Source organism: Cyanistes caeruleus, chromosome 4, assembly GCF_971803275.1.
Source record: "Cyanistes caeruleus chromosome 4, bCyaCae1.hap1.1, whole genome shotgun sequence".
Lineage (NCBI taxonomy): Eukaryota > Metazoa > Chordata > Aves > Passeriformes > Paridae > Cyanistes > Cyanistes caeruleus.
Window position 1 is genome coordinate 74611066 of NC_141704.1, and position 72089 is coordinate 74683154.

The window sequence follows — 72089 nt, forward strand, 5'->3', positions numbered from 1 at the left end:
AGATACATGATTTTTATCTGGTTTTGAAATGGCAGTTCCTCCAGTGGCAAAGCAATATCCTTTCTGGGCACATGGGTTTGTAGAAACTGGTGTTGGAGCTAAAAATGGGTTGTGATGGAAGTTTGCATGGATCTTGTGAGGATATCTGTGGGTTTGAGAAGACCTTTAAAAGGCAAATTTGCAGGTGATGAAATAGGAGATCCATTTGAGAACCAGTTCTCAAGGGTCTTTTCTGCTGCTATAAACTGGTTGTTGTATCTCAGGGCTTGATACCAAATATTAGTGGAGGGCAAAGTTATTTCCTTTGAAGATTGCAAGTTTCAGCCATTCACATCCCGTAACCAGGTCCTCACAAATACGATTCTGCGTGCACCCATGCAGCCTGACCCCCAGCCTGCGTCCCAGCTCTGCATCCAGGTGGGATGCTCTGGATTTCTTGCCATTGTGTGGAGGGCCATGTAATGCTCCACTGAGTCTTCATGCTGGGATCTCCTCAGGATCTCAGGTGCCACCAAACATTTTTTGCCTTTGGGATCTGACAGTGACGAGGATCTTTTATTTCCTCTGTGCTCTGCCACCTCTGGGAATGATTAGGATTTCTTTCCTACACTCTGTCTTCTTACCAGAGTGTCTTAAGTCTCCAGCCCTGTTCTGTATTGTCCTACCATCACCTTGTAGTGGTCTTTTTCAGCTCCTGACTGAATCTACTTCTTTGTGTTCCTGAATTGAGTATTTTCAAAAGCTGTTCATAATTGTGCTGTGATGTTCATGGTCTAGCACCTACCACCTTCACAGGGCTTTTTGTGCTGGTGCTCCTTTTCTAACACTTTCACACACAGACCTTCCCATTCATTCTCCATTCTAGCCAGTCTAAGCATTTCGATTATGAATCTCTGTAATTACTGGTAGCATGATTTAAACCACACAGAAAAATAATAAAAAAAAAAATTGTAGGATTTCAGTCTCCCCTTGCAATTCCCCAGAGAGCAATACTGTACTCTCTCTTCCCTACACTAGAGCTTGGTCTCTCTGCCTGGCCATGGGCAGTGCATTTGGCAACTCTGAAGGTCCCAGGAATAAAGACTGGCCTGGAAAATGTTCAAATTGCTCTGCTACTCCAGTTGGAGAGAGGACCCTAGAATCTGAATACTGACAAATTTAAATAAAAAATAAGGCATTTTTTAACAGTATATAAAGGTCTTTCTATCAAGGCCAGATGCCTTTTTGGAAAGTTACTTTAGTTCTACACAATGTTTTTGGCTCAGGGCAAGGGCAGCTGTGTGAAATGCAATCCCCTTCACTGTTGAGCAGGTCACATTTATGATATAATGGTCCTGTTTGCCTTCAGATGCTGTAGGTGCCTTGCATTGCCAGGTATCTGGTGAATGAGGAACTAATGCCTACATGGATTGCTCAGGTGCTCAGGAGTGGGGAAGCAGGAAGATGGGGAGATGAGAATGCTTTGGAAAACAGCCTCTGCTCAGGGCACAGTGACGTAGCAGTTTATCCCAAGCCTGCAGACTTGCAACATCCCTTCTTGCTTATCACCACTAAGGGATAAACATATTGTCATTACCCTTCTTTTTTTATTCTGCTGACTCATTCTATAAATAAAATACTACTTCATTTGTGACTGCTAATTTCCTTGAAATCCCCATGACACCTCCATGATTTAGACAGGTTTTACACTTATTTTATAGACATATAAACTAGAGCACAGCCACGTCAAATGAATTGAACAAGATCACATGGAAACACAGAGGCCAGTTGAATCAACCAGTTCAAGAACCCAGGAGTTGTATTCCCGTAGCCTTTGCTACAACTACTAAATCACAAGAATGAAGGAAAGATCCTGCCAAAAGCTACTATTTTTTGTTTTTTGAAACCACAACAAGCATTTTGCGTTATTCCAAAGATATTATTCTGCAGATTGGCGCAGATTAATTAATTACATATTTTTAAAAAGAAATATGAAGCTTTGGGCAGCCCAAAAGCCATTGAAGTTTTAACTCTCAGAACTATTTCCTTACTAGACTGTTATCCAATTCCTATTCAGGCAAGATAAGAATTAAGATTATGATGCCAAACAAACTTGTTATTTCAGAGAATCAGACTTTGCCAGGCATTATATTCTCATGACAGAAAATCACTGAGGCATAAATACAGTGCTCAGTCATTGGTGTATATTAACAACACCACATAGTTCCCATAAATGCTGAACACAGTGAAGAGGAAAATGAAGTCCTAAAGTTCAATCATTTTGCTTGTGGCATTTTTTTTAAAGTGAGCAAACCAGAACCTATGGAATAATGCTGTCCCATTCTTGTGCTGCACAGATGTGAAGGCTATTTAGATTCCAGAAAGACATCTATGGGAAGTTGTTTGGACTTGGTGATGGCTGTCTCTGCAGTGTCTTTTACCAGCTAGATAGTCTGTGGGTATTTTTTAAAAGATGAATTGATGAAGACTAATTTTTAAGGAGAGAGAAGTTAAAAAAAATAAAGTACTTAGCTGCTAGGATCAGTGAATGCTGTAATATGTGGGATAAAAACGTGTCATTATCTGCCAGCATCTGTTGACATCCCAAGAAGGGATATGTGGCTTGAGGGTAAGCAAATGAGAACTGGCATGGAGACAGGAGTGTTTCACCTATCCTGGCACCAGCAGTAGTGATGGTCAGCACTAACACAGGAAGTTATTGTGCCAATTTCTAGAAGCTGTTTGCTCAGGAAAAAAAAAAAAAAAGAAAATCTTTCTGTGTTTGCATTTCCACACTGAAAAGACATCCCTATGACATCATCTTGTTTGTTCTGATGTTGCAGAAAGAATGGAAGAAATAAAATGGCAGAAAAGAGACCAGGGAATTTTATTTTGCTGCCAACAAAAAATAGAGGAAAATGTTAACTATAAATATCCAAAGGCTACTTTAGTTCTCAGAGACAGTTCACCAGATGAGTTGTTGTTCAAGGGCAGTTGAGCATCCAGACACAAGAGCATTCTGTAGTAAGCTTAATTGCTCATTTTAATTATGAATTTAACTAGCAGGGGACTAACACAGTTCTTTTCTCACACTTTCTCAATAAACCCACTCTGTAAAATTACAGAACAAACTTGTAACTGAGAACTTCAGCTGTCTGCAGTTGAGAAAAACAACTCCAAGTTCAGGGGCTTTTCTTCTTCAAGAAATCACATTCAGTGAGCAGCTTACATTCACCTCTGAGCATTTTCAGGAGCTTTTTACTTACTTTATTCAGTTCCTGGAGAACATTAAGAAATCACCCTGTTCTGCTGCTTCTCCCAGTGGTGTTTCCTTTGCCAATATATTGTCTAGCCTGTTGTTCCTTCTGTTGTCCTAGTTCTTCCTCTTCTGGCAGTTTGCCCTTAGAGCTGTTGTCCTGTCCCTGTTCTGTCCTCCCTGCCCCTAAATTCCCTCCTGTAGGAAATCTGCTTTCTTTCCCGTTCCCTTCAGGGAAGGTCAGCTTAAAGGGGCAGCTAGAAGTAGAGGCAGCTGTGTTGTGGAATGAATTCAGAGGCAGCAGTGTGTCTGGGATGAGGGGTGGTGGGTGAAGACAGAAAATGCCATATAATCTTCAGCAAAACAACCAGATCCCAGAAAGCTCCCCCTCACAAACTGTACTCTTTCACTTCTGTACTCTTTCCTACCTGAGACTGTACCTGCAGAGGAGGGATTTGTAGAGTCTGCAGCATTCCTTCACAAACTGAGACTGTCAGCAGGGCGTGGTGAAGCCAAATAGGCCTTCATGCTGCTCTGTTTTGAGAGGAGCCAATCCTAATTTATTTGTAGCTTTGAGCCAAACACGGGCTTGAAAAGGTTCTGGTAACGATATGGTTAGAATAGCGATGAGGTAGGTTTAAGGTGGAATGGTGATTAGGAATAAAGGGGAAAGTTTTGTCAATATTTTCAGATATGTTCCCTCAGGTTTCAGTGCAAATAGGATCTTATATAATTTCCATCGTGTAAATGGTGGAAATGCTCCATAAGTATCTGTTCTTTACAAGGCTTTGATGAAATATTACAAAACTGGAAATCTCTCGTGTTATTTCTCTGCTGCTCTTGGCTTGGGATGAACTTCGGAATCAGAATCATTGCCTGACAGTTCAGGTGTTTGCATGTCAGACTCAAGCTGCAACCTTCTCTACATTCTTGTGGTTTAAAAGGCTCAAGGCATTTTGACTGGCTTGGCTTTGCTGAAGGCAATAATATTTTCATTTACAGGGATGATGATTTTTTTTTTTTTAATTTGGATTTTTCAGCTTCCCTCAATTTTAAAACCACACTACATAAGCTCCTTTCCCTTGTGATGAGAACTGTGTCTCTCCACCACTTCTCTCCAGCAATAGAAGGTTCACATTGTGTGTGTGTGTGACTTGATACAGACCAACTGCTGCATCTGCTTGTGAGATGTTCTCTAATTCTATCTTCTTTCTGATTTCTCTGTTCCCACCCTTCTTGTCCCTTGCTTTCAGTGCAAATAAGATTTCCTTTAAATTTTACCAATAAAATATCAGCCCATTTGAGATAATTGCACATGGAAAAAATTAAAATTTTGGACTAGGAATCAATGTTCTTCCCAGAAACAGAGCTGGAAAGCAAATAATCCTAAGCAGATGTGATAGAAAAACAAAAAGGCAGAGTTCTCAAGTAACTCCTGTACATTTCAGTTGCCATCACTGATCTAGTACCTGTTTGTGCTGGCTTAGAAACTAATGCCCATTGGACAGCTCCAGACCAGATGATGCTGTATGTTACTCTGCACAGGACTTACCAACCACCCAGGGACCAGTATTAAAACAAAGTTAGTGTGATTCTGTATGTGTTTTCCTGCTAAGCAATCAAAATCTGACAAATGAATGAAGCTCAGCAGTAACCCAAGTACTGTGAGCATGTATCTTCAAACCAGTTTTGCAAACTGGGACATAGAGCTATAACTGATGGTCTTGGTATGGAAGACAGGTGTCTGGTAGGAAGGGAAGGAGCCTCCCTTGGAAGGAAAATGTAGACCCTCTCCCTCCAAATCACTATAATTTTGAAATCAAGGGGCTCTCAGGCAAAGATCTGGGGATAGGAATAACAGTTCTTTACTAGTGTGTATAACAAGGCACACAAACAACAATAACTACAGCGTTAACAACAAAACAGAACCAGGGACCCTGTGACAGCTTTCTCGGCTGAGACGGGAAGGGATGGAGGAGAGGCTTTGCTTCACAAACCCCTCGGGCAGCCAGTCCCGGTGCCCCAGCAGGGCTCTGAGGAACACTCAGCTGGAACAGCAGGGATGAGCTGAGATCCTGGGCCGGTAGCTGAGGTGGATCAGCAGCTCCACGGTGGTGGCTGGCACTGCCACACGTCCCGGCAGGACAGGGGGTGCGAGGCCACCAAGGAAGAGGGAAGAGGGAAGAAGGAGAAGAAGCAGCAGCTCCATCTGGGTGATGGTGAATTCCCTTCTCCAAGCTGCAACAGCTCCAAGAGTGTCTCGCTCTTCAGCCCAAGAAACCAGCCAGACCCCAGCTGACCCCATCATCCCTTCTCCCTGCTCCACTTCCCCCCTGGGCCCAGCCAAACTCCCTGTGTTTCTCTGTCGTTCCGATTGGGAACGGCTTTAAAGAACGACAATGGACTCTCAAGGGAGTCACAACAGGAGAATTCCCAGTTTATTGCTTCAGCCCTGTCTTATAGACAGATACGTGGAAAAGTACAGAAAGGAAACTCTTATTGGTTAACAAAGTACTACATTACCATCATTGGTCAGGGGCACTTTGCCCCCCCTGACTCTCTCCTGCAAGGAGAAACAACAGGCTGCAAAACAACACCTGCAAGGCTGTTTAGTATCTCTGAGAATTGTTTTAATTCTTTTTCATGAATTTCTCAGGCTAGCCTTCAGTCAGGCCTGAGAGCTATGTGGCCTGTAATAACTACAGGCACTCTGGTTCAGATTTAGCATCCATATTTCTCAAGTACCCAACAAGTACCAGGAATCAGGATTCCCCACAACTAATGGGCAAAAAATTCCATAAGTGAGACAGAATAAAAGGAAGGACAGCCAACCCACAACATTGACCTTGCTGAAGTGGCCCTTATTTTCCACAGCTCATGATTTTACACTGAATAACTCCTCTAATTCCTGACACCTGAATTAAAGTCGGGAAAACCCATCTGGAATGCATGTGCCACTATCTGCAGCTACCCTGCCGACCAGCCTTGGCAAAGTCCCTTCCCTGATCTCTGCACTAAAGTCAACTCTTATGATTAAAAAATGCTGCTGGACTGAAAATGCATCCCACTGATACCAAACTTGTTTGGAGGCTTGTTGGAGAAGGTGAAAGAGGGAAACCTTATGAATGTGATTGTTTGGCACTAGATTGTGAAAATATGAAGGCTAGAATCAAAGTAGAAATGAAAGCCTGCTTTGAGTTATAGGATACTGAGTACTGGTTAACCAAAGAACAATAGCCTAGCCAGCTAGAGGAGAATCCCTGTTGATAAAACAATGTCCTTCTGCTGATAAGAAGAGTCCAAAAGCAAAGAAGCAAGGAAAGAACTTGTAAAGCTCTGTAGAGTATAAAATGCAACACTGTATGTTAATATAGGGAAGCCCATAGGTTGTATGTAAATTATTTAGTGGGTGTGTCTCATGGTGATTGGTTTCTGGTAATTAGAATATTCACGATAGAAAAAGATATATTGGATTGTAACAAGAACTTCGCTCTCTTTACTCTTACCTCTTGCCTCTTTACTCTTCTCTCTTCCCTCCTCCCTTTACCCCTCTCCTAGCTCCCCTCTCCCTCCTCTTAACTCTCAGACCCCTCTCCCTGCTCCTACCCCTCTCGCCTTCCCTGCTCTTTCCCTCTGTTGCTCTCTTACTCCCTCCCTCCCCCTTCCAACCTCACCTCCCCTGCTCTACCTGTTCTGTCTCCCCTCCCCCGGACCACGTGGACGCCAAGGCTGGTGGCAGACACGGGTCTCCCCTCCTTGTACCCTTGTAATAAATTGCTTATACTTGAACAGCTTGACCCTGGAGAAGTCTCTCACCGCGAGCGAGTGTTTTTGCATCTCCAGTAGAGGCTTGACCTGTACCTCAGCATGGCCTGCAATAGTTGTCACTCTGTCTGGCCTTAGGGTCCATTTAGGTATCTTTTTTCACTTAAAACATTCCCTGACTGCTCCAAAGCACATTAGGCTTAGGAAGTTATCAGACTCCATATAGAAGAAGAAAAAGAGGACATCTGAACTGGTCAATACCAGCTTTTAACAAACAGAATGCTATATCAAAGAAAGATTATAAAAACATCCCTGTGAGATAGTTTTTACAGTTGCTTTGGATAACATCATCTCTGTTTTCTATTCTGGTTCAATTATTTACAACAAAAAAGAAAATGTTTGACTTCTTTGGCTTAAGCTACAGCCTTCCTGCAATTAAAAAAAATTAAAAAAAAAAATAAAAGAAAAAGTCTTAAATATACCCAAGTGTTTTAGCTGAAAGTGATGTCTTTCATTGCTGTCTGAGCCCTGAGCAGAGGAGCAAAACCAGTCTGCAGTAGCCCTTGGGCACACAGCTGTCTCACCAGGCTCTGCACCCACACAGGCACAGCCAGAACCTGCAGAGGGGAGGCTGAGCCGGCCAAGGGATGTCCCCTTCCCCAGCCCTTCCAGAGTAGCTGCCAAGTGATTCTGAGCATCCCACCAGGGTGGAGACTGTGAGAACATCCATGATCCAGGACCACCACCCTCTCCCTCCCTGCCCTACCACAGCAACAGCCCAGGAGCCAAATGAGGAGCGACTCATTGTAATTGTAAGGACAGTTTTGAGCCCTTTTAAAATTAAGCATCATGCTGAGAAATCCTTGAGCAGAGAGGTAAGGAACATGAGCTGCCTTGGGTCCTATTGAAGACACAGAGATTATGTCAGTACCATTTATGGATCCAAGGATATGTTATTTCAGTAGACATTTCATGGTATTCATTACAGTTATAGATGTTGCAAGATTCTATTATTAATTTACGTGCTCATAACTTTCCCAAAGCCAGATAACTTCTGTTCAAATGTCATCTTCTCCTTTACAAAGCATTTTAAGGAAGGGTCTTGACAAAACGTTATTTCCTGTTGTTTAGGTTAAAAGATGGAAAAGTATGGAATTACGTCAATAAAGCTCTAATTATATTATTTTATTTTATATATATTATATTATTTTGAGCATAACATACACACAAAGCAACCTACCCAATACAAACCACACACTCCACCTCAGTGTGGACTCCATCCTTATGATGAGCTTGGGTTTCTGGGTAAACTTTTTAAAATAATTAAATTTCTTCATGTGCTGGAAAGCATCTCCTCATGTATGTGTGAATGTGTGTGTATATGATGTGTGTGTCTGTGTGTGAGTGCATATGTGTATATGTATATGTGTGTCTGTACACGTGTCTGTGCATGTGTATGTCTGTGTGTGTGTATGGGTCTATGTGTATGTCAGTGTGTCTGTATGTGTGTGTGTGTGTACGTGTGTGTATGTGTGTGCACGTGTGTATGTGTCTGCATGTGTATCTATGTATGTGTGTATGTTTGTATGTGTGTATGTGTGCATATGTATGTGTGTGTGTCGGTGTGTGTGTATGGGTGTGTGTGAGTGCATGTCTCTGTGTGTGTGTCTGTGTATGTGTATGTGTGCTTATATATACGTACATGTGTGTCTATGTGTGTGTGTATGTATGCGCATATATGTATTTGTGTGTATTTCTATGAGTGTGTGTGTATGAGTATGTGTGTATAAGTGTGTATGTGTGTGTATATGTGTGTGTATGTTTATGGGTGTATATGTATGTATGTGTCTGTGTGTGTATGTGTGTATAGGTATGTGTGTTTGTGTATATATGTCTGTGTGTGTATGTGTGTGTCTGTGTGTCTGTGTATGTGTCTGTGTGTGTGTGTGTCCATGTATGTGTGTTTGTATGTATGAGTGCTTCTATGTCTGTATATGTGTGTCTGTGTATATGTGTCTATGTGAGTGTGTGTATATGTGTATGTGTGTGTAGGTGTGTGTGTGCAAATAGGTGTGTGTATGTGTGTGTCTGTCTGTGAATCTGTGTGTGTATTTATGTGTGTTTATTTGTGTGTGTGCATGTATGAGTGTATGCGTGTGTCTGTGTATATATGCGTGTGTATATATGTGTGTATGTGTGTGTGAGTGTTTCTGTATGTGTGTATGTGTGTTTATGTGTGTATATACGTGTGTGTTCATTTGTCTATGTGTGTATGTGTGCGTGCATTTATATGTGTGTGTATGTGTGTGTGGACATATGATTGTGTGTATATGTGTGTGTCTATATATATGTGTATGTGTGTAGGTATGTGTGTGTTTGTGTGTTTGTATGTGTGTGTGTATATGTCTGTATGTCTGTATGTGTGTATGTACGTGTGTGTATGTGTGTGTATGTGTATCTGCGTGTGTTTGTGTGTGTCTGTGTGTGTGTGTAAGGGTTTGCTGTGTGTGTGTGTCTGTGTGTTTGTAAATGTGTTTGTGTGTGTTTGCGTGTGTCTATGAGTGTGTGTATGTGAGTGTGTGTATATGTGTGTATATATGTGTGTATGTCTGTGTGTGTATGTGTGTGTGTTTATGTGTGTGTGTCTGTGTGTATGTGTACATGTATGTCTGTGTGTGTACTTTGTGTGTGTGTGTATGTGTGTCTGTATGTGTGTATCTGTGTGTGTATGTGTATGTTTGTGTATGTTTGTGTATGTGTGTGTGTGTGTGTGTGTGTGTGTGTGTGTGTGTGTGTGTGTGTGTGTGTGTGTGCGCGCGCGCGCCACTGCCATCTGGTGCGCAGAGGCAGGAGAGTTTGGCTGCTCTGCGGGACAGAGTTGTGGGAGCCCACTCACTTCTGTTCCTGCTTAGAGCAAGTGCTCAGGTGCTACTGTTTGGAACCAGGCTATGAAAGTTGTTGAATCCTCCCCCCACCGCGAGGGAGTGAGAGACTACAATCCCTGTGTAGATCTGCCCCTATCTGTATTGTTTCCATAGAAAATGCCACAGGGAAAGAGTGTGCAAATGTGGTGTCAGTCACACCCCCCCTCAGGCTGTTGTCTCATCAGCTGCTTATCCTGAAGTGTCCCAGAGATTGCTGCAAGTGGTGCTGTGCTCCTCCTGAGCACTACCTAAGCAGGGCCCAGAGCATCTCTGTCCATTTGTTCTCTCCTGGTGGATGTTTCTGGCACATGACAGACCAACACCTTCAAGGCCGAAAGAGTGTTGCCCAAATCCAGGGGTTTGGGAAAAAATGAAAAGTTTAGCATGGTAGATATATTGGGCTACATTCAGGGATAAATATTACCTGGTCAGTAGTAGCTGTAATTATCCATTATGGACATTAGTGGTCAGAAACTGATGAAAGTCAACTAAAATCTCAAAAAAATGTTTAGGATCACTGCCACAGTGCCCCAACCCCCTATCAGAAAGATAGCTCTGATTGCAGTACAGAGCAGGAGTTTTTTTCACCTGGAGCTGCTGTGCTCCCTGGGGATTTATTGGGACAATTAAGATGACTTATTCATATGTCTCAGTCTATGGATTTGCACCTTTTCATGCTATTTTTCCATCAAAGTCAGGTTTCATACATTTCTGAATCTCAGTTTAAAACTAGTGACCATCAAATGTGAGCAGTCACTTCTATTTCAGAATTTTCTCCCAGTGAGATTGGTGTGAGTTTTGCCAATTGGAACACAATGATATCAAGTGCTTTGGAATGATTGTTGGGTGGCCTTCTCAGCTATATTTCACAAATAAATGACTTTTCTCTGTAAGAATGAGGCTGTTTTAGCTATGCATCAAATTCCAAGAGTTCAGTCTCATGGTTTTGAAAACTTTAGCTTGGTAACACAATGGAAAAAGTTCTGTAGCCCTGATTTCTGCTGAAGGAGAGAAATTAGGACAAAATTACCACCTTGTTGTGGTTCCACCTCTGAATTCTTTAAACTTGTCTATTTAAGCCTGTTTAAACAGTGCCTGAACCATCTCATATGGATTAGTCTAATAAAAAAAACCCCTCAAGTATATATATGAAGTTTCACATCATTTATTCCTAGGGGATAATTTCAAGTTTTTATCTTAACTGCTACACAAGGGAGGTAGGCTAACACCTAAATCTTAAACTGTGATTCTTTTCCAGGTATTAAAAAAAAAAAATAATAATTGTAGGGGCTGACAAAGATTTCTCTATCAATTCTGTGCCATTTGCAAGCAGAATGTAATCTCTGTTCTAGTCAGCAGCCACAGGAGCTCAGCTGGGGCCCTGAATGTCAAGCCGAGAGTTTTTTTCTGCCATAATAAAGGTCCTGCAGGCTAAACTGCTGCTAGCTCATCAGTGACGCTTCTGAAATCTCCTTGATGGGTTTACACAAATGTAAAGATTCCTCCTCAGCGGTGCTGCTGATGGTGTACAACGAAGGTGTTCTTCAGTCACATTCGCCCTGCTGTCTCTCCTGTGTGTTTGCACTTATGAGTGTATTTATGAGGACATCTACACGGATATACACAGATAAATGAAATATAGGCATACAGGCAGGACAGATACCTATTTGTGCGTGTATTTGATATTCTGCTGGGACTTGAAGTGGAAAGAGCAAGAAAAAGCTACTGAAAATTTACTTTAAAAGCCTGTGGCTGTGGCATCTTCACCTGATCAGAAGCTCTCAGGCACAGGGTGGGATTATTGGGGTACAGGGCCAGGAATTGGATGCAAAGATCCCAATGGGTCCCTTCCAAATCAGCACATTCTATGATTCTTAGATAAGCACTATTTTCCCCAACAAATAATTATAAAAATGAATTAGTATGCTAATTCTTAAAACACAGTCCCTGCTTGTTTAGCCTTTATTTCATTCACTTTGAAATGATCCACTGTAGCCTTTCCCCTTTTTAAAGATTTGTCGCTAAACTATGGCACTCAAGTAGGTGGTTAAGCCAATACTTCCTTTTCCTCAGCCACACACAGTGGGAAGAGGCAGCATATCATGTTTTCAGGAGACTCTTGCCAGAATGTTTTCCTGGGATTATCATCACATCTCAAGGATTATGTCCATATAAAACATAGATTTCCCAACAATACAGGTTCCTTGGAAAGAAAATTTTGTTTTCTTTAATTAACTTATTTTGAATGAATAAAGGAGTCCACTGGGAAGGAGTCAGTTCTTAAAGAAAATACTCATTCTTGTAATTACCATGTTCCTGCTTCCTCTCTACCCTGCCAAAATTCATCATAAAGAAGAGGTGTGGTCATTAATTGCCTGCCAAGTGGCACAATTCATGTTCTGCAAATGCAGAATCTTCTAGGTGAAGTGATCCAGATGAGCTATAAAATATCCCTTTCTGTGTTTGAATACCAGTACAGAAACACACATGTGTGCTGAGATGACGTGTTGTGTTCATTTTTATTCACTTTTTTTTTAGAACACTTTGATTTTTCTTTCCTTCAAAGTACTTTTTAAAGGACTTAATTTCTGTGCAATAGAGCTCAAGGGCAAACACTCAGTAAATGCTAAATAAGGAATGCACTCATGGTTCTAAAAACATTTCACATTCTTCAAACTGATGTTAGTTGTATGCATTGACAGTAATCCTGTCTAATCCCTTCCACATGTATTATCTTTGTACACCTGCTTTCCTTGTCTCACTTATCAGTTTTGAATACTAAGAACCACAATTTGCAGGAAGGCAAAGCAGCAGAATAAAGCATCCATGCACTCACATCTTGCTATGCTGCAGTTTTGCATTGTAAAAATAAAACAGTTGTAGATTTTGGTCCTTGGAGTCAACATCTTCCATTAAGACATTTTTCCACCCTCCTGCCCCCCCAGCTGATGTCTGTCTGTGTTTGTGTTCCTTGGCAGACTGACTGAAGCACACAGAACAGCTGTGAAAGTCATCAGGAGAATGCAGTATTTTGTGGCCAGAACGAAATTTCAGGTAAGCAGCAGGATTAATTACAAGTGCATCTCGTGAGCTTGTGTGACATCAAAGGTGCTCTCAGAGTGGACTTGTGTTGGTGAGCATGGTTGTAATAAGTCAAAGGTATTCTTGAAGTTCTTGGGCTCACATCTTTCGTGGATTTTTTAATGGTGTAGGCAAAATTATCAGTGATGCGTGGATGTAGTATGCTACAAACCCCTGACTGTGGAGGCAGCATTGTTATTTTTTACTTCTCTTTTATTGCACTTGTTTTTGATGTTCTGTTTGTTTAACTATACTGACCAATACTTCTCCATCCACTGGCAGAAGTGAAGAAAACACTGGTGTTGGGGTGAATGAAACCTATGTCAGGTGTTTGCAAAAATACTGATCATAACAAGAATGTTATCAGTCATCTCATCAATTAGGAAATGTTCAGTCCTGTGCTGCATAAGGCTGACTGATCAATAGCTCTCACTGACCAGTACTGTGGGCGCAAAGTTGCTTTCACAGGTGTGACCCACATTTATAAATGACTTTCGTAGAAAGGGACCTCATAGGCCATATTTTATAAAATTGTGAAAATTTCAATTTTCACCTGAAAATTCTGGAAATTTGCTGTCTTTATGAAGCGTTCAGTTAATTTTCTCAATCAGGTTATAAAGTGCTCAAACTAAATGTGCGGCATTGAAAATACTGTTTCATTTTGCCTGCTTAGTGAGACTAATTATGATAACACTTGTTTGGAATGTGATCCTGATATCATCATTCTCATCATCCATGGTCTGGAAATGCCATGGAAATGAAAAAATAACTTCTGGACTAATTTTCAAAGCCCTCATTATTTTCATCTCAATGTTCATCCTTTTTTTGTCCAAGAGGCTCCACAGCAAGTTAATGGCCTTTCATAATCCTTCTGAAGAGGTTTTAAAAAAATAAATCAAAAAGCTTAATTTCAGGGAAGTTTAATTAGAGCTGAGCACTTAAGTGCAAGGGATAGAAGCTTGAGATGAGATTCCAGGACTCAGAAGACTCTAAATTAGGGCAGATAGAACATCTTATATATCTCCTAATCTCATGCAGATGTGTATCTTCAGATAACCCTACCACTTGAAAGAAGACTAGGAGAAGTCCATTTGTTAAACTCAGAAAAATGGGAGAACAGGATTATACTGTAAATATACCAGAGAGATAAACACTATGGGAAATTTCAGAAGAAAAAAAAAAAGAAAATAGAGATGCCAGTTCAGTAAAACAAAATCAGTTTATAAATGAGTTAGGTTAAATATTAGAATATTTCAAACCACCAGAGACCTAATGTTCTGGAGCTATCAGACAGTAGCAGTCATGCCAAACCTTAAAAACAGAATTTCATCAATCTATGGAGAGAATTCTGTGACTCAGTGACAAGGAAGAAGAAGAAAGAATAATTTTTTGTTTCTTCCTTTCTTGGGGCCATGAAATACAGTTTATAGGACTCTACATACTAATTAGATTTTGGAAGTTCAAAGCGGTGTAATATTATTTACTTTTGCATGTGAAATGTGGAATACAGAGCTCAAATGGCCAGGATTTGGGATTATGAACAGAAAGAAAGTCAAAGGAGTTGTTCAAGTGCTGCATTTAGCACACTTCTCTGGAAGCCCATTACCTCCTGACTTCAGTTGTATTGTTCTAGCATTTCCTAATAAAAACATGACAGGGGATTGTGCCAAAGTTTGGCAAGACATAAGATGACCAGATCCAAAGATTTATGGAGAAAGAGGAGGGGGAAATGGTGAAAGTTGGAGGGATACTTTTACTCAGTTTCAGAGAGGACTCAGGCAGATTGCAGCGTCCAGCACTTTGCAACTGTAGGATTCAGAACTGTTGATTTGGTAAAAGGGATAACAGACATTTTCCCTCTCTTTTGAGAGGGAAAAGAAATTTCACTGGGAGTGAGTAGAATTAATCATTCACATAGTAGCCCATGGGGGAGAGGGGAGGGGAAGACTCCCCGGCACATCTAAACTCTGTGACATGCATGGTGTTTACATAGAGAGTGTCCAAAAGAAAAGACACAAGATTTAGCCAAAATGCTGTCCAGGCACCCCCACTAGTCCATCTAAAGAGTGACACTGGCATTAGTTCTTGGGGTGAAAACAATAGGCTGCTTTTCTGGCCAGAAACAGTGATGTGTCAGCATCTGCAAAATGTGGAGCTGGAGAAGGGGGAGAAAAAACAAACAACCAAAAACCAAATGATAAGCTGAAAGCTGAAACCTCCCTCCCCACGAAGCCCCTGGTCCCAAATGCACTCAAATGTACACACACACACCTCCAAAGCCATAACTCTTCTGAAAGTGTTGGTGAAGGTAAGTGCTGAGTACAGGGAAGGCATTTTGTCACGAAGAGCTCTTGCTTCTTCATTCATCTCACAGGATTTGTTTCCATTCCAGTTCCAGGCTTTCATTTCAAATTTCTAGGATTGTGTGGCTGCCTTCCAAGCATGACTCCAGCACATACTGTAGGTGTTCAATGCATGTGTGCAGTGGTGCATGCTAATGGCTCTGGCTGAGCCACTCTGTGTCAGAGTGCAAACAGACAACAAGATGACTAATGAGCTGTTTTCAGTAATTTCCAATTACTAGATTTGAAGTTTACCTTTGCTTTTTTTCATCCCCTCCCTTCTTTTTTGAGTCAGAGCCAAATACAGAGACATCTTGTCCCACATTTCCCATAAGGGTTCTCAAAATGATGGTCTTTCAAAAAGACCATGATTTGTGTTTATACTTCCACACACACATTGATTTTACTTGCTAAAATTTCACTGTGCTGTACTTCTTATAACCGCATCACTTTATGCAAATTCTGTAGACTTGTTTCAAAATTTGGCCACAAGAGTTGCAACAAGAAACCAGAGTTTGGCATAAGCATCTGGATTTTCATTAGGATGGGAATATAGCTGGGTAGGTGGCAGTTTTCCAACTCTCCTGCATTTTTTTATCTGTCCTTTTTTAATTGAATTGCACCTTTTCTTCTGATCTTGAAGGTATCATGAAAGACAAAGGAGCACAAACAAAATCTATGTGCAGCAAACTCCTGACTTATGCAGAGTATCTGTCCTCCCTGTTCTTCAAGTAGCAATATTTCTGTCACCAGACATCATTGGTCTTCAGTGACATTTGATTCTGGGTCCAAGTGTTCTGAGTTGGGCCAGTCCCTAGGGTTCAGTCCCCTGACACTATGATTAACTCATAGCTTTGGAATGAGCCAGGAGATACTACACATGGGGGTCACAGATAGTTATCCATCTTGGGTTCATGCTTCCCAAATACACTGTGAAGGGCTAATATTTTGCTCAGTATGGAGCAACATGAAGACGTGACTCTAACTGACAGTAATGGGAATTATTTGGCTCCATCTCCACAAAAAATATTCACTCCCACAAAGGCTGCATATTTAGTTACTTTTTGCAACAACTGTTTCAAAATGGAAGGCAAATAGGCAGATAAAAAAATAGAATGAAGGCCTGTCTGAAATAGAAATCCCATTTGGCCAATACTCAGCTTTCAACGTGCTGCCTGCCTCCTTTCCCAGCAAGCTTGGAAGCCATACGAGGTCCGTGACGTGATTGAGCAGTACGCCCAAGGACACCTCAACACGATGGTTCGCATAAAAGAACTTCAAAGAAGGTGGGCCCTGTCTACCTCATGAAATACCTGATTTCTCTAGTGCCAGCTGGCTTTAGGAGAGAAGGATATTTAATGAACAGTAATTGTCCAAAATTGCAAGCACAACAGAGAGCACAATATCTGGAGGATTTAACTTGGAGCCATTTTTAACTCTTTTAATGACCAAGTTTACAGTTACCCTTTATTCTCCTCTCCTTTTCTTCCAAGTGGAATTAAAAGAAATGAAGGTGCATGCTGTGAAGTTTATGGTGCGATCCAAGCTTTTCTGTCCTCTTCTTAGGAAAGGAAAACTTTTCAAATAATGATTTACCGTTCTCTTTCCACTCTGTGGTTCTTCACAACTGAGAGAAATCTGTTTCACTTGTGCTTCACTATCTGGAACTTTTCCCTGCCCATATTCCTCCATGCACATGCTTTATCCAAGTTTGGGATTTGCAGCTGAAATATTTTGCCACAAAACTATTCTCTTCTGTTTCAGCACAAAGTGCTTTTTTTCTTTTAAAATTAATGCTGTGGACTGGGACATCAGAATGAACTCCCCTGGCCCTTAAATGAAAAAAAAAAAAAATCCTATTGAATGGAATCTACTGTGTCAATATATATAGATATTAAATCTGCCTGCATGAAGCTCTAGGAATAGTTGCAAATGTTATTAAGAAGTCTTTCTGTTTGTAGTCTTTGTTATTAGATGACATAGGTCATGGGAGAACTATGTTTTAGTTACAGCTTGAAAGTCTGAGAAATATTAGTACTCATGAAAATAACAATAATAAGGTTTGATTTTGGAGGAAAAACTTAAAGAACTAAACTGCTGACTGTGTGTGCAGAAAGTCATTCTAATCTCATGTTTTTGCTTGTTTTGGTTTGGGTTTAGAGCTACTGTAAATTCTCATGTAAATTATTCTCCCATGCTTAGCAACAGAGTTTAAGTTGCTTGGTAATTGCTCTGCCAGTAATTTTCTGTTTGCTTTTCAGGTTGGACCAATACTTGGGAAAGCCAGGTCTTTTCCTCCCAGGTATAGTGACTGCATTTTATGCAAAATTATTATCTTCATAACTTTGTGAAAATACCCTTGGCTACTGTAATGTGGATTTATAATCTAGCTAATTATACATTAATGTAATTCTGTTAATAAACCCTGGAATGCCCGTGTGAAGACAAATACATTTCATTCAGGTGGTAGTGGAGTAAATGGAAATTAAGAATAAATGATAAAATGTGTATTAGAACATGATGAGATGAAAACATCCTGAGGGAAATTCTTTTACAAAAATAGTCTTTCTAAATCTTTTCGGCTGGGATTACAATATATATTGATTCAATTTCAAAAGGTTTCTTCCTTCCTTAACTCATGTCCCATATCCCCAAGTGACTTGGAGCACAACTGAGGGTGGCAAAGTAATTTCAGAGCCTCTAAAAATGGCATTTTGTCAGTGGTTAATATTATCAGAGCAAGGAATATAATTTAAAACACATTTTCAACATCTGATTGCTGCAGAAGGCTCAGTAGTACAATCCTTTTTCCCTGTAGCTGGTTTTGAACCACAGGAAAAGAATCTGTCAGCTTGAATTCTTCTATAAATATTTATGTATGGGAATTCATTCCACAATGTGCAAGCTAAATTTATGGAAAACTGTCCCTTACCTCCAAGAATGTATTATTTTATTTCAAGTGTAGTATTACCAAGCTGGAACTACAATTTGTTCTTGAAAAGACCAGTGTTAGAAGAACTTTTTATCAAGAAGTTTCTAGTTTCGAAGGAGGTGAATAACTAGAAGCTTGTTGTGAAATACTGTTCTGAGAGGTTCAAGAAGCTGAAGATGTTCAGGAAGTGTCATGGGGTGACTTTACCTTTAAGATAGTTTTGAGAGCTAAGGAAGTTGAAGCTGCTGGTGACTGATGGGAGTATTTTCTCCTGACCAATTATCAGTAATTTCTGAGAATTGACAGCAGTTTTGACCATTGAAAAGTAGGATCAACCTGTGAACACCACCTTAAGACCTAAGCCTGGGAATTTCTTTGTCTCTTTGTTTCCTGGCTGTGAAAGGTAACTGAGCTTTAGCTGTCTTCCCGTCCCCTGCCCAGGCCATGCAGCCCGGGCAGGGGGGCTGGGCTGAGCCTGCCACGGCTCCCGGCCGGGAGATGGGGCCTGCAGGGGCTGGGCTCTGGCCAGGCCAGGCCCGTCCCTGGCTGGGCTGCAGGTTTTTTTTGCTGTGACTGAATTCACCAGAGACTGCCGAGTAAAGAAAGAAGAAAAGCTCTTGACTTGCAGCAGGCTGAGACAGTGACCACACTCTCCAGAGCAGCCATGAAGAATCTTCCATCGCAGACAGCTCCAGCCGCTGCTCCGGCAGAGATCACAGAACCATCTACAAAGCCTGGGCAAGATTTTAACCCTTTCATTATCCAGATGAGACTTGCAGATTAATCCTTTTATCCAGAGAGAGAAAAAAAGAGTAATTAACATATAAAGAGACTTTATATACTATCAGAGACAGTAAAGAAAAGAACTAAGCTTCAGGAAAGGTAGAAAATAAGGAGATGCCTTAGTAAGCTGGAATATTCTTTTGTTAAAGCTATGAAGATGGACAATAGTGTCCTGAAAAAACTCCTTTAATTCATGACAGAGTATATAGGGAGGAATGGAGTGTTCAAAGTTTGGATTTTGAGCAAAAGGTGGAGTAATTGTGATACAGTGAAGTGCTGGAACAGAGTGAGACAAAGTAGTAGTTGAAGATTTGAGGCCTTGAGAGCCAATGAGAAAACTGTTTCCAGGGAAGCTCACAGAAACAGATGAAGAGAACTTTTGCCTTTGAATAACTCATCCTTAAAAATGACATCCCTAGACTCATTGACCCATACACATCTCAGAGTGATGTGAAATGGGAGGAGAGAGCTGATGACAGGATTTCCGGGCAGCTGGCATCAGAAAAATAGAAAACTATAACAGAAATAGCTTTCTTGTAGAAAACTCCATAGATACGCAGACGAAGACTTCTGTTTCTCTACAAAGACTGATGAAAAGACTAGCAGAAACTAGGACTGTTTTAAACACTAAAGTTCCAAAGTTTCTTGTCTCTGTGTTTTCATGTGAACAAAGAAATGGTGGGTAGTAAGGGATAAAAAGGGTTTTCTGGAAGTTTATTCTGGTGTTCTTATTCTTGTAGTTTTGTTAATAAACTTTCTTTATTCCTTTTTAAGTTTTAAGCCTGTTTTGCTCTTGTTCTAATCCATATCTCACAGCAAAAAAAAAAAGTAAGTCTTTTAGTAATTTTTTAGTTACTGCTTTAAAATCACGACAGGAAGTTTGGTCTCACCAAATCTTGAGTCAAAGGAGTCGTAGAAACCATTGGGAGGGTCTTTGGTGGGCCTGTGGCTTTGAACAAGTGTTGGAAATAATCTAAAGTACCAAAGAGCAGACTGGAAAAGGTAGAATGGATGCAGAAGCTGGTGAGCTCAGTTAGGGGGTTGCAAGACCAAAACCAGAAGTTATTTGATCTAGTAGTTATTTTTCCTAAACCCTCCACAAATCCAAAAGTAAGATAAGTGGTTCCAGAGAAACGGTCTGCAGAACTAAACTTTGTTTGCAATTCCTCCTGGTGTTATCCAACCCACCTTTATTCCCAGGATTTTCCAAGTGGTGAACACTGAAGAGTGGGTGTGGTATTTGTCTGTTTGTACTGTCCTTTTCTAGAAAAAGGGTAATCCCTGAGTTTCCCTCAGAATGTGTGGCTTATTCTACACTGAACATAGATTTTTGATATAATACTTCTCCAGGCATTGCTAAAAACCTCATTTTTAACAATATGGGTGTTTCACCCAGACTGTGTTATTTTTGTACTGATGACAAGCAAAAAAGAAATGACAATGCAAAGAAAATTAAACTGCCAAGGAGAAAAACATGAAAAGAATTTTGCTTTCCAGCTCCTTTCATTTTTTCCGTTTTATTATAGTCCCATTCAAAGAATATTAAGGGCTGATTCCAAGCCCGATGAAATTAACGTGAATCTTTCCAGTGACCTCAGTGGGGTTTGGATTAGTATTTTTATTGAAACTCTGTTGTGGACTTTGATGATATTATATAAAAGTAACTGCAGACTGTCTATAGTATTATTACCTTTCAAAAGTTAATGATAGCATAAATGACCCAGAATCTGAATTCACTGGAAGCACTTATTGTTATTTTTCAAGTAAGTTTCTCCAAGATAAGAAAGCACTAAAACTGTGTTAAAACAAGATAAGGATATGAGAAGAGAATAAAAGCCATGCTGGGTCAGAGCAGTCCTGATTCCGATGGAGGCAAGAGCAAGGTTTGAGAAACGTGTAAAAACCTCCAACCTTCCTGTCAGCTTTCAGCCCATTGCACATCAAGCACTTCCTGACAAGGTTGCATTGTATTTACTGTCCAAAATGGTTTGTCCTCAATGAACTTGCCTAATTATCCCTTTAAACTTATAACATCTGCCATATTTTGTACAAAGAATTCTCATAATTCCACCTTCACATATGCATATCGTGAAGAATTCTCCCTTTTTGCTTGTTTTGGTCTTAGCATCTCCTCCCTTTCTTTGAAATTCCTACAAGCAGGAGTGAATGTAAAAACACTAAGATAATGAATCAATTTTCCAAGGACCTGGATGCTACTTTTATGAATATATTCAGAAGACTCTGAGTGGGTTTTAATGGAACCCTGCCCCAGTGTTCCAGGGGACACAATTTTCTCAGATGAAACAGATTCCTATCATAGTAAACATGTGACTTCATAATGGAAGGTGTTGATGTAGAGGCAAAGAGCATATTAATTGAATTTATGGAATCAATGAAGTAGATACATACAGTGATACAAATGAGGAGTGTCTTACTTGACCTTCACTACACACACTGCTTTTGAATGCAGTTTTTGAGACTTATTATAGCTTTTCAGGGGCAAAGTTAAAGAATAATGCCAAGGTAAAACAAAAGGTCCAGTGTTTGGGTTCAGAAAAGTACAAAAAATCTGATGTTTATCTGCAGTTTATCTGAACCTCTTGGTTCTGCATGACACTGGTGGGAATGCCTGAAGAAAAGGGCTTTCTTACAAAATTTTGACAGTTCCATTATTTGCTTTTTTTTTTTCCATTAAGTGCCACTTAAGCTTTCTGATACTTTTGTCTTCCCATCTGTAAAGAAATTAGGTCACTGTATCTTTTAAAGTGTAATAAATATGCTCAGATTAATTTTTATCTTTTTAAGTCCATTAATATTTGAAATGAGAGACACCCATATTTCTGCAGGAACTGATTTATCCTGGTCCTGGAGATGAAAATATTTTGGCAGTTTACTTTTTAGGCTGTCCAAAGGAAATCACAAATGGCTATGCCTTACATTTTTTTAAATTTCTTCTACCAATCAGCTCTAAAAGAAAAGAGACTCCAATTAAAATTGTCATGACTGAGGCAACTTTGTTACTTGCTATTTTATGGGTGTAAAGGGGCAATCCTGACCTTTTTCAGCAGCGCACATAGTTTACAAACTCAAGAATCCAGATCTTGCCATAAGCTCATCAAAATTATCCCTACGTGGAGCTTTGTCAGAACTGAAGCAAGCACAGGTCCAGAAGGCTGTATTTGCACCGAGTTAGCCAAAAGAAGGCAGTGGTGTCTCCTGGGCTGTTCTGCTTTCTGAGACACCATTTACAAAGGTTTTGAGATGTCTCCAGCAACCTGGAATATCGGGTCAAATTCCTCATTTATTGCTTGAAAGGAATTGATGGCTTTCAGATAAATTTGAATATATTTGAATTAGGTCCCCTCTAGCTGTGTAAAAATCAAGGAAGGACTCTTGCTCTATAAAGCAGTGTCGTTCCAGCTTTTACCATTTTCAGACATCTCTCTGCAATTCATTCACTTTTCTAAAGGTCCTCATAAATACTTTTCCCTAACCAAAGGAAAGAAATTGATTTTCTTTAAAGTTTAGTATATTCTTATGAGATGGAATAGACTAACGGTCTGAAAAAATAAGATTATGGTGCCATTCTTCCTTTGATTTGCTTTCTTCCTCCTGCTTATATCAGTATTGTTATTTATATGATGTGCTTCCATCTGGGGAAAGAGTTATCATCTCTTGAACTGGTGTGAAGCAAACCTAAAAGTGTGTGTGGTTCTTGGTTGGTTTTTTGTTTTGTTTTTTTTTTACAAGAGTTGTATCTTGTTCTTTACTATGTAAATAGATGGGCCAGCTTTGTGAAAATATTAGGAAATTAATACAGGATTGTGTTGCTTTCAAAGTAGAATAGTATGTATACTTGGGAAGGCAAAGTCTTCCAGGGAAGAAATGTCCATATTAATAAACATATATAATTATTATTAATCTATATTAACAACTATTCAGTCTCCTGAATTAGAATGCCTATTGCTTATTTGCTAGTGTTTTCTCTGATTCAAATCTTAAGTATATAAATAATGGGTCTGTATCATACCAACCATGTGATACAAGATGTTTTCAATATTTTTTTTATTTCTGAGTTAAAATTTTCCCACATATATTTTCATCCAGTTATAAATAATTGTGTTTCCTTTCATCATGCCATGTATGATCATGTATGATTCTTTGTGCCTTTCCCATAAGTGTAACAGGATCCCTCAGCTGCTCTTCGTTTTAGTACACCCCAACAACGCAAAGAGTAAAAACTCATGAGTAAAAGAAAGTTATTTTGGATTAAAAAGCAAAGACTGGAGAAATTTAGACATTTCAGATTTATAGTTGGCCATGCAGTCTTTTAAACTCTATAAAAACAATCAATCTAAGATGTAGGAAGAATAAAATCATCTATCTAGAAATAACTTGAGAGAGAAACGTAAACATGAGATAGAAATCACACCTACTGGAGCAACTTTATCTGAACTTGTGATCCCACTCCTTACCCAAGTGTTTGGTGGATTGTGCACATGCCACATTTGCTTTTAAAGATGGTCTCTGTAAGAAGGGAGTGCTTGTAAATTAAGGCTGGATGCTGCTCCTCATGGAGGCTGACAGAAAACTGGGGAAGATCATGGCATTTTGTGACTTACATGGCCTGCATGCCAGCAGAGGGGTGCATGAGATGCAGTTCCCTCCATGTGCACCCTTCCTTCCACTTCTGATTTTCCACATCTTAGAGCAATGCCACATGCCACAATACAGCTTCTTATTGCTTATCTGCTCCCTATTTTCTTTTCTGTTCTGCACAGCTTTCAGGAATAATTAAAATAGGAAACACTACTAGCTTAGTTTGGGATGTCTTGGTGATTATCTGAAGGATGGAATTAGAGCTGGTGAGGGAATGATTATGTAATTATTTTAGAAAAGAAAAAGCTTTTTGAAGTATTTCTTCAGATTTAGGGGACTTTTTGGGGGTTAGACCTAAACAAAACCACCACCTGCCCACTGCTGTTCAAACCATATCCCAATGTAGAAATCCTTAAAGTAATGCTTTTTTTATATATATACTTTGAAAGATGTGTCTACAGATTTACTAACTGGAAAATAGACAGCAGAGCCAATTATTTCATTTTAGGCAGAGATGAACACAGAGGTAAAGTTGAGCTTCAGCCACTTACATTTTAAGAAGTTTCTGAGGCTGTGAATGATGAACAGTGCACATGTATGAGCCAAGCTGTGTCATTTACTGTTCCACATTTTCTTTCCACATTTTCTTTCCTGTCTATTTGCTCCTGCAGGTTTTCTGGGGAAGCACTTCTTTTTTCTAAGCCTGCAAAGAGCTGCCAAAGGTGCAGGACATTTTAAAGTTTCTGGGTGGTGTGTGGAGGAGAAGGAAAGCACAAAGTGCTCTTGTCAGCATTGCTTTTGCTAGTCTTCCCCTGGGGTTGTGGTGCATGCAGCACAAGTTACCTTGAGGTGAACTTTGCTGCAAACAGATCACTAAACATATCCCATTAGCAAATATAAATGGTGAAGCAAGAACAACTCCCTGAGAAATCCAGGAACGTGATGAGCATACACAGGCATTCATTGTGAACTCTGGTGTGAATTCATATCTCAGCCTACCTTCCTTCATATCTCAGCCTACCTTCCTCCATATCTCAGCCTTGCTCAAGTGGCCACACACCACCCTAAGCAAAATTGACTTGGATAGCTTTAAAAGCCAGACCTTAATCACTCATGTAAATGGAGCAATATACAAAAAAATCCAGGAGTAATTACTCCAGGTATTGGAAATATACTTCAATAGAGAAAACCATCCAACTTCCATTGGCATCAGGTTGTAAGTTATTTCAGTATTGGGCTGTGTTTTTTCACTTGTGAATGTTGTCTTCCAACTCAGAATAAGTGTGGGTTTGTGTTTCATTCCCTGTGCAACAACACCCTCAAAATATGGCATTCCTTAGCAATAGATCCTGTGAACAGAAAGGATAGACCCTATTTCCACAGTTTTCACTCTTGGCGTTGCACCATTTGCAGTGGGATGTGTAACTGGGCTTTTACTAATCAGGCCTCATAAACAATAGGAGGGAAAATTAGGATGCAAAAGTTTTTCCCAGTGTCACTCCTTTTCAGAGAGGAGATGGATGGGTGGATGGATGGATGGATGGATGGATGGATGGATGGATGGATGGATGGATTTATAGAGAGATGGATAAATCTGTCACTCCAGCCCATGAACCCCTGGACAGTGTTGCCTCCTGAACCTGCAACCTCAGTTGAAAACTATTCTGATTTCTTTATGTATAGCAAGTTTACCTTGCTCAAGCCAGAGATACTCAAAATTGCAGGTGTTCCCAGGTACCCTGCCCATTTCATCTGACTACATATAGTTCACTGAGATAATTAAACAACAAAACAGTGTTACTCCAGACTCCATCTATAGCCCTTCATGTTCACAGACTACGTCTACCAAGGTCCAAGTTGCCCTTTAGATTAACTTAATCTTGTCAGTCTGACAAACTAATTCCCTTCTCTCCAGCTACTCTCTTCCATTTCTGTTTCATTCTTTCTTGATATGTTCATGACTTTTATGTTACCATACTATTACCAGTTGTTTTTTGTTTTGTTTTGTTTTTTCTTTAAATACCATAGGTATAATTCATAGTTTGAATTTATTATCCACTAATGAATGTCCCATTTTTATTCTTCTTTCTTTAGAAAAAGGGGTAGACAAAGGATACTACAGTATAGGAGCCAGACTGATCCGGCTGGAGGATAAGGTAAGTGCATGAAAGCTTGCTTCTTTTTTTTTCTGAGCAATGATATCTGATCTAGAGACCTGCAAAATAGTATCTTGGCATGATTTACTTTAGAATTACAGGGCTACATAATAATGAATAATATCCTAATTTTTGTGAGGGAGTTGATGAAGTATCATGTGCATGTTGTTCAGCATTAACTATTTGCCTGCTATGCAGTCTTTGTTCTTGATTGTAAAAGGAGCTGCTTTCATGTTGAAGTCAAACCACACACCTTGTATACAAGTGCTGTGAACTGGCTGGTGTTTGTCACACAAGAATTAGTGAATTAAACAGAAATGTTAGTGACAGGAATCTTTGTGAATAGCAACAGTTGACATCTCAGTTACAAATCCTGACATTCTTTAATGTTTACTGCATTTTTTTCCCCCTGTGTAATTTGCACATTTTCTGCCCCTCCCTCACTGTCTTGTCTCTAGGAATTTGTTCATCTTTGATATTAATTAGAGTTACTTAGCTGTGTGCCCACAGGCCAAAGCTCAGTGAGGCTCTATTGTCTTAGATCTCTTTCAAACATCCTCCAGAGCTTTTTCCACTCAAGTGATAACAAAAATACGAGTTTGCTCAAAACTCAGACTCTATTTCTCTAACAGTGTTTTGGTCAGCTCTCCTACCAGCCTCTAAAAGTTGATGTCCCTCCAGCAGGGTTCTTTGTGTGGGCAGGAGCAGCACAATGGCTTTGCTAGGGGATTGTGATGTTGGTGAGACAAAAGTCCATTTGAATTTGGCATATCCACTGCCTATTTGTATACTTGTCTCACTCAAATTTGTCAGGCAAATTGTCTTTTCACTTTTTTCTGGGGAAGTGAGAGAAGAAGGAAAGAGGAAGGAAACTTCTCATAATTCTTAAGAACTGTGCATCTTGCCAAAAAGCAGAAATTGAAATTAAACTAATACAATCTTTTGCCTAATTTTTAATGATCATTGCTAGGACAACATTGGAAATAAATGACACTGCACTGTCAAAGGACAGATTTTCCTTGATTATTAGCTTTCTTGTTGAGTGTCAGAGAATCAGCCTCACAGAAAAAGACATTATTTGAGCTAATTTTTAAAGTGGATTGGTCCCTTGTGCAGTCACAGCCATTCAAAGTGAAAATGGCTTTCATTCAGATTGCCTTACTCACTTTGAAAGAGATAAATTGCTTTCTGGCCTCTGTAGTAAATTCATACCATGTCTTTATTCAGATTTCTTGAATGTGCATATAAAGAGAATCTCCCAATACAGATTGAAAATTTAGCAACATAAGTATCTGTGATAACAGCTGGAGTGCTTTGAGTAAGAAATACTGCTGGTATTGTAAATACTTCTGGAAGCAGAAGTTCATAGTCTCCTGACTGCTCCATATTTATGAAGAGAGGTGAGAAGGTTTTTAGTGTGTTTGACCTTGGTCCAGCTTTAGCACAATGTGCTGTGGATTTCATCAATTTTATTTCAAAGCCTTACTTAAAGTGCTGCAGAGGCATCTTGGTATAAGAAGGGGAATGTTACAGGAGATGTAGGAAGTGCTGCAGTGACTGATCACTGTTGCAGATACCTGCTTGTGTTCTGCCTTTAAATTAGGTGTGATCTAAATAAAGTCAGTGCAAACTCAAGCCATTAGTGGGCAAGACCAAGCTGCTCTTTTGTTTGAAGAGTTAAACTTTAAATTTTGCATGGGAACTGGTGATTTCCCACTCTCTCTACTTATTCTTGTGGAGAAAACACGTGGAAAAGAATGTGTCAAGTTATTCTCATGAGTCAATCATTGCAGCTTCCTTTTTGTTCTCAGACCAAACTGCAAATGTAAAATAAATGTCAGATTCAGAGGGAACCCAGGGCATTTGATCTTGCAGTTCAAATTATCATTCTTTCAGGTGTACAAGGCTACAATCTCACATCTCTGCTAAAAAAGTAGACGTGGAACAGAAAAAGGGCAAATATTTGTTGTGTTGGTTTGCTTCAGGTTTTGGTGGCATAAGTTTGGGGTCCTCAGTTTGTTTGAGGTTCTTTTTGTATTTGCATATTTTTGGCACATCAGGCTAAAATACACATTTACATAATGAATACACAGTTAAGCTTCCCAGCTATCTCTGTTTTAATGGGACAGTAGAAACTACTATAACCTGCTGTCAAACTGCTTCCCCTAATTTTCCCACATCTCATGGGCTCTCCTTCTCTAATAGTGCACTGTAGCACATAGCAGTAGCTGCTATGTGCCCAAATGTGAAACAATATATTGTGAAACAATATAATAACAATATAACAAAAGAAGGACAAGCTGAGTTTCAACCTCTGAGGAAAATAAATGAAGAAGGGCACGTCTGACATCAGGCTCCAGATGGTCGTGGAAAATGATCTTCCTCTTGGAACTAAAAAACCTTTGGAATCAACTCCTTTGCCCTGGAGAAATTATTTTAACATTCAGTCACCCAGTCTAGTGATGGCAGGCTCTCAAAAGAGTGACACATCTGATAAAAGAACACAGTTTTGGATAAAGGCCAGTTGGTGCAGACTGATAAAAAAGCAGTGTGGATTTCAGAATTTTATCTGCCTAAATGAGTTGTATCAATAAGCAATGAGGACACCTCTGGTCCAGAATGATCTTCCCCACCAGCATTTTGGAGCTAATTTGTTTTATCTGTCTCTCCAGAAGCGAATCAGAGTGTAACAAACCCGTTGAGAGCTGTGTGTTGTTCTGCATAAAGCCATAAGTCTTTTTGCAAAGTGAGGGAGAGAGAAGCACACATTTCTGATGATTAACTCCATTCCCTGGAGAGGTTTGCTGTTATTTCATTTAAAACATTACATTTGCTGTACAGAAAGGCAGAGGTGAAGATCTCTGAAGGGGTTTCTTGGTGATAGGTAGAAACTTTGAGGCAAAAATATTTCAAAGACACAAAGAAAATAGCCTTTCATTCATGTGGCATGAGAGCACTGCCTGTAGGCTCTCTTGTGTGACCAAACAGGTTCCTTCTGAAAGTTTGAAGTAGCAGGGAAGAGGTAAGAACCAGTTTGTGGAGGATAAAGTGCCATGCAACTCCAGCAGAAAGCATAAAAAAAAATCTACTCCTTTTTGCCTTTAAGCATTGCACAGCTGACTAGAAACAGGTAAAATGCATGGTGGCAGCTCTCAGGCAAAAAAATCCAATATCCCTTTTGGCAACACCAACACTGTGCAAGGCTTCACTCCTCTCACTGACATGGCATATTGCACAGTGTGAGTTTGCCTGGAATACTTTTCAACCTGTTTTTACTTGAGTAGGGCATAAAATTCTTATTTTGTTGTGGCCAACGTAATAAGCTAGTGTGGTTCTTTTCACAAAAAAACCCACAGAGATGTTTGGAGAAAGTATGGGGCTCCCTTCCCAACACGTGCTGTGTGCCATTTGGCTGACCCCTCCTTCAGTTCCATGGCAGGGTTTAATTTTATATTGTGGTATGTAGCCATTGACAGATCCTTTTGAAATGTATTAAGAGGGAGACTGGTTCCAAGATGATGTTCTAGAGCTGGCATTAGTTTCTTTTCAAAATTGTAAACTAATGCTTCTTTATGATGAAATGAATATTCTTTCTTTTCCTTTTATTTTCAAAATTAGAAACAAAAATCATGGTATGTTATGTCAAACTGCACGGCAACCTATAAATAAAAACAGGAGAGAAAAGAATCTGCAAATGAAAGGTTAGAAAGGACAGCTGTGTTGTCTTTGAAAAAGAAATCTATTAGGTATTTTTATAATTATATGGCAGTCTTTTTTATGTGGTATTTACAGTTATGATTTACATCCATATTACCATAACTGTTTCCATACTTATAGACAACATGTGATAATGCTGAGAGCCAAAAGCAACCATTTGGTAGCATTTAAAAAATGTAGGAACACTAAGAGAAAACAGGGCAGTAAAGCAGAACCCTTCTGAGTCTTATCCATCTGAGTAATGTGAGCCAGGACAAAAATGTCATCCAACATAAACAAATGTAGAGCTTGGATTGTGGCAGTAAACTCTCTCTTTACCAATTTAAACACTCATTTTTTAGTTGGGAGGTTAAAAGATGGGCTCAGAGAAGGGTGGTAACAATGGAGAGATGGATGTTGGTGAAACTAATTCCTGTTGTGATTACATCAGGAGTCATTAAATAGTAAATTATTTATCATGGCAGTGCAGTACCAGTGTGAAGAGCTGGTAAGAATTTCCATTCTAAACCCCTAATTTGTGAGCAGGATGATGGGCATAACTGAAATGCATTTTAAAAAAAAAATAAAAAAGGAACAAAAAAGAAAAACAAAAGCTGAAAATTGGTGCACAGTGAGTTGGTTGCAATATGAGCATGCTATACTTTTGAGGTTTCAAGAATATGTCTGAAATAAAACTCTTTGTCAACCAAACCATGTTTTGGTACCAAGGTGTTCATGGGTTGTTTTCCCCTAGTTCCTTAAAAATGGAGTCATTCCATAACAGAAAACTTTTCAGCAGGCTGCTTGCAAAAGGATGTTGTGTGGATTTTCTTAGGTCAAAGTCTTATCTCATTTACTCTGAAGCAGTTCAGCATAAATCCATTGACTCTGTGCCATAAGCATAATGTCATTAAACTTTTATTTTTAATCTGTTGCTGAATTAAAACAAAACTAACAAAAAATTAAAGTTCTGATGCCTCAAGCCAAATTGTGCTTCCATTTATGCTAGTGAACTTACTCAGGATTTATGCAGGTGTAAATGGCAGCAAATATTTTAAATGGCTTTAACAAAATTCCAGCTCCTGTGTTCACACCCTGCTCGTCAAGAGCAAATTGACAAGAGATGAGGTGAAAGCAGAAATAGGGACTCAAACATTTCAGAATGACTCTGAGTGAAATAATGTTTTTCACCTGTTATGACTATGGGAATCTTTGTGGTATGCTGGGTATTGTAGAACTGAAATTGTGCTCTTGTACTGGAACATCAAGATAGGTTTTAAATTTGCAAACCAAGTAATGAAAATTTAACTGCTTAGATTTCAACCACAGAACTTTTCTAGTCTGCTACTGACTCCTTGGTGCAGAGAGGAACTATTTCAGTCCTGAATTCTTCTCACTGTCTGGGATGGGTTTATGATGCTCAGATAAACCTTGTTCAATAAAGTTGAGTGAGAAAGGCTGGGTTTGAGCTGCCTGGTTTTCATGGTAATTTCTGGTGGATCAGGAAAAATAAGAGCTAATTCTGATACCCTTTCAAGTAAGAGAAGAGACAGGTCATATATTCTGAGGCATAATGGAAAGAGTCCTCCCTCAATGCTTCCCTTATGTTTTTTGTTGTGGAGCTTTATCATATATGGTACTTGGTAGCACCCTCCTGTTATTAAGGTTCTACACCACTTTCCATTACAGAGCTCTATTTTCAGTTCCTTCCATCTTTGTCAAACTCCAGCCATCTGGGCTAAAATTCTTGGAGGTAGATGTCACCTTGAGCTGAGATCCTTTGGAAAATTTGTATGTCAGATTGGGTCATCTTTTCTATATTACAGTAACCTGACCCACTGTACGGATTTTCCCAAAAGTAAACATAAAAACACTGATGGAAAACACTTGAGCTTCTTCTAAATTTGAGCAAGAAAATCGGACAGAATTGCCAGTCTTGGGTTCCAGATGCCTGATCCAAAACTTAGTGAACTCATCAGGAAGCTTTCACATGGATCAGGCCCTGATTTTTAATGGGTGAGGGAACAGAGAGTTTTGCATAGTGAATGTTTGCCAGGACACAATTCACCACCATAAATCAAACATTAAAGAATTCCAAAGCCCAGTAAATGAGCAGGCAGATGGCAGTGTCTGCTCCCCAGGGATTGCACTTACTGGGATCCAGCCCCAACAGTTTGATCTCATTTAGACCAGTCTCAAGGATTGCTCTGATTAGGCACTTTCTTCTCTGCTCTCTTGGCTGAAACTTCACTGATGGGAGAAAACTCCTCCATCCAACACTGTCCAGGACACCTTGGAGTGTGCAGGGCAGGGGTTTTACAGCCAGATGTGGCAGAGCAGCTGGAATCAGCTGGATTCAAAGCTTCCCTTTAGTAAGAAAAACAGAGAGTCACTTGCAGAAGAAGACCAAATGCTCCTGGAGAAGAGCACGTGGAGTAACTGTGAGCTCCGAGGGAGAGAGAAACACCAGAGTGACTTAGGGCTGCTGGAAATACCACATCCTTTGGAAGGGAGCTGTTAGAACACTGGGAATCTAATCCATATTGATGCACCCAGCTGTTTAACCTGCAGTGAAAAGGTCCTGGAAGTAGCAGAGCTGATGGAAAAGGCTGTGGATGAGGAGCCCTGTCCATGCCTTCCTGTTCTCCATCTAAACCTTCCCAGCATCACAGCTGGCTTTAATCAACACAGAGGAAAGGATTCTGAGCTTGGAGATGGTGATTTCCCATAAGTTTTAGAGAAATCAGTGCCTGGGTAGAGGACAGACACTCAGCAGGGGGAAATCCCCCTGCTCCCAGAACAGTCTGCAGTGTGAGTGTGGCTCATCTCAGGTGCCATAAAGTCCAGCAACAAATGGAAAGGAGTCACAGCTCTGCTGTTTCTGTTGCTTATGATGCAATAAAGTAATCTATTTACTATTTCTGGGTGAAAAAGAAATATTTTTAGAGTACTTTTGAGATTTTAACCTTTTTTTCTTATAAAAAGTCACATCCTCCCATAAAGAGCTTTGACCTGAACGACCAAAGAATAACAGACATCAGATCACCTCTAAATATTTTTCTTCTTTTTTTTTTGTAATTTCTAATAGGTTATTCTAAATAAATATAATGTTCTACATGATCCTGGGCCCCAAATCAACATACCTTTAATTACCAATGTGAAAATGGAGTATTTTAACAATCCTCTTAAAAAAATTTTAAAAAGTGTAAATTCATTAAGCCTGCCTTTTCTTATAAGCAGTGTTTTAAAAAATGATTTTCTGATGGAAAAATAAGACATTTGAACACTTTCTGCAGCCTCCAATTGTTGTAGATGTTAAGCAATTTAATTTAGAAAGCTTTTTTCAAAAATATATTCTGTAGCTTCTCTTTGTTGGTTATGCCTGTGCACTGCAAGTGCTGCCCTTCTTACATCCAGGTTGAGAATATTTTTTTTTAATGTTTCTCCATCTGAAAATGAAAATTTGTTTCCAATGGAACATTTTTTGAGAAAGTGTCACATTCATGTGTTTTAAATCATGCACTGAAGGAAAGTGATTCCAGTTTTCTACTTCAGAAGAGCTTTCTGAAAATGAGAATTGGGATGAAATATGCTTGATTTTCTGAGCATTTCAGTTGAACAGGTTTATTTCTAATTCATTTGTATGATTGAATTAAAGATGTTACAGCTTCAGAGAACAAAGATCAATTTTCTTATAGGAAAAAAATTATCTTCCTCAAGTATTTCTTACCTCCAAATTAAAAAAAAGCTGTTTCACCTACCACATTTTTCAATAATTTATAGGCAATTTTAATGCTATTTGAATGTCATGTAATATTGACCTCTAATTTCTCTTGATCAGGGAAAGTACAGTGAAAAAAAAACAAAACAGATTTGTATTATTCAATATAGTTCCAGATTAACACTTGGTCTTCTGTTTGATGCAAGAGCTGTGGTACTGAGTCAGAGCAAGCATCTGTTTAATCCTGGAGCTGCCCTGATATCAGCTGCGGGATGGACTAACTCAAGCCTAATTTGCTATTACTGGTCTCTGGGTGTTTGCAATGGATTATATGTAAGAAGCAGTATGAAGAATAGTGCTGTACAGGGCAAGTTACAAGATGACAGCATTCTGTGAAAGAAAAGTAAAATAAAAACCAGAAAAAATCTCACCAAGATAGTGCAGTAATGTGACATTCCCTGATGTATTGGCTGCATCTAGGGAAGAGAACTTTCACACAACAGAAAATTCATATAAAGGACTTCATATAAAGGCTCATGAGGTGAGGGAGAGAAAAACTCTTTTTTCCCCCTGTATTTACCACCAGCTTGTCCTTTTCAATGCATAGCTTTGAATTTTATGGAGCAGGAAAAAAACCAAGCAGGTGAATAATACATACTTCTACAGCATAATTACTCTTCCTACTAGTAAATAATGTAGATAAATTAAAATAATATTTTTCCTGTTGAGAAGTTTGGGTTTTCTGGGATGTGTGAATAAAGCACATGTTAACCAATGTCTGTTACACACTGCAGTCCTTTGAGACTAGGAGGAGTGGGTTTGAGCATGAGAATGAGAGGTGTGCAGAGTACCGCAGATCTCTTCTGATCATGTGGGGACAGTGCTTAGTTTATCGCAGACTTCATCCTCAAGTTTTGCATTTTTATCCAGTGTCAGAATATAACTAAATATTGTTAAATCACTGAGTACTTTACCCAGGGGTTTGTTCATGGCATTGTATTTGAAGAATTGTGCTTTTCTTCATTATGAGCAAGTGTTTTTCCCAGGCAAAAATGCCCATAAATTGTGTGCTGTCACAATAGACCAGAGCCAGCATTCTGAATTCTATGGCTGTGATGCCATAAAATGCCTTGGGAGCACGGGGTTGTTCAGCTTGCAGGGGACCTCAGGAGGTGGTGTAGTCACTGCAGCATCCACCGTCACTGCTGTGGGTCTAGCACATTGCTCCAGGAATGCTGGGCAAGCTGCAGATGGACAAACAAACACTACAGATGTCCAGACAGGCTGTCACAGAATCACAGAGTTATTTAGCTTGGAAAAAAACTCCAGGATCCTTGAGTCCAACCTGTGTCAGATCTTGTCAGAGGCACCAGAGCACTGAGTGCCATGTCCAGGACTTCTGGGACACCTCCAGGGATGGTGATTCCACCACCTCCCTGGGCAGCCTCTTCCAAGGCTTGACCACCCTTTCTATGAAGAAATTCTCTCTGATGTCCAACCCAAACCTCCCCTGGCACAACTTGAGCTGTTTCCTCTTGTCCAGTCCCTTGTTCCCTGGGAGCACAGCCTGACCCCTACCTGGCTGCACCCTCCTGTCAGGTAGCTGTAAATAGAGATAAGTCTCCACTGCTTGCTCTGGTTTAGGAGGTATCATCAAGGACCAAACATACAGGTCTATATTTGCTTCTGAGACCTGTAGCCTAGGGTTAAATGGCATATGCAGAACATAGAAGTGTATTGGGCCTCAGTGTTTTCAAAACCTGATAACTAGAAAAGCTGAAAATTCAGTCACATTTTCTCTTTTGAAGAACACTAACAAAAATAGGAGGCTATAACTGACTTTCAGAGGACTTTTTCAAGAAGTGAAGGATACAGCAAGGCATATAAAGCAACTTTAACAGGTGTGGAATACAGCCAAAACAGTGTAATGTGAAATGTGGGATAGTACAGGACTAGGCTGTTGCTGCCAGGTCAGTTGGTCAGCTGACCAGTTCTCCATCTGGATTCAGGATCTGGCTCACTCAGTTGACTTTCCTCTTCAGGAATAGAGATTGCAGAGATTATCAGCAATATTATTAGAAGTCTCCTACTATTCTGTGTGTTTCTTAAGGCTTACATATTTGGAGTCATGCAGTTATGGGACGTTAAAGAAACTCCCCAGTCAGACCACTCCTGGGACTCTGGCAGTGACATTCCCAAGATCAGAGACTTTCTGGGACTTCTGGGACTGAAGTCCCTTCCTTGGCTCCAGTGACAGACGGCTCTCTGCCTGGCTCCCTACACACGCCCCTCACATCACACCAGCTTTGCCATGACAGAGGTGGCACAGCCCCAGATGTCTCATTCCATAAGGCCATTTTCTCCTGGGGCAGTAACACAGAAATATCCCAAGCTGGTGCCTCCAAGCAAAGGAATCCCTTTTGGGATTTTACCCCATCACAGTCTCCCTGTGACCAGTCTTGGACTTCCTCCCAAGTCTTCAGCTCCTGCCCCCATCTCCGTGTCCATCCAGCTCGCTGGCACCACTGGTTTTCATCTCCCTTGTTGTCCAAAAGGTCGGCAGTTCCCGGTTGCTGCAGTGTCTCAGTGTCCATTCAGCTGTCTGGGTGTCACCTGCCTTTGTGCCCCTGGTTATCCCAAAGGTTGGCAGCTCATCCTTTTGTCCTGGGCTCCCACCCTGAGCTCAGCCTGTACTTCAATCTGCATTTAAATCTGTATCTCAAGCTGTATTTCCATCTGCAGCTTGTGAGCCCAGCTACCTGCACCAGATATGTTCCTCAACAGTGAGAATTCTTAAAATTGCTTACTTCTAGCCCTTGCTGTGGAGATACCATGAAAAACAGAAATGCTGAAGCCTCAATCTCCCAAAAGGAAGACGATGAACATGAAATGCAGAGCACGTATCTAAAATGTTAAGCTTTTTGCGGCATTTTAACTGTACTGACTGCAAGTAGCTGTTGCAGACTCTGGTTTATATTCCTACACACTGTCCCAGAGATGCAGAAAAAGCTGAAAGGCCAAGTCAGTGCTCGGAACTAGACCACACTGGCCTCTGCTCCCATAAACTTATTGTCTCCTTCCTGCCCTAGGGAAGTTTTGCAGTTCAGGTCTCTCCCGAGCTCTGCCATCAGGACATACCCTAGGAGGCAGCAGAAGCCCACATTCTTTCACAGCAGCTTAAAACACATCACCGTCTTTAACTTTCCTCCTCAGCCTTACCAGGAGCTGCCTGTTAATGTCAGATTTGTTACCGCCTTCCGAGGGCTGGGCAGCTTTGCACAACTTGTTGCTATAACGTATCTGCAGTTTCTGAAGCCACCAGCAGCAAGTCTTGCCTGTGACAGGCTGTGCCTGGAGCTCATACCAAGATTGAGTGGGTGCCATGCAGAGAGCATTTATACCTTTGTGCAGTGATCAGTTTGCCTCAGGATTTGCAGCCAAAGAGGAGAAATAGTTGCTTTCTCCACTCTGATTTCAAAGTCTTGTAGTGCCATAGAAAGAGGATGGTCCTTGATGAGTGCCCAGGAACTGAAGTCCAGAAGTCTTCTCCCAGCAGCACTTCACGTACCTGAAATTAGTCTGGGCAAGCCAGGTAGAAATCATTTTTCTAAGGGCAGGACTACATCCAAAGAGCATGCTCACCATAAAGCTAAATTTGTAAGTAGGATTACCATATAAATGAGATATCCATCTTCAGAAATGAAGGGCTGGATAGGCAAGGCCACAGTAGTGCCCTCAGGACATGCATTTCTGTGCCCCCTTGGCTCTGACCTCTCCATTCACCCTCATCATTAAATTAGTGGGCCACTGCCCCGGGGTAAAAGCATCAGTGCAGCATGGGGGAAGATGGCTGGGAGGTGAGGCCAGGATAGGGGGCAGGAGCAGGAGCTTGGGAAATGGTAGCTTGATAGAGGAGAAGGATGGAGGTGAAACAAGAAGTTGTTCTTGCTGGATGTGGAAGTGGCAAACAAATTTGATTTTCTTAGAGGATTTTGGAGTCTGAGCTCAGAATCTGCTTCAGACCAGGTGGCACTGGAATCTGGTCTTGCGGCCTTGCATGGCTGTGCCTTAGGCAGCATTTTTTTTGTATGTGTTAACTGGGTAAACATATAGAGATCTGACTGATATTTTGTAGTTTTTGCATCTACATTTTTTTTTTTCTGGCTACATTTTACATTTTATGCATTCTGGACGCCATTTTTGGAGTCTAAAAAGAACTTAGATTGCTCTAGAAGTACTGAATATTCCTATTATTTCTGACTGGAGCTTCTGTTAGGTACTATCAGTTCTCCTGTTGTAGCACATTCTAAACTCACTATTCAGATGGAAAAAACTCCAAAAGAAAACAGTATGTATGACATTGAGAACAAATTTATTTCTAGCCCCAGCTAGCAGGGCTGTTATTACAGGGATCATTGCAAGGGGGTCAGATCCTGGAGTCCCAATGAGTTTTACCCTGAGGTGGGATTGCAAAAATAGACTTCTGATCCTGTGGTAAAACGTATCTGCTTGGGGGGTAAGATACTGAATGGTGACAGGAACTGCTGTAAAGCTAACACAACTTTAATGTGTGGGGAATAGAGTACTCCATATGCTGCTGTGTGATTTCCTTCTTTGGCTTGGAAGGCTAAAACACACTGCTTGTATTTGGAAGGCAAATTACAACCCCCAAAATATCTTCTCTGAATTTACTTAATTTTACTGGCTAGTTAAGCAGTAAGTTAGTTAAGCAGTTGACCATAGCTCAGACTGCAGTACAGGTTATGTGATTCAGCAGAAAACTGTCTTGTGTGAGCAGAATTTTGTTTCATTTTATTATTTTTTTTCCTCCTCTTTCTCCTCCTCCAAGACTATACATACAAAGGGAGGTCACAAAATAAAAATAAGCTGTAGCCAGTGAAATTCAGGGTTTGAAATAAAAAAAAACCCTTTGTATACTTATTAGAATTTCTTGTTAATGAGGTCATTTATGTCAGGGCAGGAAATGTACAAAATAGCACAGGATAGAAAAATCTAGACACTATAAAACACGCCAACAAATTTGGCACACACATTACTCCCTTTATATGCCCCCAATGTAATCTATAGATTCCACGCATGACCACGCTATGTTTATGTATGTAAAATCTCCTATATGTAGCACTCATAAGAGTAGCAATTTTACTAGTGGGAAAAGATTATTGTGGTCTTTTTATATACCGTATAGGTTTACTTAGAGTGAGTCCTTGTAGAAGAGTGCAGAACCATGAAAAACTGTTAAAATGTCATGATTATATTAATTTCATACTTAAAGGAATACTTCACTTTAAGTTATGGCTCCAAAATTACACTGCTCATTCATGATGTTTTTAATGTATAATTGGCTGCCTTCAAAAATATCACAGTAGGAGGGGGAAAAAAAAGTTCATTTTCCTTGGCGTATATACTGTTGCTATTCCTGTGTTCATTTGGCTTGGCTCAGGGAACCAAATCCTGCAGTCCGAAATAACTTTTTATGTGTTGACATGTGCATTTAACTAGAATAAGCAGGCAGAGTGGACCAAGTTTGATTCAGCAAGGAACAAAATATATCTTGTGTTGCACCTTTTAATGTGTCAACCTCTGTTTCTTTCTCATTTTGCCATTGTCACAGCATGTGTGGACCTCTCAGCTGCACCCAGCCCCTACACAAAGACCAGGCAGAGAGATAACATCAATGGAGGGAGGAGGGCAGAGTAAGAAGGAAGGATGGAAAATACAATATTTTGAAGAAAAATCTGGGAAGGGAATTAATCTGTTAAGATTTATTAGCAAAATTTATTTAGCCTGTTATTTTCCAGAGCAAATAGATCTTTGCTGCTTTGTTGACTGTCCCTCAGTGTGGCCTAAGGAGAGGCCTCTCCAGTCCCACACATACAGAGAAGGCTTCATGAACCTTCACCTCGTGTTCTCCCCCCTGGCCTGAGTCTTGGTCCTTTACAGAGCTGATTTGAGCTCCAGGTCCTGGATTTTGTCTGACCTCTAAATCAGGGACCACTGACATCTGTGTTTGACAACAAGCCCCAGGAGCAAGGCCGTGGTGCTGCACGGCAGGTGGGGATGTGGAGCTGTGCGGAGACGCGCTGTGATGCACCTTCCCCTTGTGTCCTGTCTGCTCCCATGTCACCCCAGCACACAGCTGGGTGGCCGGAACCTGCCATGGCATGGTTGTCACACACCTCCTCTGCAGCTGGGGTGTTCCTCAGCTCACAGGGATGTCCCATAGCTCAAATTGTGGTTATGGCACCTGGCCCTTACACAGAGAAAATCCTAAACTCTCACAGGACTGCAGCACAAGGGAACACATAAGGAGAATCCCAAGGAAATTTTATAGGCAGTCCCACAATTCTGAATGTCTGTCTTCTGGATCATTACTTTTGGGGAGAAAAAAACCCACTCTTCTGTACCCACTGCTAGACAGTCCCATGAGCCTGCCAAATACCCTCAGAAGAACAGATGACTGTGCGCTGTGAGAAGTCTTTCTGGGAGGCAGAAGTTAAGGATCAGCAGTGGGTAGTACCCTGCTAGTTTTGCAAAGTAGGCAAAAAAGACACCTTATTAGGTTATAAACAGGAAACCTGGGCCAATTTAGTGGAGGTTCTTATCCAGGACCACTCCCTAGATGAGCTCAGGCTCAATGTTCTTGTCAAGATGAAAATTGTGACACGCCCTGTGCCTTGCATATTGTTGGGACCTGCTCCTGACCACATCTCAGCAGGGCTTTCTGCCTTGAGCACATGCAAATTTGATGTGCAAAGACCTAGCGGTTAGTAAGGAAAAAAAGTCCAGGTAAAAAATTAAGGATATTTAGGAAACTTAGAATCCTGCACTGAAGTCTACTGCATCAGTGTGACAGCCTATGATAGAGCACCAAAATGCTGGGATTTGAGGGCTTTTTGTATCATTGTGTCAGTCTTGCAATGTTTTAGGTAGATGTTGTGTTCTACATGACAATCTGTCATTCTTCCAAATGAGGACTTCTGTGATTAAACCCCAAAGAGACATTTATGTTTGTGCCTAAGTGTTTCCTAACAGTTCTTCGGTTCCCTCAGTGGAAACAAAGATGGACATAACAAGCTGGTTTTTGATATCTGCAGATTTTATTGACTTTTCCCTGTGATATACCTAAACCCGGGGGGGGGCGGGGGGGGGGGGGTGGGGAAATGATCTTTTGTTATTTGTGTGTTGACACATTTACTAAAAAAAAAAACAAACAACCAACAAATCAAGTAAGACTTGAACTGAAAATGCTCAAGAAACTCAACCCTGAAGTCCTTGATTCATGTTTCCCTCCATGCTCAAAACTGCCATCTTCACGTGAGGAAGTAATAACCAGTTTTAGAATTAATTATTTCTTTTTTTATTTTCTGTCTTTTTTTTTTTTAATCTGCCCTGAGTTGGAGGACAAATATCACCAATTTGAGCTGTTTTATAAAACAGCTTTGTAGTGCAAAGCCAAATAGATTTTGGCTTCTCTGTCACTGGGGGAAGTGAGTGCTCAAATACGGTATTTATTAGCATTAAAATACTGTTTTTTACACCTTTTTGTGCAAACGTGTGTTTTACTTCTCAACCATCTCCACCCTCTCACCCCCGAGGCATTAATGAAGTTTGTTGTTCTCAAAATAGCTGTTCTGTTTGGAATACCTAACTGCTGGGTTTCTGTTGTGGTGCTTTGGTCAGAAAAAGTCCTGTAAAGAGCAGCCCGTGTGTCCAAACCTCAATGGGAACCTGTGTTGCCCTCGGGGAGCCTCGAGGGCACTGTGGCTGAGGATCTCAACTCCCTGTTTCATTTAGACCTCTCTGGGACAAGCAGCACACACTCAATTGATGGGCACTGTAAAAGGGCTGCTGGAACTGAATGATTTATTTATTTATTGCTTCTATATTTATTTATTGCCAGTGTCAAAGAAAAGATTGTGTTTGTGGGTTTTTCATCTTCTTCCAGGTGCTGCCTGCACACTACACTGCAGAAATATTTCCCCCTCTAAATGCACTTGTGCTGACTGGAGCTGGATCTTCACAGGCAAACTGCAATGCTGATGCTCCTACAATGTCATAATATTTCATAGGTCATTTATAAATATTATTGCCAGGACAAATAAATTTCTTCAGAGTACTTAGTCTACTGCTAATAAATAGTTTATTTAAGCTTGTAAGAATGGTGACATTTCACTTGGAATATCTTTGGCCTCTTAAAAACTGTTAATGCAGAAAAGAAAAGGGGAAAAATAAACTGGAAAAAATATGCAGCAGATCTTTCAATATTTTATTCCCTGTGTTTTCACTTGCTTAAAAGAGCCTTCTTGTCATACTGCATGTCTCTGTGCAAAGATATTACAGGGTTTGATTGATGTGGATTATTTAACATCTTATTTAGTAGATCATTCTCTCTTTTTTTTTCTCTTTCATTCCCTCTTCTCTTTCAGAGCTGCATGCAGCTGAAATACTGCTTAAGCAGGTTGCCTCTCATATCAATAGTAGTAACTAAATTCCTTTTCCCACTTTCCCCTTTTAGGGTAAATATTATGGGCATGGTGGTGGCATTTTATTTGTTCATTTTTTGATGGTTTGGGGTAGGTTTAGATTTACCGTTATTATTCATCTTGCTCTTTGGTTAAAAAGGCTGGGGTTCAGATGGATTTTTAATAGTGATATGAAGACACAGACCAGAAGGGGGGAAGGCTTAATTTTTGTGGTGGGGTTGTGTGTTGTTGGGGGTTTTTTGACAGCTCAGCAGAAGAGTCAACTCTCAGCACTTTTCATTCAACTGCTGAATTCACATCAAGAATAAATGCTAACATCTTATTTCATGTGCTTCCCATAAATGTGTCATTTCATTCAGGCTCAGGAGGAGGTACAAAGCTGATGATTTTATTTGTGCATGTGTGGGAATGTTAAATTTCTATTGCAGTCATCGAATATGGAAAGAAATGTTCCATTGAAAACCTCCAAAGATTTTTGAAAACAGTCCTGTTTAAAAATTACAACCCCTGGAGTTCTAGAGATGCTTAATACCTTTCCTGGCAGAGTCCATGCCAGTCTCTCTCAGATGACAGGCAAACCTCAGCAAATTCAAAATATGTATGGAAGGGAAATCATTTTATACTAAGGGAGTTAGCAGGTACTTGGTCAAAGACTTCTGGTGTAAAGAGCCTGGAAAATTTTGTGCATACCTCAACCAAATCCCACCTAAGACTGGGACGAATGGAAACAAATTTTGCGTGTGCTCTTCAGCTGACAAATGACAGGGTTTCCAAGAGCAAAGCAAGGAATTCTCTGCACTTAGAAGTTTATGGCAACACAGGTGTACTCTGCTGCAGACTTTGGCCTGCAGATGATTTTGTCATTTAAATAGACTGGGAGCAGAGCAGAGCAGATCTCTTCTGACTTGGATTTCTTGGTTCTGAATGAGCTTCCCCTCCTTTCATGGTTTCTGCCTCAGAATACCATGAGCTTGTCTTTTTAGTTATCTGTGTAGGAGTTTTTTTGTCTTGTTTTCCTGTTTCCTCTTGGAAAACACCAATCTCTCAGCAGTGCTTTCATTCACTTCCTTCCACAACACATTTGTTCTGAACGTTCCTCTTGATCCCAATGCACACCAAGGATGGCAAAAGGCAAAATAGGAACTTCCCCTGATCTGTCAGAGCAAGTGTCTGAATTAAAAGCCTCTAAAAAAGCAATCTGTTTTCAGCCAGGTTTATACAGATGAACAAGAAAAAAAGGGCTTCGGGTCCAGTATTCAGTAATGTGGCAATATAATGTGTGTGGATCACTTTGAGAGAATTTGCACAAACATCCTCTGAAAATTTACTGTACCTTTTTATCTTCCAGCTCTGAGGAAGAGTACAGGAAGCAGAGAAATGTCTCCAAAGCATCAACACTGAAACAGCTTCAGTGGTAAAGCTTTAGGGTGTTTTTTTTTGTGCAAAAATCTGGGCTCTTCTGCATCCAGGGGCAGATCTCAATGTATCTGGGTGTGCAACATGAGAAACCTCTATGCTGATTCCTGTCAGCTCTGCTCATGTTTTCCACTCAAAATTGAAAACCTTGTCCCTCATTCTCAAATGACTCCAGCTGTGGCTGGAGGGGCCACAGCTCAGCCAACCCTTGTGCTGCACCTGCATTGTTTGCTCTCCGAGGAGGGGGCAGGCAGGCAACACAAAAGACTACTGCAAACAGCAGAATTGCCTTGCAGCAGTATCTTTCCTGTTTTCAAGGGGGAGTTTATTGCAACCACCTTAGTCCCCTTCCTGACTGTGTTTATGTAGGCTGGAGACCCCTGCAGGAAGGCAGGATGCCTTCCAACTGTTGGTTTTTTATCTTTTCTCTGGTCTTCAGGCCATGCAACAAGCAGCATAATACTTCATATGTGTGTTTAATATCAGTGGAGTATTTTAGTTTGGACTTTTTCCTTTATGGGCTGAATAATAATAATAATAATAATAATAATAATAATAATAATAATAATAATAATAGTAATAATTTCAGATTTTAACTTCCTTCATAAAACCCCTTGCTTGCAGCAAGCTGCATTCTGCTCAGCAAAACTGTCAAAATTGACAGATTCAGCTTTGATCATAGTAACAAATCTGTTTGACCCCAAGTTTTCAGAAGTGTCATACATAAGAGGGAAAAAATCAATGCACTTTCCAAAGGCAAACTCCAAAGCTTTGGAGATTGATGCTGTTGCATGTGAACATTTTGACTATTGTTGACCCTTGTTGAACAAAGCAGCTTGAAATTAAATTGGGTATTGAACACAACAGCTCCTGGAAAATAACTTTTGTGTTCTCAAAGGGTGGAGGGAGACAGGTAGTTTGCAAAATGGCTGTTTAGCCTATTGACATACATAGAGCTAATTCTTTAGATTTCAATGGTGTAACCAAAAGAGTGAGATTTTCGATGACCAGGTGTTATAACTTGTGTGTGTGGTAGATGTTATCAGCCTGAAACACTACAGATATTTAAAACTGCAGAATACCATTTCCAGCTGTGCTTCAGAGAAATAACTAACATGGAGCGGTCTTCAATTGTAGGAACCCAGTTGGGCCTGGAGCCAGGTTCTCACCTGACTGAGATCAGAGCTGATGGGACTGAGCTCCTAGAAGCAGCTGTTTAGGGTTTCACTGCAAATTGTCAGAAGTCCCAGAGCTGGAGAATTTTCTTGGAAGTTCTCTTGTGTTTATCCAGAAGTGGAGAAGGTGTCTCTGCCTTTCAGGTATCTCTCAGATGACTGGGTTTAAATTTGACACTCACCTTTCACAGAGCTGACATCAAATGGGATGCATCCTTTTTTTCTTTATTTTGTTTTTTAATTGTCTGTCCACGTTGCTGGTTTAAGTGAAAAATCCTCTTAGTCACCCAGAGAAGAGTAATATTTTTCAAGATAGTAAACCAACAGTATAAATACCTGTAGTGCCAGAATCTTAACCTCAGGGACAGCACAGCAAAAGCGGTTTAGAACTGCTCTCTCAATCCTTCATCAGAACAGTGCTTTCTTTCTTTCTCTGCATTTTTAATAGACATCTCGAGTTGAGATGACTGTCAGCACTTTATTCTGGTAAGACTCAGTTTTACTAAATATATATTCTACATTTGTAGCTATAAATATATACAGATATAGAGTATACACTTCCTGCAGAAAACCATTTCTAGTTCATTTTCTGATTCATTCAGTATGTGTATATTGATTTAATTACTTTTTTTAAAATTTTTAATTTGCATATGCCCAGTTGTGAGAAATCTTGTGACATTTTACAAGAGTCTACTTTCAGTTCCTGTGCCTCAGTAGCTGATGAGTTCATTTCTGTAATGTGGGTCTCCATCTTGGTTAGGGCACAGCACTGAATCTGAATTCTGTTGTTCTGGAAGCAAACTGTTATGCCTGGAGGCAAAAAATAAGTGATCTTTTAAAAAATATCAGACTATCAATATCCCATTTAGATAATTAGTTGATTATAGACAGAAGGAGATATGCAATGAAACAAGACAAGAAATAAAATCAGTCAGGTTAAGGCTATTTTCATTTGCCTAAATAAACATACATCCGTGGAAGTCAGTGCTACATAGACTATCAAGTGGAAGAAGTTTGCAGGATTAGATGCTTTATGAGTAGCTAGAAGACATTATTTAGCCTTTTCCCAAAACCAGACATATGCCCCATGCCTATCCATGCCTCAGAGCCTGATGGATTTAGAAATAAATTTCTGCTGTGGCCAGCTCATCCCCTATAACTGTCCACTAACAATGCTGTCACCTCTCTGTGAGACATCTTTTTATCCATCCCAGATGCTAAACCCTGTTTTCCTTTGCAAAAAAGCACCCCACAAGAAAAGCCAGAAATGCCATGAGACTAAAACTTCTCTTAAGTTCAGGATAAGCCTGCCAAAGACAAAGTACCCTGAATTTCAATTTTGTAACTGAGAGCTGTCACTGAACAACAGAACAGTGGGTGTAAAAACGTGTTGAAGGGTGCAGGAGCTTCAGCTGGGTTTCTGTGTAGCTACAGGAACTACCTAAAGTAGAAACAGGCCAGCATAATCAAAACAACCCTTGGTGTTAAAAATACATTGCTGGCTTGGGCTTTTTGTATAGCAGAACAAGGAGGACAGTACCCTGCTGAAAAAATATAACTCACTTTCAACCATTTGAACAAAATCATTAACCAGATTACACATACGTTTAGCCAGTGATTCTTTAGGCTTCTCTGAAGAATCAAACCCTTGTGTGTGTGGCTTGTGAGGATCTGAGGGATGTGGTATCTGTAAGGGTCCTGTTCAGAAGACAACTGGCTATCCTGAGGTCACAGTGAATATCTAAGATTTCTGTGTCTAAAATTGAGGTCCAGGCAGTGCTGGAGTCCTCTCTACCCATGGATTTCTACTCCTCCAGAAAGAGGAATGGCAGGAAGTCTGGACAGGTACGGGAACCTGAACTCAACACTGCTAAACTGTTCTGTTTATTATCTTTATCAAGCAGTTCAATTTCCAGTGTTTTGCAGAGTACTTCAGCTAGAGAGAATTTCTCTCAGAAATGCAGCTTCCCCTTTGCAACTCCTTTCCAACACACACATTGGCACAGTTAAAGCAAATCCTCTATAAGCTCATTCAGTGACCAAAAAAAAAAAATCTTTGTTAACAGAGGGTTAAAATTGCCCAATGGTTTCTCATATCTTTCCAAAATTCCTTGCTCAGCAAAACTCACCCCCTTGAAAACACAGAAAATGAGGAGTCCTGGCATGAATCAGCAGAACATTAACTGTGACCCCCTGGAAGTCTCAGTCCCTGGAATTACTGGCATTCTCTCCAGATGGGTTCAGTGCAGTAGGTTTTTCTGAGCCTGATGCTCCATAACAGCATGTGCTATCAGCAGGAAAGCTGCAATCTGCATTTGTTTTTATTTTGCTTGAGGTTTTTGGCAGTAGAATCCTTGCATTTTAAGCAGTGTCAGAGGGATATTTTGATAGGATTTAGAAAAATATATTTTAGCTAGCCATCCCTATTCTTTCACTGCAGTCAGTTCTCTGCTTGCAGAGAATGTATTAGCAGTGTATGCCTTACCTGGGCACTTCTGGAAGTTCAGACATTTGCCCCTTTCCCTGTCATCTCTATTGGATTTTAGCACACTTAGAGGGAAGAATGCACTACTGGCAGGCTCCTCACACTTGCTGACTTCAACAGTCATGATATCACCTCTTTGCACTCCTGTTTTCCAGCCCCAACAGGCCCCTCCAAGATCTTGTCCATGATGCCAGAAAACTACAGTGTACGCTAAATACATTTCAAGGTCTTTTAGGTACTTTAAAATCAACCCAATTTCAGCCTAAATTTCTAGGCTTTCCACTTTAGTTATGGCAAAACTGGAATTCTATTGCAATCAGCATTTCTCCTCTGTTAAAATATGAAGCAAAAAGCAGTACAGTCTCTGCTCTGTTTCCTTCAAAATATTTAATTGTTTATAAGCTATGGTGAAGCTGCTTTAATGCAACCTCAGTAGATATTCAGGGGAAACAGAGCTGTGAAATCCTGTGCAACAACAGGCCTTGTGTTTGAAAATATTCAGTTTCTCACAAACTCAGGACATTTAAATGGATAATAAAGGCAAAAATCTGTAAGAAAATTCTGTTTCATCTCAAGTTCTTGTATGTGTAGTTTACAGGAGCAGTAATTTCAGGCATAGTTGTGACGTTTCTTGAAGTGAGGGCACAGTGTCAGCCCTTTAGTTCCAAGATGGAGCATTGCCAGATTCTTGAGTTTTAGTGCTGATGTTGGTAAATAATGTACAGTTTTTGGCTAACCATACAGGTACAAATTTGTGGGTTTAACCCAAAAGAGCAATACCAGCACACTGACAGGAATTGATTCAAATGTAGATTCTCATAGTTCTGCTCCTGTTCCAGTCTTTCAGGCTGAAATGAAAGCTCAGAACCCTTATGATTAGAAGCAGAGATTTATGGTTAATTATAGCATTTCCCATGATTATATGTTTGTGCTTCAGTAATTGCTAGATGAGGAGAAACATTGAAACAATTTTAGGGCTAGTATATTGCTCTACCAAAAGATATACCTTCAGATATCTCAGCATGGGCCCTTCCTTATTTCTTTATGAGGAAAAATACATGGCAAAAGTTCCACTTGTCTGGGTCTTCAGAAAGGTGGTGGCAGGAGACTAATGCATGGGCCGGAGCTTATCTGGCTCTATCACTTCGACCCGCTCCAGGAGTGGTTCACATCCCAGGAGCAGGAGGACCTGAGGTGCAACTAGAGCACTTGCTCTACGGCTTTTTGGCTGTCAGTCTGCACTCTGAGGAGACAAGGATGAGAGGGAGGTCTTTTGCATGGGGTAATAGAGGATTTATTGCTCTGGGGAATCTTGGGGGCAAAAGACAGAAAATGAGAGCGTGCAACAGCTGAAATAGGGAGGCAGTTCAAAGGGAGGGTAGAAAGCATCAGCTAATCAGAGATATCTTGGGGAGGGTAAAAGGCAGGGTTCACAAAATCATCATCCAATGAGGGAGGTAGGGGGGGAAAGTTGGGTCACATGGACTAATCAAGCGTCAAAGTTTAGGGGATTTCTGAAGCAGAATTCCTGGCATGTGATGGACTTAAGACAGATTAACAGGAGACTCAGGGTAGATTGACAATGTGGGGTGGGAGGGTCTCATTTGGACCAAACCATCAACTTAGGTAATAACAGAACATACCATTAACAAGAAACACGCTGCAACAGGAGATGGTGCTACTTCTGACTCCACTGCTTCTGTCCCACACCTTTTCTTTTACAGACAAGTCCCTCAACATCCCCATCTGAAAAACAGCAGTGAAAAATGGTCTGCGGTGAACAATGGATAAGCTCAGCTTATCCAGATCATCAGTTCTGCAGGGATCAGACAAAATATTTGACCATCAAGAGCACAATAGATTTGGTTATGATAACATAGTCAGGTTGTTGTTCTAATTAGGAACGGTGAAAAGAATGACACAGACTCTCAAGGGAGTCAGAACAGGAGAATACCTTAGTTTATTACTCTAGGCTTGTCTTAGAGACTAGTTTCATGGAAAGTACAGAAAGGAAACTCTTATTGGTTAGTTAACTGCCACATCACCATCATTGGTCAGTGGTGTATACCACCTCCTGACTTTCTCCTGCAAGGAAAACAAGAGGACAGACAAACAGCACCTAGCAATTGTTTTCTGTCTCTGAGGATTGTTTTGAAATCCTCCTATGAATTTCCCAGGCTAGCTCTCAGGCAGGACTGAGAGGCCATGGGGCCTGTAATAACTACAGGCACTCTGGTTCAGATTTAGCATCCATAGTCAGGTGCCCAAAATTCTGATGCTGTACATCATAGAGTCATGACATGGTTTGACTTGGAAGGGACGTTTAAAGATCATCCAGCCCAGTTTCCCTGTAACAAGCAGGGACATCTTCAACTAAATCAGGTTGCTCAGATCCCCCAGTTCCTGCTTTTATAGTAAATCTGCCCTGTATTCCAAATGTATGATTGCACATTGCAAGATAAGTAACAGGCTACAAAATTCCCATCCTGGTTTCATAATGTGCATCATAATTGCCTATATTTAAAAAGAAGCTCCTATGAACAGTGTATTTCTCTTTTAAATTTACTCACAAAGAGAATAGTAAAAATCAAACTACTGTGCTAGATGTCCAAAGACTTTTTTTATCCCCCTCTACTACTTTCATGAAAACATTGCCTTTTTTTTTTTTTTCTTATAGTAGAAAAGCTAAAGTGTACCTGGATGAACTGAAAGCTAAAGAGCACATCAGATTTTAGATATGAGTTCACTACAGCTGTAGCTGTGCCAGAGATGCAGCAATGGAATATAACTATACTTTGAAGACATTCAGCTAGTGAATTAGAAGATTATGATCACAGAATCACTTGTCATGGAAGTCAAAATGAAACTCTTACCAGAACTACAGAATTTGTATTTCTACAATCACCCCTAGAAGAGAGAGGGCAGTGACTGGCCAAGGTTTCCACAATCACTACAGGACAGAAGTTGATGTCGTACATACTCGGAGCACCTAAGAAACACAGGTGATAAAATAAATGATGGTGACTGTATAGATGGCATTGTCTACTGGAGCAAGCCAGCCCAGGATCTAATTTGTAGGATATAAATTTAAGTCTGTCCTAACTCCCTGTATTGGAAATGTAGAAGAAAATAATTTTTCCTATATAATTCATCCTAGAGCAAATGTCTGACACAGGTACTCTTTTCTCTGGGAGTACATGATTCTGTCCACTGGTGGCTAAGGGAGTCTTGATATTGAGCTCAAGCACAAAGGAGAGGGGATCCATCCAATTCCTGTGCCTGGTGTAGAAAGAGATACACTTTCTCTTATCAGATGAGGATGATGCTCTCCCACTTGCAGTGGGAGCAGTGCTGAGGCCTCGAGGGTAGCTCAGTCCTTAACCAGGTAGAAATGGTTCAGAATATGGTCTGGACAAGCTGCAAGAACATCAGAATCTGATTATTCCTTATCCTCTCTGTCTTGGTTGCTCAGGACATTGAAATAAGTTCTGTTTCCAAATACATTTGGTACATTAATATGTCACTGTGAGATGAAGCCATGCCTCACAGACTGGAATTTTGCTCTTGAGAGGTGGTCTTTGCTTGATAGTCCTGTGATCTTCTGTGCTTACATTAAGCTCCAGGACAGGCTGGGGAATAAGACCTTACTCATTTTTACTGCTGGCAAATGACTGCTGGGCATTTTCATATAAAACTGCAAAACAGGATAGTAAAAGCAAAGAGATTTATTTTAGGCTGACTTTAAAAAGAACCAAGTACTATTTTCAGTGTGTTTACTACTCATCAAAGGGATTTTCTGTTGTCTCAAACCCAGGCCACTGAGGTTTACCACTGCTTGTATAACATTTTTTCAATAGTGCTGTTCCTTTTTCAGTATTTGGTGTGGCTTCCCATGGCTCCAGCAGCCCTGCTCTCCCTGGGCAGCCTGGGAGGGAGGATTTACCCACCCTGGGGTGAGAGAGGCTGCACCTTCTGGGTCTGGGTGGGGTCCCTGTTGACTTCATATGCCTCAGAGTCAAGCCCTGGACTGTTTTGGTTTCCCTGAAGCCTACTTAGTTTCCTGGTAGTATACATTTCTAAATATAGCCCTTAAATTGGATGCAGGAATGTTCACCCATGCAAAGTCAGGCAAGGTAAACACTTCTAACTCTTTTTTGGTCCATACCTTGTTAATGGAAATGAGTCTTGAATTATATTTGGCATCATCCTGGTGTGCTGGAGCTAAATACAGGGACTATCTTCCTTTTCTGATATGTGTGACTTCTAATTTTATTTTCATGTGGAAAGGCCTGATTTAGTGATCCTTCATTATAGGTGTGTCGATCAGAGTGGACGTTGTGAATTTTACATTTGCCTTTTTAATAACACAGCCCTGAATGAATCTGTTGACAGAAGCTGAGCAATTTAAAAACACATTTGAAAGTATGCAATGGGATTATGACAGAGGGCTGTGCCAGAAAAAATACAAGCTCTTACTATGCTGTTACAGTTGCTTAAGCTCACATGAAATGCATAGTTTGCACTCTCTTTTGCTCTCTCTCTCTTTCAAAGAATGTATTGTGAAGTACATTTTTTTAGGACTGTGCTATTATATTAATGCAGCTTTGATTCTACTGATGGATTTTTTCCTGTGTATTTGTGATAAGCTCTGACTCGAGATTTGACATAAGCTTGTCATTCTGTTCACATAAATCTGATTTAAAAGCTATTTGTGCGAGTGGGTTGCTTGAATTTTTTAAACAGGAAGATAGATTTGTGAGCAGACTGTTATTTTCTCATCAGGTGTAATCATGTAATCAGCTGGTACTGCAGTACCTTTGAGGAGTAGTGAAGATTCCTCTTTGCCAGTCATAAGGAAAAGTCATTGTGCCATATCACACCTCATGGAATTTACTACTTGCTTTTGTGTAGGGGAATAACCTAATTTTGGTACAAGATAGAGAAAAAAGAAAACCTTTGAAATAAATTGATGGCTTTCTGAAAATCAGTATCCCTTCAGCAAGCTTCCTACACAGGACACTATTCTACCAACACAAATGACTGGTGCCCAGAAAAATGGGATCAGCACTGGAGAAGTGATTTGGTCCTGCACTCCCATTGTCTTTCACACCCCGTTCTGTGGCCATGCACTCACTCATTTATCCTCACAGTGTCATAGAACCATAGAACGGTCTGGGTTGGAAAGGACCTTAAAGCTCCTCCAGTTCAAAAACCCCTGCCATGGGTAGGTAGACCTTCCACTGTCCCAGGTTGCTCAGCGCCTCATCCAACCCGGCTTTGGACACTTCCAGGGATGGGGCAGCCACAGCTTCCTGGGCACCCTGTGCCAGGGCCTCACCACCTTTACAGGGAAGAATTTCTTCCTGATATCCAATCTAAACCTCCTCTCTGTCAATGTGAAGCCATTCCCCCATGTCCTATCACTCCAGGCCCCTGTCAACAGTCTCTCTCCATCTTTCCTGTGGGCTCCCTTCAGGCACTGGAAAGGACAGTGAGGTCACCCCAAAGCCTTCTTTTCCCCAGGCACCACAGTCCCAATTCCCGCAGCCTTTCCTCCCAGCAGAGCTGTTCCATCCCTCTGGTGCCCTTTGTGTCCCTGCTCTATCCTGGCTGCAGCAGCTCCCTGTCCTTCCTGTGCTGGGCCCAGGGCTGGAGGCAGCCCTGCAGGTGGAGCTCAGCCGAGCCGGGCAGAGGGCCCCCTCTTTCCTGCTGCCATGCTGACAGATTAGCCCAGGGCATGTGGGGTCTCTGGGATGGGCCATATCCACCTCTCATCACTGGCACCCCCAGGTCCTTCTCCCAGGGCTGCTCCATCAGCTCGTCCCCAGCCTGGATTGCTCTGAGGGGTTGTCCTGAACCAGGTGCAGCACCAGCACTTGGTCTTGCTCAGCCTCATGGGATTCCCATGTTGCTTTTGTTCTTATTTTGTTTGTATGGAAGGATGCTCCTTCAAGAACAGACTTCATCCATAAATGAAACCATGCTATGTGTGGTCTGATATAGATGAAATCTGAGTGTTTATTTTGCCTGTAATGACAATATCTCCCTTATACAGAGGTCAGGAGGAACTTGCTATTTCTTGTAGTGTATTCCTTCATTGTACTGCAGCAGTACACCAGAGCACCAGGTCTGCAGGAAGACACTTCACTAACATAAAGTAAAATGCAAATAGAAGTAGGGTCATCTTGTAGGAGCCATCCTTGCTCATGCTGAAGGTCCCTATCCTCTCTGAGGGACCTTCTGGTCCCAGAAAGAGCTGAGGAGCTGAGCAGCACCAGAAGCATCCAGATGGGAGGGGGGCAATATGCACCTGAGACTTTGTCCAGTGTTCTAGAAAGCCTTGTGAATTGGAGATCCTGGAGAGAAATTTGGCATGAGTCATGCTGCTCACACATGGTGAGTCATGGGGCTGGGAAGTCACAGACAAGCCTTGCCAAGTGTGGGCAGAGTTTGGGGAGCTCTGGATGAACTGGACTTCCTTGGAAGTGCAGGGCAGCAGTATCCCCTCCCTCCTTCTGAAAGCCACAAGATCTCCTGGGCTCATCTGTGTGACATCCCCTTTTACTCTGGTATAGGGGTTTTACTCTGGTATAGGGAATATCCATCTCCCAAATCTCCACCAGCAGCCCTAGTGGTGAGAGGGCTACCAGTGCTTGAACTCCTGTTGCTTTCTCCACTTCCCTGCTAATCCTCTTTCCTGCCCACTGAGGGAGTTCTTGGGGACATTGGCCAGAGCTGGTGACAAAACGCACGGCGTCATCCTCTGAGAGCTCTGTAAGGAAGCATAATATTGGAAATAAAAATAGAACAATTGGTTTGTGAGCTGAGCTCTACATTGACACAAAAAGGTCATTGAAAGGACTTGGCAAAAAGTAAAGGGGGATATTTGAGAAAGTGCCCAAACTGCAGAAATGCTGAACAAAAAAAGTTTGATTGTAATGTGCTTTACCAAGCCTCTCAAATCCTACCCAGCAGTTGTGAAAATGCATGTTGTTACTTGTCATCTGTTGACATGTAGAGAAAAATTGAAGCCCATTCAGAGCAGAGCTATTTCGGGGTATTTGTTCCAGGCCCATGTGTGTGAATGGCAGCAGAGGCCTCCCCAGTCAAGTAGCTATGGGTTTGGCAATGAGCTCCCTCCCGCTGGGAGATAAGGCAGTTTGTACCCTGTCAGTGACCAGAGGCAGCCACAAAACATTAGGCAGGCTCCTGACTGTCGAGAGCTGAAACTGCTTGAAAACAGCAGGGTCAGTCTGCTCTAAAACACACTGGTATTATCTCATTAGTAGTGGCATTTACTGCACAGCTCAAGGAGCAGAAAAGGGAGTTGTTAAAACAGAAAAAAACCCCGGCAAACTAATAGTATATGAAATCGTTAGGGGGAGGGAATGGTGTTTACATGTGGTCCTTTTCTTTATTAAAAAAAGTAGCAATTGTGCTACTAAGTGAATCATATTCAAGTAGCAGATTATCACGTTCTTATCTTACCTTCAAATTACATTCTCGTTTCAGCTGGTAGGGAAAGAAGGCAGTTTACCTGAAGCTCTGTCCTGGTTTATGAAGATTTTTGTCTGGTTTTAGGTTTTTTATTTGTTTCATTGTTGTGGTTTTTTTTTTTTTTAGTACTGAAGAACTACAGTGTAGCTCATAATGTTCAGGTTTGGGAATGAGACAGGCCCTCCTGTGAAACTCTTCTCCCCTCTTTCTATATGCACCTTCTCCTTTCTCCCATAGGATGGTTTTGGTGTTGGTTTCTCTGCTGTCAACTGGAATGTCACAGATTTAGCTCTGACTTTATTGTTGTATAATGGCATAAAGATTCAAAAGAAGACCAACCAGGAGGATAAAAATACCAGACAGCACATGAGTGGCACATCTCTGGGGGCCAGCAGGAGTGGCAGGAGTGCACAAGAAGCTTTTTCCTTCAGTAGCACTCTGATATGCCCAGCAGATACACTTCCACCAGGCTGTAAACATGGTGACAATTTTAGAAACATCTAACATGTTTCTACACAGGACCTGGGAATGGAGCTGCTTCACCCTGTCCCTGCTGAGGACTTCAGGATGGACCTAGACTGCCAGCAACCCCACACCTGTAGCTTGCCACTGTGGCCACGTGCACTTCTCACAGACTTGGGAGCACTTGTCAGATGAAAGGCTTTGCAGGGTCAGAATATTTATCCCTGCCAAAAGTGTGTATTCTCCTTTTAGTCCGTGTGACAGTCTGTGTGACTTATTTTAGTCAAAAAAGTGGATCCTCCTTTTAGGCTGCATAGGTACTCTCTGCTACAGTGGTGGTCTCAGCTGTGACCAGTGGGTCAGGGTCACACAAATCATCTGCATGGAAAGTTATCAGAGGTGCCCTGCTGTAAGAAATAAACAAGTAAATAAGGTGATATCAGACACAAAGGAGCTCTCAAGAGAGAGGAGAGCAACACATACTGAAAGTGTAGAGTGGAAGAGGAAGCTGAGGAAGAGTCTTTTACGTTTCCCTTAGTACTCAGGTGTTGCAGCCATATCATGGAGGATTTGATTGTAACAAATAAACCACATACACGAAAATCTGCTTTTTAAAAAACAGAAAAAATGTCTCAGGTTTCCAGAGCGCAAACTAGTTCTTCACGCGGTTTCCTCAGATGCGCATGTTACTTGGCAGATAACATAAAACCTGTGCATGACCTGTGAAGGATTTTCTGTCCGAGCTGTGTTGGTGAATTGTATTTTCTCAGGCAGAACAAATTATATGATTTAGTTTCTTGCTGAAGTACAGGTGTAGTTCTGGCTCACATAAGTTCACATGTACAAGTGCTAAAATTACAGTTTTAAAAAAATATGGGGAAAAAAACCTGCTCTTAATTTCTTGACTGTTTGGCTCAGGTAGTTTTCAGAAGACAAACACAGAGAGGGGTATGCAGAGAGCCAAAAGAATGTGTTGAAAGTGCAAATGTGCAGACATAAAAATATTCTGGGACAAGCTCACTGGTATTGGGATCTATAAAAAGACACTGAGTTCATGATTTTCACCTTTTAGAATGGAAGTTTATGCAACTAAATTGTCCAGACAACTTTTTTTTTTATCCCAAAACTGCCAATTTAATATGTTTTTTTAGATCAACTTTTCATAAAATGCATAACAGTAGCTTTAGCCTGAATCCAGTTCTGTAATCTACTGGGGGTTGTTACGTTTAAATATGATAGGGCCCCTCCTGTGCTTGTTGTCATATACACACATGCTTCTTTATAGCACCAGAGAGTTTGGTTTCAGACAAACTAAAAGTGCTTCTAATTTAATTGAAAGAGCACAGGCCAAGTCATGAGCAAAGAAATGGATACTGAGAAAAAAGCAGGACAGGAACTACACTGAATAATGCAACTGCAATTCAGTGCCAAGGGAAAATGGGTTCCAGTATTTTTTCACTAAGATATGGACTTGTCAAAACCTGGCAGGGCAAAGCTATCTTTCAAATTTCATCCTGAAAGCCAGGAGATAGAAATAAGTTGAGAAAAGATAGTGCAAGTTATAGCATATAATGGTTTTTTAAAAAGTATTATCCACTCTAGATGATATTGGTAAAATACAAATTTTATTTGGTTTGCTTCTATTTATTATAATATAGATGTATAATTAAGGTCTTTTTCTTTTGCACAATGTCAGAAATATAAGTGCACAGAAAGCTGAATGCAAACTTACTGGGAGAAAAACTTAAATGCTTTCAGAAATACATTGTTATGAAGCATATTGTTATTCTGGCCTCTGCACAAATTAATTTTTTCTTCTTTATTTATTTTTCCATTTATTTTCTGTGCCCAGGACATGTTTACACTAGGTAGGTATTCTTGGATCCATAAATCAAGTGAATGCAAAGACGGTTTTTAAAAAATTGCTACTCAAGAAACTCCCTGGAATATAATTGTATATCAGCTCTTAATAATTAGTTTTCACAAAGGCTTCATGTTTGCTGTTCTCAGGTATTCCTCTGCATACCTGGGAATGTACCAGCAGGCATAAGAAGTATAACAAGATTAAAACATCATTAAGACTGTCACTGAAGCCCTACAAGAGAGGAATGTAGGAGTCTTCCTATTCTGGAGTGGCCATTTCTTCTTCTTTTTGTAGGTTGATTTTATTACTTATATGCCATATTTAGCTCACTGATTAATTCATTAAGGTTCCCCCAGTTTTTCCTTGTGAATGGAAGTGCAGGCTGGCACAGAGAGCAGGACAGCTCGCTGCATGAGTCTGGGTGTTAATCTGCCTCTAACAAACCTGTTAGGACAGTTAAAATGCATTGTTTATAGGTAAGACTGAGCTATTGGATTGATCATTCTTCACAACACCGCAAAGGGATGCTGACAATGGTGGAAGAGTCTCAGCCTGTCTGGCAAATATCCTGCAATTTTAATTGTACTCAGGCAGGAAAAAATAGAAGGCATTTGCTGCAGCTAAGTGAACAATCCAAAGTGCACAATGTATTTAACACATTAAGGTTGGGAGTCTGGGCTGCATCAGAGCCTAAAGAGCTCCTCGCAGGACAGCTCCAAGAACAGCCAAAAGCAAAACTAAGCAAACTCACCAGTCCTGCCTCAGCCTGTGGCACAGCCTTTTCTCTTTTTGAAGGTCAATATGGGTATGACTTTTGCACAGGTAACACAGTGGAGGTGTGGGGACAGCTGGGTGGCATTTGGGCTGCCTGGGAATGATCCCAAAAAACACTGAGACCAAAACTTGCAACCTATAGTTCCCTCATGGCGTTGCAGTGAGCTCTGATCTTTCACTTGTCCAATGCCTCTGAGTAAAAGTAAACAGAGATTTATTTATATATATATATGTAGCCAGGCCTCTGATTGACCCTCAGCTTTTAGAACTTAGAACTTTTTTACATATGAGTTTATCCCAAATAGTCCTTTCTAAAATTGGTATTTATTAGCTCAATCATCTGGCACTGCTTCCATTCTTTAGGGTGAGAGTAGAAGCACACACAGAAAAAATTGTTAGGCACATTTCAAAGTTAGTTTTCTGCCATTTGTGGTCCTAGTGCAATGCTGGAAATGAAGGAAAAAGAAGCACACACATTTTTCATATAAATGTCGCTGCATTTATGTGATTTTGTCTCACTGACACAAATCCAACATTTGAAGAGTTGCAAGAAAGAAGACAAGAATAAAAGAGAGGCAGAGTCAGTTGTTCCTTGGGAAGAGCAAGGTGTAGCTTGTTGCTGTTGTTTGACTTCCACTGTTACCAATCCACTCCAAGAGCAGAATTAAAAAAGAAAAAAGATATGTCAAAGACCAAGGTCATTTCCCTGTATATATCATGTGCTGTCACTGGTTTTCTTTCCCATTCACCAGACTTCAAGAAGACACAGGAGCCTTGAAGACTGAAATCACTCAAAAGAAATTATTTTACTTTTGCCATTTTAAATTTTGACATGTCTATGTTGGAGCTGCTTGACAGGAAAAAAGTGGTTTTCTAAAAAATCGGACGTCAGGCAGATGTCTCAGAAAAAGAAGCACAAAAGCTGCTGCTCATTCTCAGAACTGAACTCTTGAGCATCTCTGGAAGAGCAGTTAGGTTGAAATGAGAGTTTAATGTGGAAATTAAGCTGCTTTCTCCTGCAACCCATGTGATCAAGGTAGTTCTAGAGGCTCATTAGTGAAATACTGTTGCTAAATAATAAAATGCCACCATTTTGTCTAATCACATTCCCTATGATATCCACAACATCCAGAGTACTTCTATTTAGTGTGTGTTCAGAGAACAGGCATTTTGCTTAAAACTCCTTATTATGTTGTATTATAAGTCACAAGGAATGAGGGCAGATTCTGGCTGTCTGAAATACATATGTGTAAACAAACAATGAAGTGCAAATTAATTGGCATAACTGGCCAGAGAGGAGGTGTGGAAGGAAATTCTCTGCTGCAACACAAATCATTTAAACTTCATTGATAGTTTTATGCAGACTATAAATAACAGAAAAGTCCACCTTAATATGGGGCATAAACTGGGTATTAAATATACTATTGTCTGCCATTAATAACACTAATGTTTCGGAGTTAGAAAAGGTATAAACAGAGCAGCCAAAGCTGCCTGTGACAAGGAGATGGGAAATTAATTATCCGGAAAGATTAGCCAGAATTAGGCAGATTGATAATAGGAGACTCTCCAGGGATATGCTGAAGACAATACTGATACAAAAGAAACAACAGAATGGATCACATTCATCTTTCTTAGTCCCAAATCTGAAGAGTCTGGAGTGTGGGATAGCAAGGGGGTGACTCAGAAATGATGAGTATTTCCGGCACATTTGTTTAGTGTTGTTGAAATATTTAACAAATAGCTGAAGTCAAGAGCAACAAGTCAGGGGTTTAAAAGAAGTTTGTTTGTTTTCTTTTTGTGAAGGATTTTTGAGATTACATTAGCTGCATATTTGAACTTACCATGATAAATTCTAGGGTGATTTGTATTTATTTGGGTTATAAGGGCAGGCCTCAGAAGACCATATGGTATTTTTACAGGGCTGTTTCCATAACAAAAATGACACAAAACTGTATTAACATTTCACAGATTGACAGAGAAACAAACTGTCTAAATAGATGTGTTTGTTTAAACAGAGCTTGAGGTTGGGGGAATCTCTGAAGGTTTTCTAAGGAAAAGTATACCTGTAGATTTGAATTTTTAAACTGGGTGTTTAATTCCATTCTCCTAAGATGAAGCTGAGAAAAGAGGCAGTGGGAATAAAAAAATACAAGGAGCAAGGAAGGAAGATAGAACGTGAATCAATACAGAGGGAGAAAAGAAAAAAAAAAAAATTAAAAAATCTCACTTCCCTGTAGTTTCTACAGAACAGGATGGGAGAAAATTCACAGTTCCCTTCATCTTGGCAGACTCAATCATGTCTTCAGTTTAAATTTCTTTTCCAGCTGAACCCTCTTTCTTACTGGGTATAACAGTTTGAGTGAAATATTTCCAGCTTCATTGTCTGGAGCTGGCATAAAGATACACATTTTCTCCTAAAAATGAAACAATTTTTTTTAAAAGCATATACTGTGATAAGATCAGATTAAGTAACTTATTGTAAGTGAACAGTAAGATAATTTTGATTTATTTGAAGCATTATATCCCTGTTATTACAACATATTTTGTGTCTCTAATCCACTGATTACTAGAAGATGGGAGAGAACAGTAGGGGAAAAGATCATTTTTTATCTTCTTCTCCACTTTTCCCTATTAATCATGTTCCAGACAGGATACTGGGTTACATGGAGCACATGTTTGGCCCAGAATTGCCAGTCCTATAATATACAGTTTTATGAAGTGATAAATTCTAGAATGAGAGTTCCAGTGTGCTTTTTTGTAATAACTGTGGGTTTTGACATGCTTTTTCACTTACAGTAATTATTCCAAGGCGGAAAATTGAACAAATGAAAACGAGAAATGCAGAAAGCTGAATTTACATGAAAAATGGCTAAGATTAATTTCATTTTGGGACTTAACATCAAGTCCTGTCTATATTGCAGAAAAGACTTGCTTAATTTTCATACCTGAGGTTTGTTAACTAATACAACCTAAATTCCTAACTCAGACAAAGCAAACTGTGTTTTTTTGCTTAGCTCATCAAAGTGCCCACAAGGGGTGGAAGCGAATTCTTACAAATTGTGTGTATTTTATTGTTGTTTAAACACAGCTGGTAATCGGTGAGTGTGTCTAAGTCAGGGAAGGCAGAAAATAGTAATTATCGCTAACTATGGAATACTGACATCATCAACTCCTTAAAATACCTGGACCTCTATTCCAAGTCATATGTCAGGAAAGGGAAATTGACAAAAATTAAAATTTCTCAGACAGTTATCTGTGACTACACATACTTTAAAAATTATAGATACCTACCTATAGCCCCTAGAGACAGAGGTCTTTATGTTATGGAGAGAGTTCAACCTGCTTGAAGCCTCTGCTGGGCCAGCTGTCCTTAGCTGTGTTAACTGAGTTTGTAACCTACAGTTTTTGGTGGCATTTATTGATGCAAAGGCACAGACGAGTGTTTCTTGTGGAATGGCTGCGCTGCAGACACAGGCAGGAGACTAAAGCATCAGGCCCAAGGCCATGTGAATTATCATGGCAGAGAAATACAGTGCTGAGACAGGGAAAAAACTCCATAAAATTCAGGGCCACACTTTGAACCTCTCCTGACTATAAAATTTAAAATTTATTCACTGATAAAATTTAATATCAGGTAGCAACCAGTGAGAATCCACTGTCTGTGATTCAAAAGCTGAGCTATCATAGTCATGACATGGCCACCCATGCCTACCAAAGCTCAGCCTTAGGCAAGGCTTGCACAAATTGCTCTCCAGATCCTCTTGGTCATACTGGGCAACAAAAGTGCTGCAAAGTTCTTTGGATCAGGACCTGCAGATCGGGTTTCTCAGAGGGTTTTTGTTTTTGGCACCCACTTTCCTACAAAATAAGTGAGCTCCCATTGATATTCCTAAGCAAGCACATAAAAGGTATCCCTGTGTTTTAAAGCCCCTGAAGTACCTGTGCAAGCAGGGCAGTACAATGCGAAGCAGGATCTGGGGGAGCAGACTGCTCTCTGCAGGTCAGCTCTGAGCTGAGATGTACAGCAGTACACAGAGTGCCTAACCAAGGATGACCTAGACCTCCAGGCCAGTCTGACCAGATGTACCTCGGCTTCCAAAGGGCCTAAGCACCCAAAAAACCTCGCTAATCTCAAGTTAAATCTGCATAAGCATGAGGAGAAGCACTTCCCTTTCAGCAGGCATCTACTTAAGGCACTGAACTGGTGTTCAGTAGAAATTAGTTCAGTTTCCGAATGAGAAAGATTACCTCTAACGTGCAGTTTATACTCTCTGCACACCAAATCCACAGTGTTAATCCTGGGCATAACACATCTTTTCTCCCATTTGTGGTCTCTGATTTTTGAATCAACTGTGAGATCTTTGAGTGAGGGTCTGGCCCTTACTAGATGCATTCACAGAATCAGTCCACTGAGATCAAGCCACAGAAACTGGCACATATATCTTTACAGACAGGCAAGGAAACTGAGCCCTTACTCACAGTCACAGCCCAGCATACCCCTGTCCTGCTGAACCCATGTGAACCTGCCTCAGCATGCAAGTGGCCCCAGGTAAGCCCTGGGTGGCACTAACCCACCCACCCTCCCCAGCCAGCCAGCCAGCCAGCCAGCCAGCAGGCATTTTTCATACCTGACCTGCTCACTACTGCCAGTTTACATCAAGAAAGTTTTGAACTCCTCTTGTGGACAAAGCCTCCTTCCTCTGGGGATCCCACTCTGCTCCTGTAGGGAAGCCAGGGCTCCCTTGGCAGTGCAGCCTCAGGTCCAAGGCCACCCAGTTCTGGGAGCAGGCCATGCCTTTGTTGAGAGGATTCCTCTCCAAGACTGCCTGCTCAGCACAACCAAGCAGGTGGATGTGGCTCCCAGTGCTCCATGACACCAACCAGGCAGCTGGGTGAATACAAAGGTGTCCACAGGGCAGGGCAAATTCTCATGCCCCAGAATAACCAGTAGGCAAACTGCAGAGAGGGAAGAGGGGCTGAAGGAAGAGTAGGCTTTCTAGTCAGCAGCAATTCATCCAAAATCCCTTCAGAGATGCAAAAGAAATGGCCCTGCCCCCACATCACCCCCTAATAATTCAAAGTCTGTGTTTGTTACCAGCTAGATTTTTTTTTTTTTAACTTCATAAGAAAAGGAAGGTAGGATTTTAGCAGAATTTCTTCTTTTTCTTTCCTTCTTCCTCCACCCCCTCAACAAATCCCCAAGGTCAACATTGTAATAAACAGCAGGAAAGGCCCAATTTTCTGCACCTGTGGCCTTGTTTGTCTCTATATTTCTATAGGAGAATGGGCACTGGGGACACAGAAAGGAAGTGAATTCAATGGATTGGTTTAAAAAAACCAGCATAGGAATCAGCAGGCACTCAGGTGAAATGGCTTTAAAACCCTATTAAAACAGACCCAGAGTGAAACAGGGTGTGTAGCTACAGTGAATGCACCTTGGGTTTGCTTTTTTTTAACATAAAAATGTGGCATTGTTTAAAACCAGCCTCTAGTCAAGTAGCTTGTTATTCAGGACACAAACCCCTGTACCTCCGATCTCTTACGCAGAGCAGAAGAATGATGTAGGGTTTAATCTCCTTTTTTATCCCATGAAGATTTAGTGCTGACAATAGGTACTAGACTAGTAGATATGAGGCACTTTAAATTTTATTTTTTTTTTAAATAGGATGGACTCAGGCACTATGAGTTTCCCCACCAGCACCTAAAACCTGTGCTCTTCCCCCAAGCAGCTCCTCCCTGCAGTCCAGGTTTGGGAACCTGGATTAGCCTGGTGGAGCCTCTACCTGCTAACTACTGCTTGAAGTCATGCTTTTCTCTACGGGCAGATGTTCCCTCTCCAGTGCAATGTTCCATAACTGTGTAATACAATTTATTTGGGACTTTCCCCCAAATATACTGCTTTGTGTGTAATGATCCCGCATTTGGGTAGATTTGTTTTCAGAGTTTTTATTAAATGCCTAAGGGAGTGACTTGTAAAGATGAAATACTGCAATAATTTATATTCTCCTGGTATTTCAGTCCACTGATGCACTGTGAAAAGAGCAGATGTCAAGTTGTCATAGCTCCCTGAAGGTTTGGGTAAAAAAAAACATTAAAAAAATATAAACACATTTTGGAAAAAGCCAATCTGTTTGCCTTCATTTGAGTTTACCACTAGGTTATTTCTGTTCTGTTGTTTATCCAGGTTCCTCCTGAATAGTTGTAGTATCCCCCTCTGAGAGTACATCTCCCTGTTCACATATCACTGCTGCAGAGGCACAGATTCAGACCCTGGAGAACTTATGGGGTTTAATTTATTTGCAATAGGAAAAATTAAGCCTGAAATAGAAATGGGGCCCACTGAATTTTCTTCCTGGTGTTGCCCTCCTGAGTGGAGCTCCAGCAAGGATGTGCATTGTCTGTTCCCTTGTTTTCACAGGGGTGTAAATAGTAAAGGAGGGAACCTTTACTATTACCTTTGCTACTGAACTACTCTTTTCAAAAGAAACTGAGGATTTAGGCATTGCTAAGGAGAAATAATTCAAAATGGGAAGACCATTCAAAATGGAAAACCAAAAGCAACTCATTAAAGAAAAGGTCAGGTCCAAACTTTATATTAAAGTATTGACAAGGATCCCAAATAAGTGTTCAGTTGAGTTGCAAGGAGATAAGGACAAGTATGAGTTGCCTGCATTAATAATTTGGTTGCTTTTTGACTAAAATGCCATTTATGGTCTAGGCTCTGTTCCTCAATAATATGGCTAATTTATATTATTTGTATATAATAATATAAAAGTGTGAACACTCGCATTCACACTTATATATATGTGCCTAATCTCAAATACAAATACTCAACTGTGGATATGTTTGTTCAACCCTCTGTTGACTCTGGTGATCAATTCTGAAGCCTAAAAGCTGGTTAACAGCACTGTAAATAGCTCAGAGGCAGCTGTTTATTTGCTCATGATATTTGTCAAGCATTTTTATAAAGACAGACATGTAGGATGACCTTGTATTTCTTCCTTGATACCGAAGACAGATAGCACTCACCTGAGCTGGTGTTCAGCAGGAACCATCCTGACTGCTCTGGCTGGTTATCCAAACATTCTGCTCAGATTGGAAAGCTCCTGCGACCTATGTCCTGACTGAGGCCCTTCCCAGTTTTGGACAATTGCTTCACCTGAAGAGATAAAGCAATGGTCAGTTGGTAAACACCTCCGATTGCCTCAGTCTGTAGATTGAGGATGGCTCTAGGTTATAAGCTAGCCATGAATCCTAAGAGTCCTAACTTAGAAAACTTATGACTGCAAACATACTCCTAGTTTTGGGGATGTGATCAGATCACTGTAGGAGCAGGAGTGCGAATCATCCTACTGACATGCAAAAATGAGATAAAACCCAACCAAGCAGCTAACAAAGATCTCTATTTCTATATTGTCCACTCTTTTAAATGAGGGAGAGCCTGACTGAGTAGGCCTTTTGAGGTGGAGCAAAAAGAAGCCTGTTTGACCTTTTTCTCCTTCCTTCTCCAAGACCCTTTGCACTTACTCACTAAGGCAGACAAATCTTTACTCCATTCTTGCCCAGATTTCTCTCCAGTACAGTCAGCTCTAGCAGCACAGAACAGCTATATTATCTCCAAGACTTCAGTAACAGCCAATGAAAACAGCAAACAGCTGTATGTCAGAAAAGACCAAATGTATCACAGCCTGACACACTTCATTGCCTCCGAAGCAATAAAATTACTGGTGAGTCAGCAGAAACATCATCCAGAGTTGGTCAGATCTGATGTGGAAGGTGCCTGAGATGCCTTCTGAGTTTCTATGTTTTATTGTTGTTTTTTTATGGCTTTGGTTGTTAATGAATACTTCTGGTAAATTTGGTTTAGAGCCCATAGTGTTAGTGTTATGTCACTGTGTTCTCAGAGCTTCCTGAGGCAGCCTCCCCCCTGGGGTTTGCAGTCATTCACTATTCCAGTCAGGAGTTAAGGGAAATGTAAGGACACTTCAGTCCTTGCTGATAAGCAGCTGCCAGTGAAGTGACTCTGCATAGCTGGGTGGCAGCACAGCAGCAATAATCAATATATGAAAACAGGATATTGGAGTACTTCTTCCATCTCCTGAAAAGAGAAAGTGCTGTTCTCCAGCCTGGCATCATTATGCATGTTCATTGATATGGGGGACGGGGATTTTGTTTTATCACCATGAAAGAGTTGTGTCTTTCTTATTAACAGAAAAGAGAGAGAGAACATTTAAAATCTGACCTCAGCTTTTTTAGTCAAGACTTTTAAAGCCATCTCCAGTCACTAGAGTAATTAATTTCAAATTTGTAGTCCAAGTCTATTGGTCCAACACTAAATGACTTAGTCTGGAAGAATATGGCAGAACTTGCTCTCATTAGAATAATTTTGCATTTTTTCTGTTGTATAAGTAGAACCAGAGCAGATCTAAATTTCTGATCTAGCTTAAAAGTCTTCCTGGGCTTAAATACACCCTCACAGTAAGGTTTCACTTCTCAAATTAATGGCTTTATAATAATACCATTTGATGGTAGATTATTGCTTGTTTGGGGATCCTGAGGTGTCACCCTGAGAATCAGGCCTTTGATATTGTTTTCTACAAGTTCTAGCCACTTTCCCAGGAAAGTAACTATAAACATAGGTGTTTATACATTGCATTAAAGATATGCCTTTTGATGGATGTCTCTCACAGCCAGTGCGGTTGGGAAGGTGTTAACCTAACTATCCAATCCCTGGTCGTGGTCGGAAACCTATAAATACTGAAAGAACAAATAAATGATTCTCTTTCTTTCACCACATGGAGCTGTGTCCATGTGAATCATTTCATGTCCAACAGTGACACTGAGGGTTGTATTGGTGGAGTTTTTTACAATGCTGTTTTCAATTCCTGAAATAATTAGGAAGGACGAAGAGCTGTTTAATCTGATGAATACCATACCGATGCTGCAGTATCTTGAGTCTGTGGCTGAGAGGAGCCCAGTCAAGAAACCCAAGTGCTAAAAATCCTGGTTTCAGTAGGTGGCAGCATCCCCTCTGTGTCACTCCCAAACCAACACCCGACGTGATGCTGTGGGGCTCGAGAGCTGTAAAAAAAAAAAAAAACCAGTTTGCTGTGGCTGCTGAAGACCTCCAGTTCCACGTCCCAGCAGTGGTGGCTGCTGGTTCTTACACCTGATCCCCGGACAGAAATCAGCCATCCCTCTCTCTTTTACTGCATGAAGTGTTTTTATTTGGCAGGTTGGGTTTGTTTGAGAGAGGAGTCCTGAGATTCTGCCCTCAAAGTATCACACATTTTTGTGGTGCTATTTTAGCAGCTGCTCTGTCCCAGCCCAGAAAGGCTCCAAAGAATGGGTGAAGTACCTCCCTCACAGGCCCAGCCATCCTTCATCTCTGCCTTGCAAAATCATTGTTTAATATACTGAAATGAGAACCACAGTGGTTTACAAGCCAATTCAGGAAAGACTCATTCTCAACATGAAAAAAAATAATACTCTTTTAGAAATATGCAGTCTGGTAGTCAGAAAGCTCTACAAGAGTATATAAATACCTGCCATCCATCCCCAAAAAATACACTCATGCAATTGCAGTTCAGTCCCTTCTTATGGCTGTTAGGCAATATAAATTAATATATGGATTCATTTTTTTGGACAGCTGTATAAGCCATCCCTCCCCTCCCTTTTCCTTAAATAGTGCATTTATTTTGGTTGGCTAATCTTCTCTCTTGCTTTGGTGATAACAAACAAAAACTGTAGGGCAGGGTTTTAGAGGATTCCTGTGTTCACTGAGCATCTTTAAAAGGAGAACTCCCCCAAGTCAGATTTCAATGCAATATGGCTGCAGATCAAAAGCATCTTTATGGCATCCAGTGGTAATCATGCCAACCACAAACAGCAGTTGGACCAGGTATGTTGTGTTGCCTATAATGAAATTGGAGAGGAAGGATACTGTTTAGGAAGTGGCTGGAGAGTTTCTCAGTCAGGAAATTTCAGCTAAAGAGATCCAGCCTGTTTTTAAACCTGGCAAGATCCTGGGCTTGAATCTAGTTCCATAGGCCTTAGCTGAAATCCCTCTTCCTTTTATTCCCTGTCATTCATCTGGAATGCAAGTTTAATACTAATTTTGTATGTTGGGTCAGCATCAGAAGGCAGTAGTTAGAAGTCAACAGCATCAAAGGAAACTCTCCATAAATCCCATCTCCCTTTGCCAAGCACTGTTAGGGCCATCTTCTGTCCTTAATATTCTGTCCATGAACATTCCTGTGTATTCACCACATAAGGCTAAGAATAGTTCAGCCATTTAAGGGCCTGAGTTTCAGACAGGGACTGTGTGAGTAATGGATTGCTAAGTTGGATCACTGCTGAAACATTCTAGCAGTCCATGTTTATCAATAATAAGGTAAAACAATGCTATCTGATTTCAACTTTCTTACCTTAGCAAAATATTAGTTATTTGTTAAGCTGAGTGTGGTTTTCTATGCACAAGGAAACAGAAGTGTGTGTAATTACGAGCTTTCTGTTCGGCTTGGTGATGATACATAACCATCATGTCAAATATTTGTGTATTTTCTTAACCTAGGTTGTCAATCCATGTTCAGTCAGTGGATGAACATACAGTACAAAATAATTCAGTAACACAAGAAAAAAATTCATCAATAAGAGCTCAAATCTTTAAAAGAAATTTGTAAATTAATTTATAAATCCAAACCTCTAGTAACATATTCATGTATCTTTTAAGATACCAAATCAGTCTTCAGTGTTACTCTGCCAAGTGTCTGGATCTACAGAATCATAGGATGGGGGGCGTTGGAAGGAGTCTCTGTGGATCATCCAGCCCGACTCCCCTGCTGGAGCAGAATCACCTGGAGCTGGTTACCTGGGATCAGGTGCAAGTGGGTGTTGATTATCTCCAGGTTAGGAGACCCCATGGCCTGTCTGGACAGCAGTTCCAATACCCTGACAACTCCACAGTAAACAAGTTATTCCTGGGTCTCAGTCCCTGCCCGTTCCTCTGGTGCCATTGCTGGGCCCCCCAGAGCAGAGCCTGATCCCTGCTCTGAGCCCTCCCTGCTCACAGGGACACACAGGGCTGAGGGCCCCTCTCAGCTGGGACTCCTCTCGAGGCTGGACAGCCCCAGCTCACTCGGCCTTTCCTTGTCAGGGAGATGCTCCAGGTCCTTCATCTCTGCAGCCTCTGCTGGCCCTGCTCCAGATGTCCCTCACAGGGCTGAGCAGAGGGGCAGCATCACTCCCTGACCTGCTGGCACTGCTCTTCCTGATGCAGCCCAGGGTTCCTCTTGTCCCCCAGAGCACTGCTAGCTCAGGGACATCTTGGCCCCCAGGTCCTTCCCCACAGAGCTGCTCCCCAGCAGATCAGCCCCCAGCATCTCCAGGGGCCTGGCAGGGAGCCCATGAGGACTTGCTGTCTGCCTGCACTGCCACCAGTCTTTTCACTGCCACCAGGGAGCTTCAGTCTTATTTTCCAGTAGATGACAGAGTATTGCAAATATCCTAATGGTGGTGATGACACCCAAACTTCTTTTTTTATTCCTCCTTTGCTGTTGTGAGGTCTAAACTGCTCCAGAAATGTGAATGAGAATGAACACACTTATAGGAAGCAGGGTGAGGGGAAAGGGAAGGGGAATTACTCTGCTTTCTACAAAGTCTTCTGGTATTGAAGTGTGCAGAGTTCATGTTAGAAACATTCCTCAGCACCCAGAAGAGCTTTCTCTTATGTCTCAAGGAAACAGATTCTTGTACTGACACCATGATTCAGGAGTAGAAATGCTGAAAGTAGGGAATATTTGTTACTTTGCAACCTGGTTATCTGTATTTTCCTAAAGCACCATTTTCATAACTAAGTATAGACATAAGCACCAAAGTACGACAGAACAGTGGTTTTCAGCTTGTGATCTGCAGCTCCATGGATGGCTTAGAGAATAGCCATCCATGTGCTAGTGGTTAGTAGTAAGTACTTAGTCAGAAGGCTTAAATGCTTTACACAGAAGTCCACACCCATACAAAGAAAAAATAGTGATCCATATTACTGGCAAAAATTTAAAACTTTTATCCAAAGAAAGACACAGAAATAGAAGACAAGACACTCAAAATCAAACAGATTTCAGGCAGTTCAGTGGTGAGACTATTGGTGTGTCTATGTGCAGCCTGACCTACAGGACAAGTGGCTCTAAATGAGCAAGGCCAAAGAGTGAATGCTTTCGAAGGAACAGCCACAAGGATATTTGCAGGGGCTCAGTGGTGCTGCTAAAAAAGATATTTCCTTGGCCAGGGCTTTGCCGCAGCTAAATTGCTTCTGGTGCAAACGGAAAATAACTCCAGGCTTGCCATGTAGAGTTCACTCCAAAGGGAAGCTGGAATAAACTGCTAAATTCTACAGAGTCCAAATGAGGTAAATGTAAGGAAAGGAAGGGCACACCAGGGTGAAAGGACTTCTAGCACAGGTAATGAGCAGAACAGGAATGAGAGATCAGGGGAAAATAAAATTTTGCATTAAAATGTATCAGTGGACAGCATCTGACAGGTTCGCTTCACCCCAAATCTGTACTTTGAGCTACATGTCAAGCCTATTTGTCACATAAAATGAGTCAAGAAAAGGAAACAAGATGTTTTCCTTGACATTACATACTAAAGCCTAATTCAGAAAAAAAGCCTTAAAATACACTTATATTTTAATGGCATGGTATTAGTAAATTATTCCTACTATGTTATGAAAGGAGAAATCAAAACCCAGCTGGTAAAAAATAACTCCCTGAAAAAAAAAAAAAGAAAAATGTAGTATTTTGCAATTTCTGTGGAAGTCAGCACATTTTTAAATTTTTATTTGGGTGAGAGCAGAACTTTTCATATGACAAGTGATCCAGCTAAATTTTTCCAGCAGACTGTGCTGTTTGTTGTACAGTATTTCCACAGTAAAGAGTCTCCCTGTTCCTTTCCCAGTGCAGAGAAGAAAGCAGGCACTCTCTGGGTATCTGTCCTCAGCAGGGCTCAAGCTGGGTTAGCCAGGAGCACTTGCCACAGGCTCTTCAGGCTGTAAGTGACAAGAGGGGCCCTCCTGCATTCTCCCTGGAATGAAAACAAAACAAATTAGGCACCAAAATACTTCAAGTTATTTAGTTGAGATGCATAAGAGACACTCTCTTATTTAAACTGAGAGCCCCAGCACACCCATAGTGAGAAGAAATAGTCCTGCAGTGCTCCCATGATCTGTGTTTGGTCCAGCAGGCAGCACTATGGTAGAGAGTGTATGTGTGTGTATGTGTATATGTGTGTGTGTACATATACATATAAAGAGGGAAAAATGGTTTTAAAAAACGCATTTGAGCTGAACTCCCTTGAGCATTGTTCTCCAGTATTGCCTTTCCTGAGAAGAGTCTTTAGTGTCTCACCTTCCTTGGGGTTTGAAAAAAGAGCTCCCTAAGAACAGAGAGCTTGTTTCCAGATTTCTGGTCATCCACAGTTTACATGCAGAGGAGATACTGAATGTTTCTTTCTTTGCCATGATGGGAATGAGACCTAAAGGGAGATTGCATGGTCTGATGGACCTCCTCTAGAGGAGGCTGGGAGCTCACAGTAGTTGAACAGCTGAGTGATGAAGGCTTGTCTAGGAAGGAGCTGCCCACCTGGGTATGGTACCTGTGGGGTTGGGAAACCAGGCTGGGGACAAGTGCCCAGAAATGTGCAGTGGCTGCTTGGCGGTGTCAAGCTCTGGCATGGGGGGCTTTGCGTCTGTCTCTTTACTTGTGTTCTTATCTCAGCTTACCCAGTGTGTGAAAAAGGGTTTCTCCCAGTCCCACCATGAGCCCCTTGCCACCATCTCCTTCACCTGCCTTTCACCCCGTGGGTGAGGGAGCCCTGGGTGGGTCCGTGGGAGGAGAGGGCAGATTTGTGAGAAGTGACAGCTCCTGTGACAGGCCCTGCAAGGGGGGTGCCCTGGGGAGGGGCTGTTTACAATGTGATACCTCAGCAGCTGCTGCAGTGCTGGCCCTGAGCTGTCATTGCCTGCGGTTTTATGGCACTTTCATCACCATCTGTCACGCCTTTAATGGCGTGGCCTGCATGTCCTGCCACCTTCCTCTGCCACCCTGTGCCCCCCCAGCACACACACACACATGCATTGGGGAGGTCAGCCATATGGCACCGAGTCATCCTCATCTTCTAGGTCCATCCTAGGGGACTGTGGGCATAGGAGCTTGGCAGGGTGGCCCAGGTAGCCTAGAGTTATGGGCTTGGAGTAGAACCCAAAATATTACCATGCTAACATGGAAACTGTAGTCTGTCCCAATTGCCATCCTTGTGGATGTGTTTGCCATCCTAATGTGGGCTGTTGGGCAGCAGTAAATGTTTGGCTTAGTCTTCTGCAGGGCTTAAGTAGCTTAAAGGTTGCTCTTTGTTTATGTTTTATGATAAACAGAGAAAGAATAAAATACACACACATATTTTTAAAGAAAAGCATTTGTTTATATATACATAGACACACCCCAAGGCTTAATGTCAGGCCCTTGCCAGGAAACATATATTATTTCAGCTTGACGCATTTTGATTGCAAGATCCCGTACGTTCTTTTCATTTGTCCAGGACAGGAGAAAACTCCAAGTGAGCTGCAGCACTCAAAATCCCCATGGCTGTCTTCCATCACCAGACTGTGTCTGTGTTGCAAGCACATG

General features: G+C 41.0%; 1 protein-coding gene across 1 annotated transcript; it reads left to right on the forward strand.

The window, feature by feature from the left end:
- The first annotated feature begins 3846 nt into the window (after positions 1 to 3846).
- LOC111930212 (potassium voltage-gated channel subfamily KQT member 1-like) lies at positions 3847 to 51522 on the forward strand. Its single transcript, XM_086885601.1, has 8 exons — positions 3847 to 3866; positions 12903 to 12978; positions 16539 to 16633; positions 17609 to 17649; positions 25756 to 25817; positions 43087 to 43152; positions 44292 to 44473; positions 49492 to 51522. Exons 1-6 carry the CDS (start codon positions 3847 to 3849, stop codon positions 43090 to 43092), a joined length of 300 nt encoding a protein of 99 aa, XP_086741727.1. The 3' UTR covers positions 43093 to 43152; positions 44292 to 44473; positions 49492 to 51522.
- Positions 51523 to 72089: the final 20567 nt, after the last annotated feature.

Bases quoted from the DNA above. Each gene is read 5' to 3' on its own strand.
- LOC111930212 (XM_086885601.1), top strand. From the start codon at position 3,847: ATGGTTAGAATAGCGATGAG. The intron at 12,979-16,538 runs GTAAGCAGCAGG...CTCCTTTCCCAG, and splicing joins TGGCCAGAACGAAATTTCAG to CAAGCTTGGAAGCCATACGA. The intron at 17,650-25,755 runs GTATAGTGACTG...TTCTTTCTTTAG, and splicing joins GCCAGGTCTTTTCCTCCCAG to AAAAAGGGGTAGACAAAGGA.